The following is a 72,089-nucleotide window of genomic DNA, read 5'->3' as shown; positions in this document are numbered from 1 at the left end:
CCGGGAGGACCCCACATGCCACAGAGCAGCTGGGCCCGTGAGCCATGGCCGCTGAGCCTGCGCATCCGGAGCCTGTGCTCCGCAACGGGAGAGGCCACAACAGTGAGAGGCCCGCGTACCGCAAAAAAAAAAAAAAAAAAAGAAAAAAAGAGAGATTATGTTCTGCTGTAGAAAAATAATGCTGTTTCTTATATGCTTGCAATTACAGGCTAAGAGTTAGACCTGCTACATTTAAGAAAAATATTGAACACTTATCATGTACTGTATACAGCATCATTTTAAGTGCTTTATGCCTATTCATTCAGAAAAGAGCTTCTATGTTCTTGAACTTTGATTGGACTTTTACAGTGTCCTTATATAATAAGAATGTGTAGAAGTACTATAGTGTACTTCTAACAAGAATAATTTTTGTTTTATTATTCAGATCCTGTTCATTAAAAAAAAAGTTTTATTATGGATAATTTCAAACATAAACAAAAGGAGAGAGGATAATATAAAGAATCTCCATGTACCCATCTCCCAACCTTAATAATTATTAACTATGGACAATCAATAACATTGCATATTTTGAACGAAATCCTAGACATATCATTATATATATATATATATATATATATATATTCGGTATATATCTCTACAAATAAGGCTTTATTTCATCAAATGTCCAGTGTTCAAATATCCCCAATTATCTCATAACTTCTTTTAAACATTTATTTATTTAAGGCAAGATCCAAACAAGTTCCACACATTGCATTTGGTCGATATGTCTCATGTCTCTTTTATTCTACAGATTTCCCTTTCCTCTTTTTATTTTTTTCTTCTATTTTATTTATTGGAAAATCCATGTCATATGTCCTATAGGTTTTTCCACGTTCTGGGCTTTGCTGACCTTCATCTAATCATTTAGCTTGTTCCCCTGACCACTGTTGATTCCTGCAGTTCTTGCTAATCTTTAGTCTCATTTTATGTCTGTTTATCATTTCAGCTATACATATACCTACACTATAATAGAGCCCTGGCTAAAACCAAAACCAATAGATAACAAAAGTTTAATGGTGAGAGGAAGTCATCTTTATTTTTAGTGATTCTAAAATTCTCACCTGTGAAATCTAAATCTCTCCTATTCTATTAAATGAACATCCCCGCCTCCACCCCATCGTCTAACTAGACATTTATTTACAGATGACTCACCACATGTCTCAAAACTCTTTATTTAAGCAAAGGTAAACATTAACACACATAAAGCATTAATTTGTCTTGGCTTTTGTGTCCTACTCCTTTGTTTCTAATTTCTTTTTGTTTATCAGACTATGCCTGGTGCTCTGGGATTCGTGATATGCTAATCTGTTCCCCATTCATTGTGGGATTGAGGTCAGCCCTCAGGGAAGAGGCCTTCATCTGAGTAGGCATATTGAATGGCTGATTTATTTCTATTCAGGCCTCTGTAGAGAAGACAGACAGTGGACTCTCCCCTGGGAGAAGGTGAGCCTGATTCTAGACAGCATTTGATATACTCACAGCTGAGAACTCTTGAAAACAAAGAGGGAGGGAGGGAGAGTGTTGTGTTGTATTCAGAGCAGGTAGCTGGAGCTTACTAATCAGATAAGCCATCCACAAGCTGACATATTGTAGCTCCTGTGTGTGAACGTTGACTGCTACGATGATTATTTTAGCTTTGGCCTTTTGGGTGATAGTAGCGTTGTCTTATACCATTCATTTGGCCTCAAAACTCTTTAATGAACTTTAAAGCCTCTCCAAACTCTGTTACATAAGGCATATATGTGCTACTCAGCTAAATACAGCCTTGACTATCTTTGTTATAAATAATTCCATAAACAGACTTTGTTATAAATAATTCCCAGTTGCATATAGCTTCAGATCTATTTTATCTTTTTGGAGAGTACAGCTATTTTTATTGCATCTGAGTTCCAGTTTCTAACAAATAAACTTGCAAGCAGAAAAAAGCTTGGAGAAATAAAAACCCAGAGCCATATTACTGGAGCACATTTTGTGTTTGAATGTCAGCTTTTGAAAGAAAATATTGATGTACTCAGAAGTAGAAATTGGTGAATATTGCTCGACCCACTATCTACACAGGGACATCAGAAGGCTGTCACTCAGTCTAAAACCCTTGTGAAAAGATGAGATTTGCTCTACAAGTGAAAATCAGCACGTTCCATGCCTTTAAAGATTGGAGAAGAATGGAAAGTAGGCTGCTTGGGACAAGGGGCATAATACCTAACTTTATAGACTTGGCAATTTACAAGAAAACTTACATTTTCTCATTTTAGCTTCATGACACCCTTGTGGAATGGGATATTATGCCCCTTTTTAACAGAAATAAACAGGGTAAAAGGAGATTAAATGACTTGTCCAAAATCATATATTGAGTAAGTAATAGGATTTGAAAACAGGTCTTTGGATCCCCGCTGCAAGTCCCCTCACCAGACCTCACCACAGAGCCTACCTGCTTGCCAGCATGAGCTTTTCCCTCCCCTGCCTTCCCATTGGGCTCTGAGCTGCCTGATCTGGTTACTGTAAGGATACCCATCGGAAATGACTCTTTCTCCTCACTTCCTTTGGTGTACCGCTTGATATCTATCTGCTAACTAAATAACAGGGTGTCCTGGGGATAGTTGCTTCTCCTCATTGGGCTTTATTTTCTTAATCCTTAACATTTCTTCTACTTCTTAAATGCTCTTTTTTTAAAAAATTAAAACTTGAACTTGGACTTCCCTGGTGGCGCAGGGGTTAAGAATCCACCTGCCAATGCAGGGGACACGGGTTGGAGCCCTGGTCCGGGAAGATCTCACATGCCGCGGAGCAACTAAGCCCGTGAGCCACAACTACTGAGCCTGCACTCTAGAGCCCATGTGCCACAACGACTGAAGCTCAAGCGCCTAGAGCCCGTGCTCTGCAACAAGAGAAGCCACTGCAACGAGAAGCCCGTGCACCTCAACAAGAGTAGCCCCCGCTCACCGCAACTAGAGAAAGCCTGCGCCCAGCAACAAAGACCCAACACAGCCAAAAATAAATGTATTAAAAAAAAACTTGAACTTTAAAGCACAATGAAAATGATAGCTACTCTTTCTTTAGCACTATTTGGAATTAGGAACTGTACTGAATCTTCTACATGTGTGGTTGCTAACTCAGTACAGCCCTGCAATATTAACTTTATTTTATGGTGAGCCTCTGAGCCACAGAGAAGCTAAGCTACTCTCCCAAAGCCCAGGCACCCCCATCATCCGTCTCCTGAACCACTGCAGTAACATCTTAGTTGGTCTTCTTGCCTCTGCTTTGGCATTACCACTTGCACTTTCCACACAACACGCAGAGTAATCTTGTTAAAACATATCAGAATAGGTCGCTGCCTGGTGGCTTCCCATCCCACCTAGATGACCAAAGCTCACACACCTCACCACTTTCCTCCTTCATACTCTGTTATAGTTAGAATAATGGCCCCCCGAAAGACATCCATGTTCTAATCCCTGGAACCTGTGAAACTGTTGTCTTACAGGGCAAAAGGGCCTCTACAGACGTGGTGAAGTTAAGGAACTTGAGGTGGGGAGTGGCCTTTTGGTTGACTATCCTGGATGATCTGAGTGGGCCTGATACAGTCACAAGGGTCCTTATAAGGAAAGGAAGGAGGCAAAGGAGGCAGTGGGGCAAGGGGCAGGTGGTGGTGACAGAGAGATTTGAAGATGCTAGACTGCTTGCTGGCTTTGGAGATGGAGGAAGGAGCCATGTGCCAAGGAATGCAGGCAGCCTCTAGAAGCTGGAAATGGCAAGGGAAGAAATTCTCACTGAAGTCTATGGAGGGGGTGTGGTGCTGTTGACACCTCGATTTCAGCCCACGGAAACCTATGTTGGATTTCTGACCTCCAGAACTGCAAAATAATCAATGTGTGTTGTTTTACATCCCTAGGTTTCTGGTAATTTGTTACAGCAGCAATAGGAAACTAGTACATTCTCTATCACCCGTCTCCCGTGTCTCAAACGCAGCAGGCTTGTTCTGGCTTCAGGACCTTTGTACTTTTTCCCTCTGCCTGGAGTGCTGTGCCCTGAGATTTTAGAATAATACCCCATCTGAGGCAGCCCACCTGCCCATAACTCTCTGTCACATATTTTCTTTATTTTATTAACACCATCGGAAGTCACCTAGTTAATTAATTTGTTTTCTTTTTGTCTCACCCAACAGCAAGTATAAGCTCCATGGGAGAAGGGTCTCATCTGTCTTTTTTAGTGCCTTATCCCTGATGTCTAGAACATGGTCTCTCTGAAACAATGTCCCTCTGTCTCCCTGTAGGCAGACAGTAAGTGATTTTGGAGGAAGGTTGGGAATGAAGGTAGCAGAACACATGTACAAACTCAGGTCAGTCTACTCCTAAACCTTTTCTAGGACAGTCCTATTGCTAAGCCGCATCCCCTCACTCTGTGGATGGTTTCTTCTGGAACCTTGCCAGATTTGGAAATGAGAGAGAAGTGAAATATCTTCAGAGGAATAATCTTACCATGTCTTTCCCCTCATTGTTGGCACTCTGCTAGTCACCATGGAAGACTTCCAGGAGCAGAAGAGAATGGAGCCATTTCAGAGGTCATTGATGACTGTAGCTCGCTAAGACCTTTACAATATCTAGGGCATCTTTACTGTATATATAGTAAACTCAATATTTATATTCTATGTTTTAAATGAGAAAACTTGAATGTTCATCCAGCTCCTTTACAAGAGGCCAGATCCAGAGAAGAAAATTCAAGTGATTCCTTACAAATGGAGATCTGTCCCTTTTTCCCCCTCCCATGAGGATTAGCAGTAATATTAATACCATGCTTTTACATAGGTTAACACGTCTTCTGGGATTTATCTGGGAAACATGGAAATAAGTTCTTTCTAGGTGTCAATGAATCACCCTGGGGTATCTCAAAGAGCTAGAAAATGTCAACGGGGAGCAGTGTTGGTCGGCTGTGAGGGCCTGGCCAGGAGCCTGCAAAGGCATTGCCCAATCCCAGCACCATGTTGGGTGGTTAGTGAGAGGGCGGGGGAGGTGAGGAAGAGAAGGGGGAATGGCCCTCAGCACACAGGCATATAACACTCTCACTGCCAGCATCCCAGGGGAAGGAGCACTGTCTCTTTCTCAGTCTCTCCACCCAAAATCCCACGAATGAATCTCATTGAGTTATATGTCTGTCCCTTACCAATTACTGTGGCCAAAGGGATGCAGTACTCTGCTTGGTCAAGGCGAGGTCTCATGCCCACCTTCAAATTTGGGGTCAGAATCAATGCTGCTTCAATGCCTCAAGGAGAGCTGGGAAGAGGTGCTTTTCTAAGGAAATCAGGATGTTGTTACCAGAAGGAGGACTCGGTGATGTCAGGCAAAAGCATCATAGGTCCTCTACCTTCTCCAATTGCTAAAGGTGGAGTTTCAGGCACCAAATCTCTTAGATAAGGGAGATATTTTTGAAGTGCTTTTTTTGGGTCCTCAGATAACACCATGTTGCCACCAGCCTACTTCTAAAGCATTAAAGAGCCATCTGGTCTGGGTTTGACTATTCTATCCATATTGCTTGCAGTTCTAGCTTTAAATCTCTTGGCTTGTAAAATCAGGTAGCAGCATTTAAATATGTCGAATTCTGAAAATGTTGGGATTATAAATAGTTCATATTTCATAAATGCGAACAGCAGTTCTGAGAACTTTAGTGTCTCAAAACCTCCAGCAGGGTTTTCTTCCTGTTTTATTCTGTTTGTTTGTTTGGCTTTGTTTTGTATAGTTGAGAAAAGTGGAAATTTTATCGACAATTATCCTTACACTAAACAAATGAGATAGCAAAACTTTCTGTACAAATAAAACTTCCAATGCTTATTTTTGTTTCTTAAGGCTATTTTTGTTTGAATATCTTAAAATGTGTTCATGTTTTTTATTTCCTATTCTAGATTTGCAAAAAGTGTGTTAAATTTAAAGTGCTCTAAATTTAAAACTTTATTTCTTATGAAAATGATAAGTAAAGGATATTAATTGTCTTGCTCTGATTTGGGTGTGTCCCATGTGTTGCCAATTTGCAACATATAAGTTAGATTCTGTTTGTCTTTTCCTAAGTTTTACTTTATAGGGCCTTTGCTTAATATTAGTTTATAAAAATATTATTTTATTTTTTATTATTTATATTTTATAGATCTGACAAGGCATTGAAATTTATTTCACCGACTCCATTTTGATTATGGAATGAACTGTAATCTAAATTATACTGCAATCATGCTTTCTAAGATTTGTCTGCCACCCACTTTTCCAGGTTCCTGTTGCACCTGAGGAACTTTATTAGGGTATCTGTTGTTTACATTTATCCTGCATCCCTTTTTCTTTGGTAAGAGCACCAGCTCCTTAACTGCTCCTCCTTTACCCTGTGTGGTTCCAGTGGGACTGCCAATCATGGTCACGCTGCCTTTGGCAGAGGATGTTAGTAGGTGATCCAGGCTAAGCTATTTGACCACATTTCTCAGGACACAGTGATTGGTTCAAGGAGCGGGCACATCACCCATGCTGAAACAAAGTCTCCTCCCAGAATTTTCTGGAATAGATACCATTTTCATCTCTCTCTGGTAAAAAGCAATAGTAGGTGAACACCCAACGCAGCCAAAAATAAATTAATTAATTAATTAAAAAAAATTAAAAAACATGGGCATCCCTGGTGGCGCAGTGGTTAAGAAACTGCCTACCAATGTAGGGTACACAGGTTCGAGCCCTGGTCCGGGAAGATCCCACATGCCACGGAGCAACTAAGCCCGAGGGCCACAACTACTGAGCCTGCGCTCTAGAGCTTGTGAGCCACAACTACTGAGCCCACGTGAAACAACTGCTGAAGCCCATGCACCCTAGAGCCCCTGCTCCGCAACAAGAGAAGCCACCGCAATGAGAAGCCCACACACCTCAATGAAGAGTAGCCCCCGCTCGCCGCAACTAGAGAAAGCCCGCGCACAGCAACGAAGACCCAACTCAACCAAAAATAAATAAATAAGTAAAATTTTAAAAATTATTAAAAAATAACAGCAATAGTAGGTAACCCAAGAGCTGCCTGCATTCATGTTCCCTACCTCATGGAGAAATCTTGTCCTCAGTAGGATAGAATGAGGTCAAATATACTGAAGGAGGCAAAAGTAAGTGCAGAGAGTAAAGAAAGAGATTTTTTATAAAACCCCTGTCTATATAAACAATTTGACCCAAAAATGTATTACAAAATTCTTGGGCCCATTCAAGGTATAGTATTTATTGCTGAAGATTTAGAATACTGGATAGATGGATAAACAACAAGTTCCTACTGTATAGCACAGGGAACTATATTCAATATCCTGTGACAAAACATAATGGAAAAGAATATGAAAAAGAATATATATATATACGTATGTATAACCGAGTCACCTTGCTGTACAGAAGAAATTAACACAACATTGTAAATCAACGATACTTCAATAAAATTTAAACAACAGCAACAACAAAAAACCCTATGTTCATAGCAGCACTATTTACAATAGTCAAGACATGGAAACAACTTAAATGTCCATTGACAAATGAACGGATAAAGAAAATGTGGTACATATATACAATGGAATATTACTCACCATCAAAAAGAATGGAATAATGCCATTTGCAGCAACATGGATGGACCTAGAGATTATCGTACTAAGCAAAGTAAGAAAAAGATAAATACCATATGATATCACTTATATGTGGAATCTAGAATACGACACAAATCAACATATCTATGAAACAAAAAGAGACTCACAGATATAGAGAACTGATTTGTGGTTGCCAAGGGGTGGGGGGGTAGGGGAGGGAAGGATTGGGAGTTTGGGATTAGCAGAGGCAAACTATTATATATAGGATGGATAAACAACAATGTCCTATAGTATAGCACAGGGAACTATATTCAGTATCTTGCGACAAACCATAATGGAAAAGAATATGAAAAAGAATATAGACATATACACATATATGTATAACTGAGTCACTTTGATGTACAGAAGAAATTAACACAACGTTGTAAATCAACTATACTTCAATAAAACTTAAAAAAAATAAAATAGAATACTGGATAGGAAGAGGCACTTTCGTATTTGTTTTTTTGTCCAGCCAGTTTATATGAAGAGTCTTTGTAGTATCCAGACACCATCTCTTCTGTTCAAGAATCTCCTCTTCAACTTTATTGTCAAATGCACTGTTCCTCACTAATATCATAAACATTTGTAAAAATGTAGCCAATATTCTTATTGCTCATACTGCCATGGCTCTTTAGAATCTCATTTATATCGAAAGAATACAGATATTCTTGAAAATTCTGTAATATCATTTATTTAATGCTGGTTTCACCATTACTCATGAGGATGCACCATCCATGGTGCCATTCATGAATACTGGCTTCCAATGATTCTCTTAGAGGTGGTTACTGTGTTTCACTGGTGATGACCACAATGCAAGCCTTATCCAGAGTGTGCAGTGATGGATCATTTGTTTTCTGTTCCAATTAAAGTTACCATTTATAATGTTATAGCATTAACATAGAACAGTACATCTTCCAACCACATCAGTTATTTAATTCTTTAGGCCACAATCCCTCACAATCAATCCATTCAAAGCATGTGATCTCTTTCCATATTGACCATATCCCTACATCCACATACCTCCATCCACTGAGGGATAGGCAGTGGGCCCATGGGAGAGAAGGTAATAGTGATCCCATCTTCACAAAGAGTGTATGTCCCTTGTGTAGCATGGCTTAAGATTGACTTAGAAGAGCACAACATCACCATATCAATTGAAATAAGAGAGGACATGAGCAAAAGGCTCCAGTGGCTTTGCAGAGCAACGATCTCAAAGCCCTCAGATGAGAGACATGGCCACCCCCAGAGCCCTGCATGACATATGGTATGGAACCTGAAAAGGAGATGGGGTGACTGCCCTGGGTGCCAGTGGTGCAGGCACACAGGGTAAAGAATGCCTGCCACCACTACCCCACAGCTAAGTGCTGTAGCCTGAGCATCACTGGTTGAAACTTGGATGGGCAACAGATGACACAGGGATCCCCGCATGCAGCTGGGTTGCTAGTCACCCAAAGACCTGAACTTATCACAATTAAGAAAGTGGAGAATCAGGAAGCTTCCATTGAAACTACTGAAGTCACTAGAGTGTAAGCTCTATCGAGGAAGTGATTTGGTCCGTTTGTTTACTGATGTGTTCTCAGCATCTAGATTAGTACCTGGCACATTAGTAGGAACTCAATAGTATTTGTTGAATGGATGAAAAATACACAGTCATAGCTGCAGGTTAAGGACCAGGAAACTGGGATCAGGAGTTGCTGCCATCACTGTACAATTGGCTAGACAGTGGGATGTGGATTCTGGTCTCTGCAGTCACCATAACTTCCTCTTAAAAACAACTGGAAACTGGTGCTTAGATATTGGAAAGCTGAGTCCAGTCAGTGCTACCACTGCAACTACCTCACAATATCCACAAACTAGAGACTCAACACTGTCATCCTCAAACCATGTTTGCAAATAGTCAAAGCAGTAGCAAGAATTACCTGTGCCTCATTTCTCCTTTCAAATCTCACACTAGTATATCTAATTAGTGAATTTTAATTTGCATCCAAGATTTACCTGCAAGAGAGGTTTGGGTAATGTGTTTTCTTTAGGTCTCTGCAGTCAGGACCCTCACTAGAATGAGGTAGGTAGAGAAGATGGAAACCATTTGTCAATATCAAGTTCAAAAGAAGAGTGCCTGGGGACTCAGTCCTGAAACACACTGTATTAATTTTATACTGCTGCAATAACAAATTACCTCAAACTTAGAAACTTACAAAGACACACGTTTACTAACTCATACTTCCTATGGGTCAGGAGTCCAGGCGTGGCTAAATGGGGCCACAGGCTGCAATCTGGGTGTCAGCCCGGCCGTGTTCTCATTAGAGGCTCACCTGGGGAAAGGTCTTTCGTGTTTCCTAAACTTGTTGGCAGAATTTATTTCTGTGAGCTCATGGTGACTTGCTTTCTCAAGGTCAGAAGGAAAGAGAATCTCTGACCTTCTAAGGGTCTCCATCTGATTAAACCAGGCCCCAGTCAGGATAATCTCCCTTTTAGACAACTCAAAATCAACTGATTTGGGACCTTAATTATGTCTACAAAGTGTTACCACTGTTGCATATTTTACTGGCTAAAAACTAGACACAGGTTCCACCCACACCCAAGGGGAGTGTGTTATATAAGGCGTGACTTACTGGAGTGGTCATCTTAGAGTGTGTCTACTATATACTCCATGATTTAAAGGTCAGAAAAAGAAGGATAAGCAAGGCAAACCAAGAAGAATGGCAAGTGAGAAGAGGAAAGGGGGAAAAAGGAGATTGTTGGAGTATGGAAATCAAGTGAAGAAATTGTTTCAACTGTGTTATATGCTGTCCAGAGGCTGAGAAAGATGAGGAGATGAGGATGAACAAATGACTATCTGATTTGGTAATGTGACCTTGGCAAAGGTTTCAGTGATTGAATGTAAGCCTGATTAGAAGCCGATTCAAAAAGGAAAGGGAGGTAAAGATGTGGAGACACTGAGCACAGACAATTCTTTTAAGGAATTTTTCTGTAAAGGGAAGCAGAAGAATGAGGTGGTAGTTGGAGGAGATATGAAGTCAAGGAGGGGATTTTTTTGGAAAGTGTTTTTTGTTCATTAATGAGAATGACTCAATAGAGAGAAAAAAATTTGAACATATAGGAAAGCAGGGAGGCAACCATGGGAGTAGGAGGGGTTGGAATCCAGTGCACCAGTGAAGGGGATGGTAGGCAGGAGGCTGAGCTGCTCATCCATTGCAACAGAAGGAAAAGAGGGTATAAAGGGACAGATGCAGGAAGCAGGAGGATTTGATGGTGAGAGTTTCTGCTGCTGCTTACATTTGTCTGCAAGGAATGGTCGATGAAATAGGAGGAAGGTGATGGAGTTTTGAGGAATGAAATAGCCCTGGGAAAGTCAAATAAATTGACCAGGAATATGCAGAAGAATCGTCAGTCAGCAGTAAGGGGCAACTTAAGGTCTGATGTCAGCATGATCATTTTTTTTCTTGAGGGATATTTAGATTCTTAAGGGCAGGAACAGAGCAGGTAGGGACAGGACTATTCCCAGAGTTGGGATTTTTTTTTAGGATAATATAATGGAAGCAATAAAGGGTCAAAAGAGGTAAGAGCAGATTTAAAGGAGTAATTATAATGCAAGACCATGGAATCTAAGTTAGGTAAGGAGGGAATGAGGGCCTGGGGGATGGAAATAATCAGTGAAAGGCAGTAGGGTCAGATGAACAAAGTGCCTGGTGGAGTAGAAGAGTTTTTTGAGCTTCGGGCATGAGCTGGATGTAGAAGTAAAATGCTTGACACTGAGATAATTGAGGGGATGCAGTTATTATAAATGACGAGAACTAAGGATAACAGTGGGGGTTGGTGGCTGAAGTGGCAGAAGAAAAGATCACTGGAAGCAAAGGGATTGAGGAATAGAGAGGCCATGAGATTGGATGGACCAGCCATGTAGATATTGAAATCACCAAGAATAATGACAGGAGACTGGAGGAGAGAAACACAGTAAACCTGGTGTTGAAATCTCCAAGGAATGTGTGGGAGTGACAGGGAAGACAGGAGGAGACACAGCAAGAAGGTCTGGAGGTGCGGTCTGATAGCATGAGCTTCAAAGCAGCTGATGGGGGAGGGCAAGAAAGAGACAGTGGCTTGGAAGTGGCCACGAGGAGTGAGACAAGCACCTGGATTACCTTCTGATCCAGTGGTGCATGATAGGTGAGAGAGAACTGGCCACCACTCATGAGGGCTGCAGGGAATTCAGTGTCCTCAGCGGGAAGCCAGGTTTCTCTCAGAACTAGAACTGTTCAGAGAAGAGTGTGGTTACAGGGGATTTTTCTGATGACAAACCAGTATGGGGATAAGGATTTGAGTGATGAAATTTGACCTGGGAAGCACGGATATCTTGAGGTCACTGAGATAAACATCTAAGGCAAGATGGGGTTCCCTGGTGGCTGCTTCAGTAGAGGGAATAATTAATTCTAATTATTCTTAGAACTTGACTCAGGCAATTCTTAGGCGAGAACAGGAATTAAATCCATTGGAATTCAACTGATCCAATAATGCTGTTCATCCTTTTTCCTTAGTAACTTGTGTTGGTCTCCTTTCCAATCCTTACTGATTCTGTCCTGCCTTAGTTTCTCATCAGTTCTGATCAAGTCCAAACTCCTTAGCATGGGAAGGGCCCTCAAAGAGCTGCCCTGTCCTGCCCATCAGCCTCAAGGGCTCCAACTCCACCACAAGCTCTTGCTGTGCCCTTTGTCTCAGGGTTCCATCTCTTTTTCTCTTGATTATCTTGCACTCATTCTTTTAAGCTATAATTCAAATCTTTGGAAGAATATACAAGAAATTGGTAGTCCTGATTGTTCCGAGAAGAAAACCAGGCCTGGAGAGGGGAGCGTAAAGGGAAACTTTTCAGAGCATGCCCTTTTATACATTTTGAATTTTATATTATTTGGAGGTATTGCCACATCTTTAAAAGTAATGAAAAGTTAAAAATTTTTAAAGCATCAAATGGACCAAAAAAAGAGATACATTTCAGTGTTTCATCCTCCATGAAGTCTTCACTAACTTGATGCTTCCATCCACTGAGGCATCATCATGCCTTCCACATTACTCTATTACAGCATTTATCAGTCTACATTGTATTTATCTGTAAACAAGTTAACAGTCTTAATGTTCTCATAGCCTGGAAGCACCGTGAGGGAAGGGACTTACTTTGTCTCATTCACCTTTGAATCTAGTACATGGTAGGTGCTCAGTAAAGGCTTGTTGAATTAATGAATGAAAAAAAATCTCTGCACAGAAGGGAAAGAAAAGATAGGTAAGCAATTCCGCTTCTTTTACAGATGAAGAAAATGAGGCCCAGAGAGGTGATTTATTAAGGATTGGTAGCAGAATAAAATGAGAATCCAAGCTTTTTGGAGTCCAAGTTTGGCATTAGAATAAGTTATAAAACTTTCACGTTGGGACAGCAGATGTGATGTGGATTATACTTACTTATTTTGACCTGAGTCTCTGGATTTTCAAGAAATTTCTGATTTCCAGAAAGCTGCCCAGTTAACCTCCAAAGGATAATTTCACATATCAGATCATGGGTCCTAAATTTGGGTTTGGAAAACATGTATTCTAAGGACCTCATAGACTAGGCTTATATTGCAGAGAAATCACAGGAAAATCTTGTGGCACATTTGTTTATCTTAAAAGCTGTGTTTTGTTTTATTGTTTTCCTGAAACACACGCAGTGCGGTGGACATAGCTACACACAGTAGCTCTCTGTAGAGATGCTAGAATAGCACAGGGAAAAGTGCCTGGGTCAACTCAAAGTGATGTATTCAGTTCTCATTTGTTAGCATTTGCTGAATATCCAGGGCAGTGACCAAGGGCATTTTATTTTACACAGCAGCCATGTTTTTAATGTGTAAGGTGGTAGCGTTAACGATTACTTGAGCCAGATTTTAAGTACCCTGGGGAGGTCTGCTGTGGGCTTCAAGATCAGTGGTCTTCAAACTTTTTGCTCACATAACTCCCTGAAAGAATTCTGAAAAACTTGCATCCTTCCCATATTTTTATGTTGCCATCTATAATTTTTCAACATAAGTTTGCAAAGAGTATCATTTCCAGGGTATTACATGCAATTCATGATATTTTAAAAGAAAGCTGTTAGCTCACTTTTTAAAAGTTACCCCAAGGAATCTAAATCCCACGGTACTTTTTTACCCAACATTATTAATTTTTTTTTTTTTTTTTTGCGGTACGCGGGACTCTCACTGTTGTGGCCTCTCCCGTTGCGGAGCATAGGCTCCGGATGCTCAGGCTCAGCGGCCATGGCTCATGGACCCAGCCGCTCTGCGGAATGTGGGATCCTCCCAGACCAGGGCACGAGCCCGCGTCCCCTGCATCGGCAGGCGGACTCTCAACCACTGCACCAGCAGGGAAGCCCAACATTATTAATTTTAAATATATGTAACCTACCTCTTCTTTAACAGCCAGAAAAGTTACATTGTTCCTTCTTCTTCTTGAACTCATATTTTCATTTCCATTTCATTTCCATATTTCCATTTCTCCCACAGAATGCTATCTTATTGTGTATTTTCATGCTTGAAAACTTTGTATTGATCATTACATCATTCTTTTCAACTCCATACTTACCTAATTTTACTTTCCGGTAACTCTAAGGTCCTAGGAGTTATGTCTCTGGATGGAGTTATTACTAAAATTATTAGTAGTACACTATTGATCAGTGGCTATATTACAAATTGACAACCATTTTTAAACATAAAAATATGATTTTATTGAAAATGCATCTGTTAACAAAATGGAGGGGACTTTTTCTTTTCCAGTGGATTTGCGGATGAATATCATAGAGTGAGATTGAGTTCCACCCCAATTCTATTCATGCATTTGACAAGGTTCTTATAAATGCTGAAGCATTTTGTTCACAAAATAAGTAGATGGGAATGTAAGGTTTTTGCTGTAGCCGTGTTACTCAACTCCTTTAACTCCTTTCAATTATATGCCAAAAACCATGTGATGACCTCTCATTTAAACTCTTTTTTCTTCCCATTGGTTGTCAAATGACCCTTTATTGAATTATGTTCCTTTGCAGTTCTTAACTAGCTGGGCATTCCACCGCACCACTTTTGTTGTCATTCATCTATGATGTCATGAGGATGACGGCAATCCACATCAGAGACCACAGACCTGGCAGTCCCCAGGATCTATTTAATGGTTCCAGAGTATTCTCTAGCTAAAGATTGGTGTCTCATCTGCTGGGCAATGTTGACGATCTCATCAAAAGTGATGTTCCACTGTGCTTAATGTTTCTCTGCTTCTTTCTGTCTTTTGGTTGTTCCTTGAAGGCTTCGATGATCAGGACTGAGTCACAAGGTACCACCTCAGTCTGGGCCAGTGTGTTCTGAATGGTCAGTTTCACTGTAGTCCTCAGACCCTTCCAATCCCCAGTTGCCTTTGAAATGTTATCACCAACCGTTTTTGGAGACAGACCCAGGCGGCCAATCTTGGGGGCCAGGGGAGACGTGGCACAGACTTCCCCACTGGTGCACTTCAGGTATACAAATTTGATCTCCTTGGGCTCAAACTTAGGCAACATGGTGAGGTGGCTGGTGTCAGATAAACCCGAATTTCAGAGGACCAAAGAAAATTGCACCTTGGCCTCCTTCAAGCCGAATCTGAATGAAAGCCATTTAAAATTTTTTTAGGGCACTAGCAGGTCACACTTTTGTTCCCCAGTCATCATAGTCATTCCCTTTCTCAACACTAACACCGGCTTCTAATTTTCCATGTTTTGTGCACCTGGGTTGAATGCACCATGCTACGATATGGAATTTGTGAGAGGAATGACACTCTTTTTTTAAGTGGAAAAATGGCGATTGTAAAAAAGGGATGGAAAAGAGGCTGCAAGCATGGTCTCAGGCAGATAAGTTTTAGGAAAGTGTAGAAATGAAAGTTGAGAATGTGGAATTGATCCCCTTAAAGCTATCCATGCTGTGTAGCACTACAGAGTCTTCATGTACATGGGCAGAACGTGGTTATCCCAGTTTGAAGATTTCTGTTCACTAATCGGCAGGCATTTGAACAAAAATGATTGGAGAGCAAGAAAGATTAAGGCAGTCCTAAATAGACTGGGAATGACATGGTGGTTAAGAGAAGAGCTCTGTAAACCCTAACTCTGAAATTTACTAGCTGGGTATTTTTGGGCAAAATATCCTCTGCCATCTTAATTCCTAGTCTAGAAAGAAAAGCAATAATGATACCTACCTCATAGCGTTGTTGTGAGGATTAAATGAATTAATATGTAAAGCACTTAGAACACTGGCGGACAAATAATAATCACTCAATAAATCATTAACATGAATACTAGGAAATGATTACATATGACTAAAAATGTTATATATGACTAACTCCTAAATAAGTTAACATTCCATATATACTTTGCTGTTAGCAAAGCTAACCCATTTAATTTGTAAATTAAATGAAAAATATAAGTACCCACAGCAAGAATGGGGCAGAGCCAAGATCCTTTCCCAGTTTGCATGCTTAATGATCAAGCTATGCTGCCTCTTGAAAAAAAAAAGCAAAAAGCAAAAAGCAACAAAAATAAATGGAACAGAAGGTGTAGGAGTTGTAGTTATTCTTTCTAGGTCAAAGGGTAGCCTATGTTAGGCAAAATTTATAATATGCTTACTTTGGAGAGGCAAGAAAAATGTTTGATGTGTTCTTTCCTCATCTTCTATAATCACAGAAAGTGCCATGATTTCCATTTAAGACATTCCCTCCCCCTACATGTAAACTAATTACTAAATATATCAACCACTTTTGGTGCTTAGAGGTTCAGGGGTTTTGCCTTGCTACTGTCTGGGGCTTCAGGCAGATCATGTTCAACAGTCCTATCTTTGTTAAATGAAAATTAGAGGTTATTTTCAATATTATTTTATTTCTCCAGTATTTCTAATTGTCCCTACCCCTACCCCATTCTAAATTTGAGTTTTACGTTTGATAGCATATACCATAAGTTGTGAAAAACACAACAAAGAGCTCGAAAACCCTCATTTGAATAACATCGACTTTAGGAACAGCTGCTAAGATAAAATAAATCCAAGAAAGCTCAGCGACCAGGACGCGATTGCTTTTCTTTTTAAAGGGACAGGCAGATTCACACACGATTGTTAAGTCTTAAGCAGTTACTTTAAATCAATGCCGTACTTTAATTGATATCTAAGTTTTTCAACTCTGAACTTTTATGTGGGTGTTTTACCCAGTATATAGAGGATTGTATTCCACTGTATTTCAAGTGGAACAATTATTTGATGACATCACTGATAGAGGTTTACAAAGCAGGAAATAAAATCCACCAGAAATCAAGCCTTCAGATTGCTTCTTCCCTGAGAATGCAGAAAGAGAAACTTTGCCTAGTGAAATAGAAATAATGAAATCACGTGGAAATTTATTACTAACATAAAATTGAATTGCCAGTTGCAGAATAAAAAGATAAAGACTGTTTTGTTGATTGCAACACCTCAGCCATCTCTACTGAGATTCATATTACAGAAAACTCTTCATTAAAATAGTTACCCAAAAGTCTGGGTTTTAAAGAAGGAAAGGTGAAACTCTTTTAAGAAAATCCAACATATTAAAATATAATCTTATAGAATGAACAAATAATGAGATTATTTGTTCTACGAAGGCGTCATTCATCATGCAAATAGATTTATCATAATTTTAAACATCTAGTTTCACTAGTACATTCAGATTATGACTTGATTTCTTTTTTTTTTTTTTTTTTTTTTGCGGTACGCAGGCCTCTCACTGCTGTGGCCTCTCCCGCCGCGGAGCACAGTCCCCGGACACGCAGGCTCAGCGGCCACGGCTCACGAGCCCAGCCGCTCCGCGGCATGTGGGATCCTCCCGGACCGGGGCACGAACCCGTGTCCCCCGCATCGGCAGGCGGACTCTCAACCACTGTGCCACCAGGGAAACCCTATGACTTGATTTCTAAATGCATTATTTACACATGACTTTTGCTGGAATATACCTGTAACATAACCTATATATAGGTTACCTATATACCTATAATACATAGAGCAGGGAAACATATACCTATAATATACCTGTAACATAAAGCAAGTACTAGCCAGAAAACATAGTGCTGTGGTCTGAAATTTTCAACAAAGCAAATCATTTTGTGCAAAGTTATATTTATCAATGTGTCTTAATTTTTCTGGCCTAGTTAAATTAGTAAAGAAAGAAAGAAAATATAATTTAGAAAAATGTTAATATCTAAGATACATATTTATAATTCAAAGCATAGACACAGTCCCGCATTTTCCCTGCTTCTCATTTAATTATTCCATTCAGTCCTCTGTAAATAACTCCCATACTTCATTTTTCACTGACTTTTTTGCTCACTTGACTGTTTCCACATGTGGCACTTGAGTATATTTGTGCCAATAAAATGAAATATCACACCATCAGGTCACTTCATGAAAGTTCTTTTTTCAGTGTATTATCAGGATGCTTTTGGCTGCAATTATCAAACAACCTAACTAGAAGTCACTTAGACCATGAAGCATCTATTGTTTACTAAACAGAATGCCCAGAGGAGGAAAGGTAGGTTTGGGAGTTCAGTGATGTCAGCATGGACCCAGGTGGCCCAGCCAGTATTTCAGCCCAGGCAGTCAGACTCAAGTGTCAATGGATTCTTCTGTGTTTCTGGGAAACTCTGAGTTCCTGTTATGAGCAGCGGTCTAAAACCTCAATCTCTCACACAGTAATCGTTCAATAAATATTCATTAAACTGTTAAGGAAATTTTCAAATAAGAGCAGGGAAACTAAGACTATGTGAAATAAAAGGGTGCTTTGGTGCAGAATTATATCACAGCTCTTCAAGTTAATGCTGGATCTTTGTGCTCTGTAGTTTTTACATAGATTTCAGTATAATTAAAAAAACATTTTGAGTCATTTATAGTCCCCCTACTTCCTTGGAGGGTCTTTTGCTGTCCACTCAATGCTTGGGGTTTAAATCTGCCAGCTTAGAAGAGTAGATTGAACCAAATTGTTCCGCATGAGAAAGGTTTAGAGGCCACTGTAGTCAGCAAGGTAAGCTTTGTGCAGCGTTTCTGTGTGTGTGCATGTGTGCATGTGTGTATGTTTGCATGAATGTTCATTGCATTTCCTAAAGGAGGTATGCTTCTCTTTTGGAAATACAGGGTTTGAGAACTACTCTGGTTGGTACCTCATCACTTTTCTGTGATAGCACCTTATTAACTGTTGGAGTGACTTATGCATAATCAAGTTTTATATGAAATATTTTTAAATCAATAAATCAATTTTGGGACAAATGGAGAGTTGGAAACCAAAGAGTTAGCTTGGTAAAAGTCATCAGGTTCAGAAAAAACAAAAACAAAACCCCCAAAACAACCAACCAAACAAACAAAAAACACTTTCTAAAGAAATCGTAGAGCAAAACATTCAGCAGACCAGACAAAATCTAAAGCACTAAGAGCGAACCACCCAGAAGATGATCAAGCATTTTGGCCGCTGTTCTGTGTGTTTGTATATGGTGGTGGGGCATGGGAGGTGGGGTAGGGCAGGGAGGCAGGACGGGTAATGAGGAGGGATAGTTTTCTGAGAATCTTCACCTCGGTGGAGGTGGCAGGAAGGGGGAACCACAGTGGTCTGCTTTTTCTGCAGACTCAGCCAACACTTTATAAATGGCACAGGACTGTCATTTCAAGCTGAACCACTACTGGCCCAAATCCAAAGGGACTGGCCAGAAATGAAATCATCTTTGGAAATGCAGCATGATGCAGAGGTTCACTCACATAGCTAGAGGAGCCAAGCCCAGCTAAGTGTAAGGCCACCTTTTAGACCCGGAAGCAGACCTAGTGGTCTGGTCTCTGCTTACTGCTAGGCGTGCAGAGTCAGGATTGCCCCAAGGCCCTACTCCAGTTCCCTCTCCTCCACTGAGTACTCCCTGACCACTCCAGCCCTCAGCGAGGATTCTGAAGTCTCATGGCCCTTGGAATTTGTCCTATACCATTTTGTAGTTAATTATAAACAGGCTTAAGTTGATCTTGTGAATAAAATGAGGCTACGGATATGAAAGTTCCTCGTACAGAATCCAGCAAGACTTTGTTTCTCCACCCTGCCACCCCTGGAAAGACAATCCTGGCCAGAACACAGAATTAATGAAAATGAGGCCATTAAGAGAGGTGAGCCAGCCCCTCTTCTCCTCTGTTAGAGCATACAGGCCCTGAAAAGCAATGGTCTTCACTAGATCCAGAAATTGTTGCTGCTACTGAAATAATCCAGATGGTATGAATTACAGCAGAAAGCCTTTCTAAGTTGGCCCATTATTATCCAGATTTGAATATACATGGTATTAGAAGCAGTGTGACCTGAATGTTTGCTGGGGTATTTGAAACACTGGTTTCTGAGGAACACATATGAGTAAATAGGGGGTGGATTATTAACTTACTACATGTATTAAAATCAGAGCCTATTTATTTCAGCAAAATTAAAATATTTTAAAATTATAATAATACATACTTATAAAAATTCATAAGTCACCGAAGTTAATCAAATGTAAAGCAATCTTACTATTAACAGTATGGTTAGCAACCCTCCAGGGAAGGCATGAAGGGGCTGGGACTACAGAGGCAAACGTGACCAACAAGGTCCCTGCCTTCAGGGGGCTTACATTCTAGTGGGAGGAGACAGGCCATAAGTAAGCAAACAAGTAGACAAATAAACCAGACATGGGGAGGTTGCTTTACATATGGAAGTGGGATCTGAATGACGAAAAAGAATCCGAGTCTTGAAACCTTCTTGGAAGAGCCTTGCAGCAGAGTGAATGGCAGGTTCAAAGGACCAGAGGAGAAAAAAGGGGGCCACTACGGCTGGCACTTTGCATAACCAAAGTAAGAGTTCTAAGAGGGGTATAGGGGCCAGATCATGCATGCATGACTGGGTAGGAAGTTCAATTTCATGCTAAATACAATGAGAGGCCATGAAAGATTCTTAATTGAAGATGGGGGCCGGAGGGCAGCAGAGAGGATCTGATCTTCATTTTTGAAAAAAACGTAGGGGCAAGAATGGAAGACCGCAGACAGGTTGGAAGAGATTCATTCACACATACACACAAACATAGAGAGTTTAAAATACATGTATACTTTTCCTTCAACTTGTTATTAGTGTGTATTTTTAGAATTCCTCTTTGAAATTATGTTCACAGTCACTTTACTGTCTTAGAAAATCAAACACATCTTGTTTTTTGACCTTTCCCTATCCACCCAAATGCAGTAACTTAGTTGGAAAACACAGGTTTTGGCATTTGAACATGACTCCAGAATGTGTTCATCAGATTTGGCTCTGAATAACTTTTGGATCGTTCCAAAAATCAGATTTTTTTCTCAAAAAGAGAATTCCTTTCAAAAATTCAGTGTCTCCTAATGTGATACTTGTGAGCAGCATCATTGGAACATGTATAGAGCCTGCCAAAGTGATTTATTTGGAATGAAAAACATCCATTTGAAGTTATATTCATTTATTCACAAATAATTATTGAGCACCAATCACTGAGTACCAGGCACTGTTTTAGGCACTGGGCATACATCAGTGAACAATCAGACAAAATCTCTGTCCCCGTTGGGCTTACATTCTAGTAAAGGGAAATGGACTAAACAAATAACAAATGAAAAAAAAAGTAAGCTCTGTACTATGGTTGAAGATTACATAAGAGCAAGGTAAGAGATATTTAGGAAGCTGGAGGGGGTTCCAGTTTTAAATAATGTTGTTAGGTTGGGCCTCACAAGAGGGTGACTTTGATTAGATTTGAAAGGGGAGAGATAAGTAATATAGATTTTAAGAGGAAGAACATTCAAACAGAGGGAATAGTGCAAAGGTCCTGAGGCAGGAAAGTGCCTGGCAAGAACGAAGAACAGTGGCTAATGGAGAGAGTTGTAGGATATGAGGTCAGATAGGTAAGGAGACGGAGGGCAGGTCATAAGAAACTTGTAGCCACGGAAAGAAATTTGGCTTTAACACTGGCTGGGGGGAACCAAAACAGAAAGTCGTCATGATATGAATTATATTTTTAAAGAATTACTCTGACCACTGTGATATAGACTACAGAGGAGCAAGGTGGAAGTTTTGATGTGTTTTGGAAAACAGCAACACTTGATAGTCACATCCCCTTAATTTTGCTAGAAGGGGGGGAAAGTAGGCACAGTTAAGCATTAAAAAACATTCTAGATTGTGTCTTTCCCCTTTATTTCCTTTACCATAGCAAAGTTCTATTAAGTCCAATTCCTTTACCTCTGGGCCAAAAAGCGTCCTTAGACTATTTTCAGGCTGTAGCCAAACTCTTTATCTTGTCCTGTACATTAGTCAGGATCTTCTTGGCTGCAAGTAACCAAATACCTGACCCCAAATGGCTTAGGTGATAGGCCACTTGCTATCTCATATGTGAGCAGTCTGGAGGTTTGCAGAGCCAGGGTAGGTTAACTTAGCCACTTAGTGACTTCTAGGTTCTGGGTTACCTTTCCTGTATTTTTCTTGCTCATTGTTGCGGGATGTGCCACCACAGCTCCAAACATGTCTTGCTTACTGGAGGATGGCCAAGGCAAGAAGTAAAGAAAAGACTTCTTAGGGGCTCTCAGGGACAAAACCCTTCCCCTGAAGTCCCCTTCCCCCCACTTCCCATTATGTACTCACCAGAATTAGGTCACGTGCTTAGCTCCTAAACCAGCCATTGATAAAGGGGGATGAAGTATCAAGACCCATCTAGACCAGTGGCTCTCAAAGTATTAATTGGAGAAAGGGGGGGTGGGCACGGGGATTTTAGGAGGTGATCCCCAAGACACTTTCAGGGAGTTTGCAAGGTCAAAACTATTGTTATAATACTAAAATGTTATTTGCCTTTTTTTTTCTCCCATTCTGAGTGTACAGTGGAGTTTTCCAAAGGCTACCTGAAATAGTGCAATAGATTAAATGCAGCAGATTTGAAGATCCAATTGCCTTCCATTAAGCCAGACACTAAAAGATATTTGCAAATTTTTAAAGTACTATGATTCTTTTTACTATGTTAGGGGGAAATATAGTTATTTTCCATAAAAATTTGCTATTTATGATAAGATGTAATTATTATTATTTTAAAATAAATATTTTTAAATTTCTCAGTTTTAATTTCTAGCATAGTAAATATCAATAGATATAACCCACATAAACAAAAGCTCTTTGGGGCCCTCAAATATTTTTAGGAGTAGAGCAAAAGATTCTAAAGCACTAGTTTAATCAGACAGCTCTGATTCATCCTTGCGGCTGGGGGCGGAGCCGAACTTCCCGGAGCTCACCTCTGCCTGAGCCAAGCCTTCTTAAAATCCTGCAATGTAAGTGGTTAGGTCACAACAGGGAGTGCCAGACGCTGCGTATCGAATCAACCGATCTCAAAGCTTCTAGCTAATCGGAGAGTGAGCTCTCGCTTTTTGACTGTGAGGAGGTTAAAATGGTCAAAATGAACCTGGAAGTGTTACTTCAAACTGTCACACTAAGTTGCTTCTTAAGATGGGAAGGGGTGTGGGATTTTGGGGGATGGACAGTTGAAATTTCAAAACCCCTCTCGGGAGCAGGTGTAACCCCCTTTACTCCCATCAGTTGTCTGGGTTAACGATTAAGGTAATTATTGGTAATAACTGGCTTTCCTCCCTACCAGGCTGCGCTAATAGCGTCCTTACAATGAGGGCCCTAACTGGCGATTCGGCTGTCATTCACTTATGCTTAACAGCATCAATCCAGGCCTCCTGATCGCTTAGGCCAAAGGCAAACAGAATTACCTTGGTTTCTGAAGTTGTCGCCATGGCATGTTCATTTTCTCGCCTTGATCTTTCATTCAGGAATGGGGATATGTGTGTGTAAATTGGAAGGGGGCACTCCTCTCTCCCTTGTTCTTCAGTGTTAATATTTCTTGTCCTTCTCTCATACTATTTTGGTTTCAAAGTGCTCTCAGGAACCTCCTTAAAATACCAAACCTGTTTTTCCTTTCTTGAGTAAATTTCTTGGCTTCACTTAAAAAAAAATCTATCCAAGTACATCTTGTGTTTATAACTCAACTCATATGCCTGCGATTTCTCCATCTGATCTCTTTCCTTTCTCTGGCCTCTCATCTTCCCTGGAGAATTTTAGGCTGCCGTGGAACAGGGGAGGAGCCTGCATGACCCCGGCTACGGGTGTAGCAGGCATACATTTTCTTTGCGCATATTTTGATCAGTGAGTGTGGGACTTTTTTGCATAAACGTCTAGTTCACAAGTGCCTTTTCTTAGTCTTTCCGCTGTCTTCCGCCTAGGTCCATTTCTTGCCCTAATTTTACATGAACTTTCTCCTTGGCATTCTCGTCTCCCGGCGCTTGAACCTCCCTTCCCCTAGGCCTGACCTAATTCTGGGTGCCGGCTGTTGTTTGGTTTATTTCCCCACTTTTGCAAGCGCACGTGGCTTTTCTGGGCGCTTCACCTTTGATCCTAGGGTGGGTGCTGGGGTTCACTGGGGCTCGGAACACGTGCTTTAAAACAGACACGACTTCCCCACCCCGCCCCCAGCCCCACGAAGCTTTGGGCCCCGAGCTCCGCGGGAGTGAGGAGGGGGTGGGGAGCAGGGCCCGGCAGGGTGAATCACAGGGCGTAACAGGTGCCGCAGCTGCAGCTGCGCCAGCACCCCGCTTGGGCTCTAGGGATAAGGTTTTCTTTTTCTCCGGGTTTTTTTGGAGGTGGGGAGGAGACTCAGGGGCCCCCACCGGACCAATGCAGGCCGCGGTTGTTCATCGCCTAGCAACTGGCGGAGCCAATGGGAGGAGGCTGGCCTGCGGCGCCGAAGACGCGGGGGCGGGGTGGGAACCTTGCAAACCTGCAGAGCCCGGGAGGCTGCAGCGAGGGGAGAGGCGGAGCCCGGCCAGAGGCGGGGAAGGCGGGAGCTGGAGGTGGAGGCGGGGCCGCCGGCCCGGGCGCTGCGTGGCGCGGCGCCTGTGCGGGCCCTCGGGGCTGCGCGAGCAGGTCTAGGACGCTGATCGGTGCGTCTCCGCCGCACCCGGGGGCCGTGACGGTGAGAGCCTCGCCCCGCGCTGGGGATTGTGACGCGCTCGCCCGGGGAGGGGCGACGGCGCCGGCGGGGACTGGGGCCTGGGTCCTGGGGCAGGCGGGCGGGGGGGTGGGCGCCGGCGGGGGGCGGGCGGGAGGGCGCGGAGGTGAGCACCGGCACCTGGCGCGGCGCCCCGCTTCTCTGCGGGAGGCTCGGCGCGGCCGTTGGGGCCGTTGGAGGAGGAAGGCGAGCGGTGACCCCCGGCCGCGCCTGGAGGAGGAGGTGGGAGGTAGGTGCCAGCTCGGGGACAGCTCCCGCTGGCGGTCGCAGCGCTAAGCCCCAAATCCTATCGGGGATGGAGAGAGGGTGGCGCTTGGCGTGGGATGACGAGCGACGCGGGGACGTGGGGGAGGAGGGGATGGCCAGTTTGGGGCTGAGGTGTCCGCTTAGCAGAGGCTGCGGGACTCGCGGGCTTGGGGGATTGTTAGCTCGAGCCGCAGGGGACAACCGTTAGAATGAGTTGCTGGTGGCCCGTGGCCACTGCAGAGGAAGAGAACCCCGCCAGCGGTCTAGTTAAAAGACCTGGGGAAGAATTTACATCATCTACAGGCAGGCATGTGTGAGAATATTTTGGTGTAGAATTTTGTGGTAAAGTACAGTAAACTGAATTGTGAGCTCCCCGCTCTCTTTCGAGCCTATGCTGATCGCCCAGTTATGCAAGTCACTTGGGCCCAGGAAATGGAATCTGCTAAATAATTTGTTCTCAGCACGTTTATATAATGTGGGGATCTTTAAGTTATTACCCCATTTCAAGGTCCGTAGTTGTGATTGCCAAGTTACCATTACTTGCAACGGGGATAATAGTTTTTGTTCAATCTGAGACTATTGACATATCCCTTTTCTGGACCCCATAATGGGGTGACGATTAGAAGAGGCACTCCTCCCAAGGGTGGTTCGGTGTAAGAGGGGCTGCCTGGAATTCGAAATTGCTGGGCTCCCCTAACAGTTCAGATTAGAGTCTAGATCTAGAGTTGGCTGTGATTGATGGGAGCCTTGGAATCCTTCATGACTCAGGAGGGATTGGTTTACTGTTTAAGTAGGAGAAAATTCTGGTAGCCTTGATCCTGAACTGAAAAGGTAGGTATGACTTGACACATTTAGGGGACTGAGCAAAATTTGAAAAAATTAGAGATCTGGACAGAGAAAAAAAAAATGCCTTTAAAGTTTAGGTCAAGCTATCTCGAAATTTAGGAGTTTGAGGTAGGTTTATGAATTTGGATTCAGTCAGCAAAACTTAATCCATCAAATCTCCTGTCCTAGAGCTATCATAACCTACAGGTCTAGGGAGCTTTGGTTATTCATTCAAATTAAACAAATAAAAGCTAGTAACTAGTTTGATGCTCTCTTCTGCCTGCTGTCAGTGAAAGTTTCTCAAACAAAATGGTTCTGTGAAGAGAGGATGAGGAACTGATAGTTAAAATGAAGGCTCTTTTGGTGGCTTGCTGGACCCCTTCAGCCAAGTCATTTTATATCCTTCCTTCCCCCATCTGTACAATGAAGATAATAAAGGCCCAGGATTAAGTAACATGGGTGAAGCAGCTTGAAGATAACTGTGAAGAGTTAGTTATTCTAGGATGAAATGTGAAGATCTCCTCCTAACACATTGCGCCTTGTGACAGGACTTGTTAAAGCACATTGCGTTCCAGACGTGCTGAGGCAGTGTATGAGAAAAAGAAAATGTTAACAGTTCAGATGATTTGCCTAAGGCCTCAAGGCTGACACATTATATTCTTGGGCTGTCTGGAAACCTGACATAGCTTCTCTTTGACCAAGCTAGCTGTGACTCAGGTTTTATAAAGGTAAATATTTGAGTGCCTTCAATGTGGTATGCACCTAGAGATAAAAAGATGAAAAAGATGCTGCCCCAGAATTGTGTCATTTTAATTCATTTCACACACTTAAATTGGAGCACTTCCAAAGCCTTTTAAGTGATGTTTTTTCATATCTTTTACCAATAGTTGTAAACATGCCTTATTGGTTTGACTGGGTCATAAAGAGGTTTTGGTAGTCCTTGGGTCTCTTTTGTATGTTTGGTGATGGTGCTCATGATTAGCTGGTGATGAAGGTACAAGTTATCTTGAATTCACGAGTTTTGGGGATGAGACAGAATAGAAAAGTGCACCATTCATTATCAGTAGTGGAAAGCTACCTAAAATCTTTACTTTTGATAATTGATCAGTATTATGATCAGTATTATATAGTTCCTGCAGATTTACTGAATTATGCTTCAATGATTTACTCTTTTAATAAACATTTATTAAACACTTACTTGCCAGATCTGAGGATGAAAAATATCAGTGTTGCCTTGTGGAGTTTGTTTTTAGGAAATGTACAGTATAGTAAGGGAGAGAGCGAAAATGAAAATTGCGAATATGAGAAGGCTTTAAAAAAGAATTTCAGGACTTCCCTGGTGACGCAGTGGTTAAGAATCCGCATGCCAATGCAGGGGACACGGGTTTGAGCCCTGGTCCGGGAGGATCCCACATGCCGTGGAGCAACTAAGCCCGTGCGCCACAACTACTGAGCCCTTGTGCCACAGCTAGTGAAACCCGTGCGCCTAGAGTCCGTGCTCCACAACAAGAGAAGCCACCGCAATGAGAAGCCCGCACACCGCAACAAAGAGTAGCCCCTGCTAACTGCACCTAGAGAAAACCCGCGTGCAGCAATGAAGACCCGACACAGCCAAAATAAATTTATTTTTTTTTAAAGTAATGATGATTAAAAAAAAGAATTTCAGTTGTCTTGTTGGAGGAGGAGACGTTCACCCGATGAACATGTATGTTGCAATGGACCATTGAAGAAGTATAGGTGGTTTGGTAGTTGGGACCAGGTAGAGTGGGTTAAGGTTAAGGTTGGAGAGCAGGGCTATGACCTTTGACTAGTAGGTGATAGGGAATCTTTAAAAGGTTTTATCCAGGGGAATTATATTTGATTTTTACTTCAGAAGGGTATTTCTACCAAAATCAGTAAATTGCGTGGTCCATAGACGATCCAAGTAATATCTGAGGCAGAACAGTCCTACACAGCGATTAAAAACTTTAATAATATGTTATTGAAGCCCCCAGAAACTTCAGAAAAGTAAAAATGATTATTCATACAACCAACCTTTACTGAGAATCTTTCTTTTTATAATTGTGGTATAATTGACATGTAACGGTGTATTAGTTTCAGGTGTACAACATAATTTGATATTTGTGTATACTGCGAAATGGTTACTGCAGTAAGTCTAGTATCTTCTACTTTTAAGATTGAGGGAATAGAGATACAAAGACAAATAAGACACACTCCCATTTTCAAGTAACTTGCAGTTCAGTAGGAGAAATGACACAGTTGTAATGCAGTGCTGAATCTGAGTGTCATAAGAGACATAAAAATGTCAAGTCTTAGCAATGTATGATTCTGAGATGAGAGAAGACACAAATTCTTTCAAATTGAAAATAAGTTCTTGAATAGATATTAAACTTTGGCCGGTTAAACAGTCAGTACAGTCTTAACTATAACATTTACAGTTCTCATCTATTAACCCTCACTTCACACATTGCCCACCCTCCCTCTTACTCTTTTGTGTGAAATTTTGGGCTTGACTACCATACTGCTAGCTATGAGACCTCAGCAAGTACCGTATCTTCTCTGTGCCTTAGTTGTCTCATTTGTAAATTAGGAATAGTAATACCTACTTCATAGGTTTGCAAGGATTGAATAAGAAAACATGTTAATATCCAGAATGGTGCATGGAAAAACACTTTACATCTTTTGAGCACTTAATATTTCTATTTGACATAAAAATGCTGTAATTGAATAAGAACTAACTTAAAGACAGGATTTTTTTTTTTAAGAGTCACACATGGATCTATCCCTGAGTATCAGGCAAAGCCTCTACATTCAGAAAAGCTAAATATATTCTGTTAAACTCTGCTTCTCGAACAAGTGACCTTTGTTTATTATCTCCTTTTCTTATTTGCTGATCACTTTTCTGAAATCCGATTTCCATTTTTACCCCTCAGCTTTGTCATACAGTCACTAATTACCAAATCCAATGTAATGTTCTATTTAGCTCTTGCCCTTTTTATGGCATTTGTTGCTGTTCATCACTTCCTCCTCTTTAAAACTATTTTCCTTGGCTTTCCTAAAACTCCCCCCACCCCTGGATTTTTATCTCCTACATGTAGGTCACCTGCACTCACCTGTTACATGTTGATGTTCTTTAGGGTTCTTTCTGCTGCCCCTCTTTTTCTGTATAGATTCAGCTATCACATGTATGCTGATGACTCCTAAATCTGCCCTGATGTCTTGATCTCCAGGCCCTAGAGTTTACCTCCATTTGAGTGTCTCATAAGGGCATATATAAGCCCAGTGAGTTCTACATGGAGCTCTATATCTCCACTCACTTAACCAAACCCACTGGTAACCTCAGTCCTCTGTTCTCTTTACCTGTGTGACACTGTTATCTGTCTAGTACCAAAGACAGATTTTTACATGAGAGAATAAATGCCTCCCTTTTGTATACTTGTCACCATGTTTGTCGGCCCAACTTCTGAAGTATTTCATATCCATCCTTCATTGTCCTCATTGTCACTGGCTAAGTTAGCCAGCCAACCCCTGACCATTAATTGCTCTGTGCCATAATATTTTGGGGCCAGACCTGCTGAAAATGGGACCTATTTTGGAAACATAATGTGGGAGGAGATTTCTAGAATAATATTGTTCTAAAAGAATTGAGTTTAATGAGTGGCTAGTAGATATTTGTAACCCGCCATTGCATATACACTCGGCCCTCCACATCCACAGATTCAACCAACCGTGGATTGAATTCAGTCATTTGAATTGAACCCAGATTGGTTGAACCCTTGGCTGTGAAACCTGTGGATAAGGAGGGCTGACTGTATTCATTGTACTGTACTGTCATTTTATATAAGAGACTTGAGCCGCCTCAGATGTTGGTATTCACGGGGGCTCCTGAAACCAATCCTTTTTGGAAACTGAGGGATGACTGTACTTTTTACCTGAGAGTTCATATTGTTTAGGTTATAAAGTAGTTTAGGTTATAGAGGACACAGTCTTGAGTTTGTCAGTCTTTTGCCAGTTGATTTTAGTCTGGTTGTTTGTGCTTCCTATCTAAAAGATGGTACCTTCAGCATGATTCTTTCTACAGGTGCCCTCAGAGAAATAGTGGGCTTGGTTCCAGACCACTACAGTTTTGTGAATATTGCAATAAAGTGAGTCACATGAATTTTTTGGTTTCCCAGTACATATAAAAGTTATGTTTACACTATATTATAGTCTGTTAAGTATGCAGTAGCATTATGGCTAAAAAACAATGTACATACCTTAATTAAAAAATAGTTTATGGCTAAAAAATGCTAACTATTATCTGAGTCTTCAGCGAATCCTAATCTTTTGCAGTAGTAACATCGAGGATCACTGACTGCAGTTCACCATACAAGTACAATAATAATGAAAAAGTTTGACATATTGTAGGAATTACCAAAATGTGGACAGAGACATGAAGTGAGCAAATACTGTTGTGAAAAATGGTGCAGATAGACTTTTTTGTTGCAGAGTTGCCACAAACCTTCAGTTTGTAAACACAATATCTGCAAAGCACAGTAAAGCAAAGTACAGTAAAATGTGGTATGCTTGTATTCTGTATCCAAGTTTTAGAAATCTCCTCCTATGTAGGATCTAGCATGTAAAAGCAAGAAGGCTTTTTAGAAATCATCAATAAATACAGTCTATCATCATCTGTGTTATTTTATAATGAGGAGATGGGCTCAGAGAATTTATATCATTTGCTCCAGGCACTTAAAAAATTATTTATTTATTTACTTATTTATTTCTGGCTGCATTGGGTCTTCATTGCTGCACATGGGCTTTCTCTAGTTTCTCTAGTTGCGGCGAGCGGGGGCTACTCTCTATTGTGGTGAGTGGGCTTCTAATTGTGGTGGCTTCTCTTGTTGCGGAGCTCAAGCTCTAGGCACACGGGCTTCAGTAGTTGTGGCATGTGGGCTCAGTAGTTGTGGCTCGCAGGCTCAGTAGTTGTGGTTTGGGGGCTCTAGAGCGTGGGCTCAGCAGTTGTGGCACACGGGCTTAGTTGCTCCATGGCACGTGGGATCTTCCTGGACCAGGGATCAACCCGTGTCCCCTGCATTGGCAGGCGGATTCTTAACCACTGTGCCACCAGGGAAGTCCCTCCAGGCACTTTTCGAGTATCAAGAGGAGGCCGGGGTTTGTTAGGCTTTGGAATTAAATACAGACATACCTCTTTTTATTATGCTTCACTTTATTCTGTTTTTTATAAATAGAAGGTTTTGGGCAACACTGTGTTGTCAGATGATGGTTAACATGTTTTAGCAGTGAAGTATTTTTTAAGTAAGGCATGTACATTGTTTTTTTCAGGCATAATGTTATTGTATATGTAATAAACTACAGTGTAATGTAAACATAACTTTTATATGCAGTGGGAAACCAAAAAATTTGTGTGACTTGCTCTATTGCGGTGATCTGGAACCAAACCACAGTATCTCCAAGGTATGGCTATACCTAATCTTTATTCTTACCTTGCAGGGAAAACAGCTGAGTTTTCCTTTCTGTCTTCCAGGTTTGCAACTGGGTAAGGTATCTAACCTCCCTGAGCTTCATGTTTTTCCATCAGTAAAGTAGTGTTATATCTACTCCTTCCTAGGGCTGTTGTAAGGGTGAGTGACGTGGCTGGTGAATACATCTGGCAGGTAGTAAAGGCTCAGAGCAGCAGTTCTTCTCTCCTACCAGCTTCACATAATTAGCTAGAACAGAAGTTCTTAATTCCCTGTCCTTGATCCTTGGCAAATCTGTGGATGGCTTCACGGATCCTCTGAAACTGTGGCCAAAACTGCCTGTTTTTGTACTTTTAAGTGGGAGGCTCAGAGGCTTTGAATTCTGTGACCCCAAACAACTTAACCTCTGGGTTGGCTGTAGTCAGGCCTAGAACCCCAGGGCTCTTGATGCCTGGCGACTGGGTAGAATTTAGAATTGCTTGAAATATTTAAGGAACTGTGTGTGTGTGTGTGTGTGTGTGTGTGTGTGTGTGTGTGTGTGTGATTTCATGGGACTTGAAAATTTGCATTTTTAACAAGTACTCAGGTGCTATTGTTGAGGCCTATAACCAGTGATTGAATTTGGGCTAAATCATTGAAAAAACTGTTACAGATACATGATTACATTATCACAGAACAGATTCATGAATTATGTTTAGTTTCTTTGTTATTTCCATTGCCTTTAGTAAATGTCATTACCTTCTACCTAATTTTGAGAATGAAATACCAATAAATGACAATTGTTTTTTAAATTTTATTTGGACTTCTTAGCTGACTTTCAACTTTACAAAGTTAGCTTAATGTGCTTTTTTTTTTTTTTTTTCTTAATCCTCTTTTAAGAATGATTGCTGCAATTCCTACCTCTGCCCTGGAAGAATTTGAAGCCGGTATACTGTCTCTAAATTATCATGCTCTTGATTGATACATCTAATTGCCTTCCTGCTTCTCTAAGCTGGCATCACTCAAGACTCATTTGAAAGCCTTTCTAAGTCACAGCATGGCTAAAGTGTTGATTCTTGTCTGTCATAATATTACAGTAGAATACCTCACACTAATACATCATTGAACTTAGTTGACATTCATTCAGCAAACGTTGTTGGATTCCATACTGACAGTGGGTCAGTTATGATACCTCACACCAAAGCAGGGTACAGACAGTATGCTGACAGGCTTGCTGACCAGGAATGCAGCTTAGGTGGTGGGAGAGAAGTTTCATTACAGTTAGATCTGTACTACAGAGTTAATGCAAAGTGTTCTGGAAGCACAAAGAGAAGGGATGGCAGTTTGGGGAAAGCCTGGCAATTTGGGCTCTATATATTGACTAGATTTTTCAAAAAATTTTTTGAATTTCTGTAACATTTAATATTTTGTCTGCTTTTATACAGTTCACATTCCAGTTACTCAGTTGGAATAATACTACTGAATTATACTTTAGTCTCAAGGCGAGGTGGTAGAGAGGCAAGAACCTGTGTGTGTGTTGGATTTGAAAAAGCAGCTCACGTATTGTGTATTCCTTCCTCTCCTACAATAAAGATAGTAGGATGTGTAGTTAAATGTGCTGGACTCTTGTGGTTTGATTCTTGACTTTGTCATATTCTAGCTATGTGACCTAGGGCAAGAAAGCTCTCTGGACCTCAGTTTCCTCATCTGTAGTGGGGCGAAATGATTGAGTTATTGTGATATTGAATCAGTTAATACGTGTAAAATGCTTTAAATTTACTTGTTTCAAGTAAATCGTTTATGCTTAATTATTCTTAAAATTAGGTAGAATCTCATTTGATAAACGTGGTTGTGAAGACAGTGTGTGTACATTCTGCTATAAAAATGTGAAGAAAATTTTAATATAAATAGCTGTATTCAATTCTCATATTAGGTCCCATGAGAAATGTAAAAATCGTAATTAAGAGAACTGAAGATTCTTTAAAGATCATGTAGCTCGACCTCCTGATTTTACAGATGTGGAAACTGAAAACCAAAGAAATCATGGCCTGCTCAAGGTTGCTCAGTGTATGATGGAAGTGGCTGTGGGAACCGTGGTCCCTGGCTCTTGTCTGGGGCTCTTTCAGAGCCTCGTGCAGCTTCCCTGAGGTGGCAGTGCCCTGAAAAAATGAGTTTAATCGGAGAGCCAAGACCAAAACATGAAAACATGAGCAGGAAGAAGTCATTGTGTAATGAAATGCCGGATGGTGTGGCGTAGGCTCTAAGAACATAATGTCTCACTTCACCAGCTGCGCTCCTGAAGCAGAGAAACACACTTTAGTAGCTGCTTGAGTCACAGAAGTTGCTAGATTGAGAGCATTCTTTTTTGAAAAGAATGTTAATAGTTATAAATCAAAGTCAGCCTCCCTCTTCTTTCTTCCCACTGTGTTTAGGTTGTAACTGAGCTGGAGGCAGAGTCCGCCTTTGCCAGGCCAGCCAGTACTCTTGTATCTTCACTCTTTGCATCAGTGGGGGGGAAGCCTCCCTGATGGGCTGACTCCCCACAGACATGCTCTGACATGGCCAGGGTCAGTGTGAAGGCTGCAGCACCCTTGCCCACTCGTATGTGTGAACACAGGGCGGGGGCGGGCTAGGTGCTGGAAGTGTGATTGATCGATGGGGGGCGCGTTTATTATTTGTCTACACTGATATTTCCACTTTTAGAGGGCAGGGGTGCTACTGTCTGGGATGGAGGTGGCAGTGCATCCAAACACATTGTCTTAGTAACTGTGCCTGAATCCACTGCCTCTAAAAGTTTTACAAAATAATAAGTGCCCTAGAACATTCCAGCGGTATAAAGGTGTGCTGTCGAAGAAGTGAAAACGCTGGCCCGCCTCTCACTACGCCCGAACATCCCATTCCCCAGTAATGTCCTTGGGAACAGTTTGTAACCTTTCCACACCTTTCTCCTAAATATATTTAGACAGTTTGATTTAGCAAAAGGTGGTGATCAAACTATTCTTGTTTTTCGTAACATTTTTTTTCACGCTATATGTGCAGGTCTGCTTCACTGAGATTGTATCCCTCAGCCCAAAGGGAAACACATGAAATATTTTGCCGCAATTTGCGTCTTCACACTATTTTGTGCAGTCTTTGCCCAACTGGGAGATACGATCTCATGAGTGGTGGTAGGAGATACTGTTCCTGGGCCTCTCATCCATGAAGCAGCAGCGCATGATAGTTAAGAGAATGGACTCTGGAGTGTGGGATGGGGAATATCCCCTGGCTCTGCCACTTGCCAGCTGTGTGACCTTGGGCAAATTATCTAACCTTTCTGTGCCTCAGTTACCTTATCTCTGAAAAGGAAATGATGTGATAACATGTAGGGTTGTTGTGAAGGTTGCCTTCACGAAATATGTAAAGCATTTAGAACAGCACCTGGCACGTGTTTGTTAGATCAGCCCCCTAGGTATTCTGTACTTTGTTTTTCACCCCTTACCCCATTAAATACCTATAACCACCCTACAGAGTAGATAGTATCACCCTGTTTTCCAGGTGAGGAAACCAGCTCGGAGAGGATATGACCAGCTCGGTCAGGATACAACCTGTCCGACCCAGGCCTGTGAGGCTCACGTGGTTTGCGCTGTGCTCCCCAAACTGTAAATCCTCCTCAGAGCCACAAACTCAGCAAGGGGGCAGATGATTAAAGGGATACCAGATTTTCAGTTTCAGCCATTCAGATATAGATTAAAATTTAATTTATGAAGAAGAATTTATTTCTGTGGAAAAAAATCTGTACTATTATGCCACTCAGATGAAATCATTTGGATCTTAAATTTGTAAAAAGTAGGTTCTAAGAGGTTGAATTTAGTATTTATCTGTCCTGATATGCATAGACGAATGGTTTTGTATTAGATGGCAGAGGTATTTGTAATGGAATTGAAAGCTATAGTCTCCTTCGGAACAAAATTATAGTAGAAGGTGGTAATTTTTTAAGTAATCATAATGTATTTGGTTTTTGAGAATAATAACATCTATTAAAGTATGCAGAGAACTAAATTCTTAAGTTTTATGACTGAATTTGTAAGGACTAATGTTTAAAGACCAAGTTTTAACGATTTTATTTTCTTAACCCAACAGTTGGGTAACTCTAACTTTGTGAGAGTTTAGCAAAGACTTTAGTTGGTTATTTGTGAAAAATCCTGTGTAATATTTAGAAGTCCAGATGGTATCATGTTACTACCTTCCTGTATAATGAAAAAACTATTATTTTCTGATACTTGATTGAAGTTTGTTTTAGAATTCTGATTAGATAGGCAGTTGTGCCTTCTCAAGTTTGAACCTCAAGTGAACTTGAAAAGAACACTTAAAATAGTGTACTGTATGAGGGAAATTTTGTAATCAAGACATCACTTATGTTTCTGCCAAGCTCTCTTTCCGTGGGTAGAAGTGTTAGGAGAGATTTGGGGGATGATGAAGAGTAGTACTTTTCTCTAAAGGACTCACATCTTGTGCATCTCTTCCATTGCTGTTTCATTTATCCACTTTTGCTTGCTGGAATGAATATGCTAATTTATCATCAGTTATTTACTTGGGTATTTGTTGATTATTCTATTAAGATGCGTGGCAGGTATAGAAATGGAGAATGTGACTAAAGAGTCTAACTAGGAAAGATGAGATGAACTAAGGAGGACCTAGAGAATAGAGTTTAATGGCCTGTGTGGAGGGGATGATGGTGGGTGAGTTGTGCTTTGAAGAAGCGTTAGTTTAGGGGCAGGTGAAAGAAGAAAGCACCTGTGGAGCACACAGGCTGGAGTGAGTGTGCCGTATGTGGGACTCAGTTCATTTTATAAACATCTGCTGAGCACTTGCTGTGTTTTAGGAACTGTTGAATACAAAGATGAATACATTCCCCACCCTGTAGAAGTTCATAAACTAGTTTGGGAGACATCCAGCTATAATAATATGGAGGGAGTTGTTGTAATGCTGCATGATATCATTGTCATTATACCTGATGGGTTGCTTTTGTAGTGCATGGTATCATTTAGTCATGTTTCAGCAAGAAACATGTAATTATGGAAGGGACTCAGAAATGTAATATATATATGTAAATATATATAAAAACTTATGTTATCTATTGCTGCATAACAAATTACTCCAGAGTTTAGCAGCTTAAAACAACTGGCCTTTATCTCCCAATTTTTGTCCATTGGGAATCTGGGTGCCACTTAGCTGGGTGCCTGTGGCTCAGGATCTCTCACTAGACTGCCTGTAGGTGTTGACCGAGACTGCAGGCATCTCAAGGCTTGACTGGGGAGGATCTACTTCCAGACTCACTCACCTCGCTCCTGGCCGGCCTCAGGTCCTCACTGGCTGCTGGCTGGAGACATTGATTCCTTGCCACATCAGCCTTTCATGGGGCTGCTCACAACATGACAGCTGTGACAGCTTGCTTTCCCTGGAAAGAGGGATCTAAGATACAGCGAGTAAGAAATGACCCCAAATGGAAGGCATGCCCTTTTTATAACCTAATTTGGAAGTGAAATCCAGTCCCTTCTGCTTTATTCTGTTTGTTAGAAGCTAGTCACGAAATGCAGCCCACACTCAAGGAGCAGAATAACCTAAAGGTGTGTGCAGGAATAACTGGCGGCCATCCTAAAGGCTGCCTGCCCCAAAATTCTATAAGCAGTTAATATATATTGAGCAACCCTGGATCTTTGGGGTAGAAGGAAGAAGAAGAACCAGGCAAGGAACTTTTCTGTTGGAAAAAAAACATGTATAATTAACCTGAATCACAAATGTTCTTGCTAAAGATCCGTAAGCTTAGTTTTGATGTTGTCTTAATATTTATTCTAGGAATAAATGGTAAAATGATTTAATTCCACCCTCATTAAACTTTCTGTGGAAGTGATCTCATTTCTGAGAGTTGTTTTTATGCCTTTTTAAAGCAAAGTAATCATAAATGAGAAAAAAGCTATTGTTTGTGGCATAGCAGAGAAGTTTACAAGTGTACCTCAATTTAAGTAGTAGGTAAGGTCCTTTAAGAATTGTGTGTTCTTAGTGGAATCATCTAGAATGAATTATAGGAACTCAGTCTTTTAAAGAACCTTGATGGAAATCTTTTATTATATTCTACTTTTAACATAGCTAGATTAATTGATTGTGTCTACGGTGTTGAAAGGTTGAATGGTAGAGAGAAAAGAAGCACAGTTTTGAAGACTGCGACTTGTGTCCAGGCTTCACAACCAATTAGAAGTGTGACCTCAGGCAATCCTGTTGACTTCCCTGAGCTCAAGTTTACTGTCTGTAATATAAATACATATGAAAGAAAATACTTTGACATGAAGAGTGATAGATTTTTTTTTTTGAAACTCACTAAAATCTTCATTTTCTTTCAGAAACAGTATAATTATGTTTAAATGTCACACTGCTTCCCAATTTTCTGTCAGGATCCTAACCTAGAAAATGCTACTCGGTAATTCGTAAGTTCAGCATAATCATTTTACTCAGAAAAGACGAGAGTACCCTTGCTTATTTTACACTCAAGTATGTGACGTTGTACTTGGGGCGTATAGCAACATAGAGGCATGCCAAAGTAGTTCTTCAGAAATAGTGAGATAACATTTTTACTGAAGTAATTGCAATTTTACTGAAATTGGTACGATTTTCTGTTATGAAGATTTACTGGAATGTACTTGAGAGAAATACTTGGAACAGAGAAGTTTATTATATGCTTATATACATGTTTTCCACCAGGAGGGAAAAAAACTGTGTCTTTCTGATATGTCGAATAGGAGATAAAATTCTTACTTATGGATTACTTTATAGATTTTTTTTCTTTAATTTATTTCAAGATTGTTCCCCTTCAATCTTGGATGAATGAAATGACTTTTACAAGTTGTTTAAATGCTTTAATCTTCAGGTTTCGCTCATAAAGTTCACTCATTGTTTTGGGAATTTGGGCAGCTACTCTAATTAATGGTATATAGAGAGAATTGGGGGTTACAGATTACTTGAACCAAAGCACAATTAACTGTTAACTGTTTTCCTTTCTTCTTCTGTGATGAACCTATAGTAACAGTGCTAGCATAACCAACCTTGTTTTTTACATGACTTGTCGTGGATAATCATGTCCACTATATAATGGTTTGCCATGACCTGATTAATATGTAATAATAATAATTTTTATATAAAATATGGAACTTAATTCCGTGTTCCAGCACCAAGCTTTAATGGAGTCCTCCATGGCTGCTTTTAAAGCGTTCAAGTTGAAAGGGACTTGGGATGGTATTAGATTTATGCAAAGCAGAGATACTTCTGTTATCTTTCTTATTTTGCTTTTGAAATTAATATTGACTCATTTTAATATAACATAATAGTTTGTAACCTTCCTCAATGAAATTTTAGCTATGATTGGGCTAGAATAGAATACTTTGCTTAAATGAGTCTCTTGGTTTGGGGATGCATATTGATGAGTCTTAAGTCTCTGTTCTTAGAAAGACTGGTTGGGTAACTTTTCTTTTATCACAAGCCTCATTGTGTGTCATTTGGTGCCTCATTGAACAGAAGAGGATACATAGAAACTTTTTAAACGGTGTGAAATTATATACTCTTCCTAAGTTTTGTTTCATAGCACTTCAGAATGGAGTTTTGGTTTTCACTTTGAGCATTTAACTAGACCTGAATATTTTGCAAGGTTTTTTTGTTTTTGTTTTTTACAGGACAGGGAACAACTTACTGGTGAAACCTGGAGACGCTGGAGAACTAAATTCACAGACCGAGAGTAACTGACTTAAATTACAGTTTTAAAGTATGGATATGTCGTAGACACATACTGTGTTTAATAATCTTTCTGTATGAGGAGAAAAGGCACTTAGGCACACTGTTGTATTTTCTAGTGATGTCTGTCTCAGGTCTTCTAAGGATTTATGTTCAATCCTTATTAAGAGCAACAATGCATTTTGTTACAGGTTTTAGAATCCTGTCATTTATACCAAACCGTCAGATCTGTGTCTAAGTGATGATGATAACAACTGATATTAATTACGTGTGTCCCATATGCCAGGCAGTGTGCTAAATACTTTATGTGCATTATCTCGCTTAATCTTTCGGGGATAATGGCAATTTACCAGTGAGGAAGCGAGGGCTTGGAGAGGTTAAGTAACTTACCCAAAGCAGAGCCGGGTTAGAATAGTTGGATTTATTGTCCCTTGGGTCCTGTTTTGCTTATAGCTAATATCTCTGAAAACCAAAAGTAAGATCATTTGTCTTTCTGGATGTAGATTCAACCTTCATCCTGCTCTTCCTGTTGCTGAAGGTACCCATTTAAGGTCACTGAGAAGTGCCACAGAGTTCAAGGTGCTCTTCTCAAGGCACATGAGTAGCAAAATAGCAAAAGATCAGTGCCAAACTAGATAACCTTCTGTGTGTATGTGTGTGTGACATCGTAATGTATTATATGACACATACAATCATTTGCACGAGTATATATTTTATGTTGCTATGTAATCTAGGAATTATTTGTCATCTCTCTTTTGTCCTTCTTTCAATCCATCTGCAAGTCCTGAAGGTTCTATCTCCAGGACACATCCCTAATTTATCTATGTGTCTCTGCTTCCACTGTCGGAGACGTAGTGCAACACTGGTCTTCTTGCCCGAACAAGAAGTTGCAGTCGCCTGATTTCGTCAGCGCCCACTATTGCCCACCTATAATCTCACAGGGTAGATAGAGTGGCCGTAATGATCTTTTTTAAAGCCTAAAAAGAGATCACGTTGCTTTCCCGCCTAAACTGCTTTAAGAGCTTTTCATTGCAATTTAGAGAAAATCCAGCTTTATACATCTATTCTTGCTTACTGTGCTTCAGGCATCCTGGCCACTTGTATATTTTTAATATGTACCAAGTTCTTTCCATCTTGGGTTTTTATACATGCTGTTTCCTCCACCTGGACTCCTCTGGTCATTGACCGTCTTGTAGTTGATTCCGTATCATTTAGTTCTCAGTTCAAATATCAGCATCTCTACGCAGCCTTCCTTGACGGATCTAGATACCCCCCCACCCTAATACTCTCGTTACTGTGTTGTATTTTCTTTTTTGTCATCACTCTGAGTGTGATGTTACTGTAACTTATTGCTTACTTCTTACCTGTTTCTTCCCTACCTGAATGTGTACTTCCTGAGAGCAGGGCTTCTCCTATGCCTAGAAAAGTATGCCTGGCACATAGCAGCACAATTAAAATTTTATTGAATGAATGAAAAATTTCATGTCACTTTAACATTATATTGTGAATATTTCCCCACAGTCTTAACTATTCAGAAGAGAGGTGGTAAACTCTTGATCTACAGTCCAGATCTGGCCTAAAGACACATTTTATTTGGCTTATTAAACAGTAGTGGTGTTTGAGGTATAACTGCCACTCAGTCAAGTGCGCAGGCCCTAAGTGTACAGCTTCATGAATCGTCCTGTTGTGTGTGCCTAAGCAGCCACCTCTCAGATCAAAGCGTACGTGGTGCTCTGATCTCCCCCTTCCAGCTGTTCCCCCTTCCACTGGATAACTTGCATAGTTACTCTTTTTAATTAGCGTCTAATATTTAAAAATTGGGAGATTTCACATAGAAATCCAGAATTTCAACATTTCTTAAAAAATGGAAAGATGTATCAGCACGGGAATTGCTTTCTTTTTTGGCCACAATTTATTGTGGCTGGGAAGCAGCTGTCCAAAGTGTTGACATGTGTTCTCCAGTTTGCCTGCAGTCTTCACCTCTCCTCTTCCTATCCCTGACCTTGAAATCAATTTCCAGTTGCGGTTTATAATTTCATTTGAATCTTTTTTTATGGTGGAGAAATAGTTACTACTTCCATTATCTCTGTAAAAAAGTAGAGGCATCGGGCTTCCCTGGCGGCGCAGTGGTTGAGAGTCCGCCTGCCGATGCAGGGGACACGGGTTCGTGCCCCGGTCCGGGAAGATCCTACATGCCGCAGAGCAGCTGGGCGCGTGAGCCATGGCCGCTGAGCCTGCGCGTCCAGAGCCTGTGCTCCGCAACGGGAGAGGCCACAACAGTGAGAGGCCCGCGTACTGGAAAAAAAAAAAAAAAAAGTAGAGGCATCAATGATAGACTAAAACGGTTATGTGTTTCTTAGTCTACTTTATTCTTATGCATTTCTTAACTTTTGTGTATGTGTTAGCCACCCTGATTCTACATGGCTATGTTTAAAGGTTACACGGTATTCGAGCGTATAAAGGTATTATTTATGTAATCAGTCTCCTACTGTGGAACATATATGTTATTTCTGGGTTTTTTTTTTTTTTTTTTTTGGTATTGTAAAGAACAATATGTAGGTGAATCTTTGTGAAGATTGTTATTTTATTAGAATAAAATTTTAAAAGAGGAATTCCTGGATCAAAATATATTTTCATTATTAAGATTTTTGATACATATTGCCAGATTGCTTGGTAGTAGTATAAATTGAACTAATTTTTCTCGAGAGTAGTGTACGGAAGTATTCATTTCACTACGTCTATGCCAACACTAGGATTGTAATTAAAAGTTTTGTTAGTATAGTTAGTAAAAACAACAAAAAATGGGAATGCTGGCCAAGAAATTTTTCATCTTTTCATCTACGTAAGTAGGAATTGTACTTTAAAGGGTATAGTTTGGAAATATTTATTAGTTTGTACAATTCTGTACCTTATATTGTGAGTCTGATCATGTACCATGTACTTTGTGTATGAAGTAATGCGAATACCTTAGTATAACTCGAGAAGCCATTTACCTTGATTCTTGCACACACACACACAATTATTATTATTAAGCTCTACCATGTTCTGTATGAGAGTACAGGAGAGTAAGTAATGCAGACTCCATCTGTTTTGAAGTACATACAACTAATTCTTACATATTGGCTTTATATTTGCTTTCATATTTTTAACTAGATGCTGTTATTCTGTGATTTGTTTCCTAAGGAGATGCCTACATAGAAGAGTGACAGCAGCTGGGCTGAATGTTTCACTGCTGAACTGGTTCCTCAGGTATCCTGGCTCTGGCGATTGCTATGGGAGATTGGATGACTGTTACAGATCCAGGTCTGTCTTCAGGTAACTGAGTTTAGAATAGTTGTAAGCAAAAGCAGTAATTATAAAGGTTAATTTTCAATGACACTGTAATTACCAAAAATATTGAAGATGTAACTAGAGAGAGACATAAATAGTTGTAAAATATATAATTTTCATCTTCAGTAAAATTATCACGGAGAGCTAAGTATTGTGCCTAATCAGTGGGGTTAAGTGCTTTGGCTGACTAGTTGATTACTTGAGGAGGAGACTTTTCTGCATTTGAAATAAATTCATTGGCTACTCTAGTACATTTCTCTGATTTATTCCTTTAATCACATAAACTTTGAGTGCATAGACAAGTGGGTTTTATCTATCAGTTTTATAAATCTAAAGTATTGTAAATTAAGATAGTATATTGTAGCTTAACATGCCTTTTCTAGGAGCACCACTTTATTAGTTGTATCTTTTTGGAAAAAATTATATAGTTTTCATACAAAAACCAGCTTTGTCCTAATTTGAAAAAACTTAAAAATATTTCTATAATTCAAAATCTTTGGTAATGGAGATTATGTTGTTAGCTTTGCATGCATTTTTACAAATTATTTACATAAATGCCTTTTACTGATTCTTTCAGAAAGCAAATATATCTCTCAATATACCTCAGAAACAAAGATGTCTCCATCAAGTTTATACTCACAGCAAGTGCTATGCTCTTCAATACCTTTATCAAAAAATGTGCACAGTTTTTTTAGTGCCTTCTGCACAGAAGAGAATATTGAACAAAGTATTTCATATCTTGATCAGGTAACATGTTTTGTTTTTGTAAGAAGCAATAAATAACATAAATCATGTTATATAATAGAACATATCAAAGGTATGAGAAAAACTTGTCAAGCACAAGTATGTTACATATTGGCCTGGGACTTATATTAGATTTGCAGAGAACCTTGGTGACCATCTAGTCTAGATACACGAGGTAAACTTTTTTGTCTGTCTGGATCAGGTTGGATCCCCCATCACCCCAGGGGCTCCTCCACGGGGCGTCTTACCCTTATTTTACTGATGCAGAAACCTAAGTGCCTTCTCCAGATCACAGGTGATCGTAGAGCAGAGGCTAAAAGAGCGCAGTTCTCTTAGTTCTTTGTCCTTTGGCATAGGCGCTACTTTCTTAACTATTCTCAGGATAGTTTTCTTTCTCAGAAAAGATTTCTGTCTTTTGTTTATTTATTAAGTTGTCCGGTAACCAACTTTTAGGAAAACATTTTCTCCTACTAGGAATTGACTACTTTCGGTTTTCCTTCATTATATGAAGAATCCAAAGGTAAAGAGACAAAGAGAGAATTAAATATAGTTGCTGTTTTAAATTGTATGAATGAGCTACTTGTACTTCAGCGGAAGAACCTTCTAGCTCAGGAAAATGTGGAAACACAGAATCTGAAACTGGGAAGCGATATGGACCATCTGCAGAACTGCTATGCAAAACTTAAGGTAGAAATTACATCTCAATCTGTATTTCAATGCCATTGTTATGTAGTTTGAAACTATAAATTTTCATTGGATTTATTTAGCAAACACATTTTAGGGTTTTTTTTTTTTAAGTTTTAGGATTTTTTTAAACTGGAAAGTAAAACTGAATGTAATTTGTACAAATCAGTTGTGCTGCTTCCTAATACTATCTATATCGAAGGCGATGATTTTATGAACTGTTTAGTGTCTTGCTGAAACTGTAGAAAGTTAGATTAGGAAGTACTTAATATCTGAGGAAAATAAAATAAGGATTCTCCCACCCTATCCAGTCTTGCTTAATAAAGTAGATGCTTAACTTAAAATAGTCTTATTGTGAGAGATTGCATCGATTTGATTGCATCAAATTTCAAGAATATTCTTGAGAGCATCTGTGCCCTCTAGGAAAATTCTTGAGTTTACCGCTTGCAAGGCAGAACTGGCGTCATGCCGTAGTCCCACCCTTTTTGACCTGAAGTGTTCTACTTTGCTTGGTCACCTGTCTTCTTCATACATAGCTCCAAATCATTTTTGGCTCTTTCTCAGAGTGTGCCGTAGAAGTGTTAAAAAGTATTAAAACAGAAATTATGAAAATGTTCAGTGGCAACATCACTGGAATAGGTAAAGAGTCTTTCAAGGGATCCGCTTTGAAGGTCTTTTGTATACACATTAAAAATCGGTATTTAAATTAAATAAAATTTGATATTCAAATTTAGGTAAATTTTGTAACACTATCAAGTATCAAGCTTTATGGTAATTGTTTTAAATAAACATTTTATGTGGTGCTAAACTTCAATTTTAGGTAACAAACCCTAGTTTATGTAACTTGTTTTTACTAATCTTTTAAGGATTCAGTTGCTCTGAATCCTATGTTAATTTTAGTCAAAATTGCATATGAATGTTTTAGGAGCAGCTGGAAACCTCCAGGAGAGAAATGATTGGTCTTCAGGAAAGAGACAGACAGTTACAATGCAAGAACAGGAATTTGCATCAGCTACTGAAAAATGAGAAAGATGAGGTGAGTTGTCAGTTATTGCAGATAGAGTTTAAGTGAATTTTTTTTTTTTCTTTTGGAATTTGAGGTGACCATAATGGTCACGACTTTAAAACAAGAAAGAACCATTTGTTCACCCTGTGTCACACTGGCCTGGAGGAACTGTGTGTATAGTGTCATATCACATTTAACTGAGAGGCCAGGAGCCCTCCCCACCACCCTCTCCCCCAGGCGCATCCATTTGCCCTAGTAGGTTAGTCCAGAGCTCGTGACATCCCAGTGTCCTATACCATCTGTCGTGGACTCACAAGCACTGTTAACTTTTTGTCAGACACAAGGGCGCTTTAAATGCAGATCTTTTATTCTCTGCTATACCTTTACTTATATCTGGAACGCCTCTTCTTGCAGTGTCTTAAATGTCAACATTGTTCATCCAGTCAGGCAATTACTTGACTAAATGGACACTCAAGTTACTGTTTAAAAAAAGCAATTCAGTTTAAAAATCTCATTTTTAGGCTGAAGACATCATAATTCTAATCTCATTTTTGCTTTATTGATTACTTAGTATTTGGACCTATAGAGTTAATGCATTTGAAATTATCTTTCAATTTATGTAAGAAGAAATCATTATGTTTTTATTGCTCTGCAGTTTGATTTCTGACCACGTGATAACTATAAAACCATAACATTTTCAGTGTTGTATATGTTGCTCACTATAATTAAAGACTTCTAAGGGAGAGTATTTCTTTAAGGACCTTGTAGTGATTTAGACAGATTTGTTTTACCATATTTGATTATTTAGTAGTATATTTAGTAAGTGGGTAAGAAGTATCTTAACTAAACCACAAGGTTACTTATACTTTTCCTTGAGTTATTTCACAGAAAATTTTGACTTAATCTGTTGATTATACTTGAAATGTTTTGACTATAGTTCTTCCTCAGTGAGGATTAAGTTGAACACGATCATCTCTAGCAGAGATAAAGAATGTCAGTATAGAACTTACTTCCTTTCCAGGGCTGCATGAGAAATCTTAGTAGATATAAACATTGACCAGTAGTGCTTGGCATATAATATGTACTCAGCAAATGTCTGAACTGGATTCTCTCTGCTGTTTGTCTCACTCTAATTTGAGAACTGTTTTTGATCAGAGAAAAATGAACCTGTTTATCTGCTGCCAAGTGTCATGACTAATTGGCCTTGTCACAGATTGATAAAGGATAAAGTGATTCAAGTCATTAGTAAAAGGAAGTCATTACAAATGATCAGATGAAATCTGCTTGCTTCAAATGAAGTTTTAATCACATTAATACTTCCATAAGAGTTTGTGGTTTCTAAATGATCAGAATCTGTATGTAGCGTGAAAGGTGTAGACGATAATTTAGAGAGCAGCTCTGGAAATTTCATAGTTAAAACATAAAAACTTTATGTGCTTCATTTAATGATATTTTAAAGAGTGATTTCCAGTGGTTACAGAGAAGGAGGAATAATCCTAGAATTCTTAAACTATTATATGAGGAGCTGAATTCTAGGCTTCTTTTCTCTACTGAATTTGTAAATTTTAACGGGGTTTACTAGTCCTAAAGGGACTCACTTAATAGAAAATGCTTTTTTTAGGTGCAGAAATTACAAAACATTATTGCAAGTCGAGCTACTCAATATAATCATGATATGAAGAGAAAAGAGCGTGAATATAATAAACTAAAGGAACGTCTACATCAACTTGTTATGAACAAGAAGGATAAAAAAATAGGTAAGGAGCAGCTGGCTAAGATAAAGCAAAGGGAACAAATAAGCTAGTATTACACTAAGAAACAAATGTAGAGGGATTGAGCTCAATAATTCATGAAGTGTCCTTTTCATGCTTTATACAATTGATTTTAGATGGTATATATCCATGTAAACTAGAAATTGAGACAACTGGTTAGTTGAAAAATAGTAATTTTGCTTTGCTCCATTAGTTGCATATAAGAATTGCATATATATTTGTTAACATGACAGATGTAGGATTAATCCACAGAGAAAAGCTAATCCAGAGGAAACTCTAACCTTTCATAGCAAAGAACTGATTATATTAAAAATCAGGATCAGTTTCTGAGTACCAAAAGTGTGATTTTTGAGTTAACTTCATAAAATGGTTCATCAGGCCAAATCATTCATGTCAGTTTGAGTTCTTTTAAATTAGTTTAGCTGTGCATTTTTTTTTTTTTTTTTTTTTTTTTTTTACGGTACGCGGGCCTCTCACTGTTGTGGGCCTCTCCCATTGCGGAGCACAGGCTCCGGACGTGCAGGCTCAGCGGCCATGGCTCACGGGCCCAGCTGCTCTGCGGCATGTGGGATCTTCCTGGACCAGGGCATGAACCCGTGTCCCCTGCATCGGCAGGCGGACTCTCAACCACTGCGCCACCAGGGAAGCCCTAGCTGTGCATTTTTGAAGTACAGCCGACTGGGAAAGTTTTGTTTGTTAAAGTATACTTTTTTTCTATTATTCTTTTGAAACTTAATTTACAACTTATTTCATTCAAGTTTGTGCATAATTCCAAGTAAATAGTATAGATTAAAAAGTAGAACTACACTATTCAGCCATAGAAAAGAACGAAATAATGCCATTTGCAGCAACATGAATGCAACTAGAGATTATCATACTAAGTGAAGTAAGTCAAAGGAGAAATACAAATACCATATGATATCACTTATATGTGGAATCTAAAATATGGCACAAATGAACCTATCTACAAAACAGAAACAGACTCACAGACATAGAGAACAGACTTATGGTTGCCATGGGGGAGGGGAGGAAGGAGGAGGGGTGGACTGGGAGTTTGGGGTTAATAGATGCAAACTATTACATTTAGAATGGATAAACAACAAGGTCCTACTGTATGGCAAAGGGAACTATATCCAATCTCCTGGGATAAACCATAGTGGGAAAGAATATAAATAAAGAATGTATATATGTGTAATAACTGAGTCATTTAGCTGTACAGTAGAAACTAGCACAACACTGTAAATTAACTGTAATTCAATAAAAAAAAATAGAACTACACACACACAAAAGTAGAGCTGCACAGATAAAGTGTTGCTGGCCTGCCAAGATTCAGGGAACAGGAAATATGTGCATTGATTTATTGAAGAGTGGTTTCCAAGTGGGCTACAGGCTGTCATCTAACCTACATTATACATTATTCTGAACTTGGACTTGCATACAACAGCTGATGAGCAGATGTTTCAAGCTGTCACATGGTGGGCTAAGCCTGTTACCAGCAAGCAGTTCAGTGTTCACTGTGTCACTGTCATTCTGTACAGCAGCGCTGTTGCAGTTTTTTGAACATTTTATTTTAAAATTATTGAAAAATTTAAGTGTGATAAGTAGCAGTTAAGACAAGATTAGAAATCTAAGTATTCTGAGATTATAAATCTTAAACTTGGACACATTGGTTTTTAAGATTGGTTAACCTTGTGTTCATTCATAAAGGGAATAGCAAAATTAAAGAGCAGGATGAAATGCTAGAAGTATAAAATGTAACAGTTAGAGAAGTTTATTAAATACTTAATCCTATAGCAGAGCCCTTATATTATGGTCGTCTGGCTCTTTTCCTGGTCCAGACCCAACTGGAAGTGACAGTTCTGTAATGATTTTTATCAGCTCTAAAATTTTAATAACTTATTCTCATCTTTTTTCCTTCTTATGCCAACTGCTTTCATCTCTACCTGGGGCAGAAGAGACATTAATACTGTCAGGAGCCTTGTCTCCTTTGATGATGAGGATGATCCTCAGGTGGTCATGATACAGGGCATGGCAAACTTTTTCTGTAGTGATCCAAATAGTAAATATTTTGAGGTTTGTGGGTTCTGTGGTCTTTTGTCACTCTGCCACTGTAGTGCAAAAGTAGCTATAGAAAAGAGATGAACAAATGGTGTGGCTATATTCTAATAAAACTTTATTTACAAAATCAGGCAGCTGCCCACAGGCCATAGTTTACTAACCCCGATGATAAAATTAATAATGATAATTAAATGAACACTTATTAAGTGCTTACTGTGTTAAGTACTTTAACATTTCTTTCACTCTTCACAACTCTTTGATAGATACTTTCATTATTCCCACCCAATTGATGAAGAAACAGGCTTAGCAGTTAAGTAACTTGCCAAGATCTCAGGCTTATGAGTGATGGAACTGGAACTTAAAAATCTGGGCTGTTTGAGCCTAAATCCTAATTTGTATACCAGTTGACTTACGTCCCTAACGCATGTAGATCATTGGGGTTTTAAACACTTAAACTTGTATGGTAAGAATTGGTTTTGTTCTGTGTGTTCATGTTTGTAGCTATGGAAGTTTTAAATTACGTGGGGAGAGCAGATGGAAAAAGAGGCTCCTGGAGGACGGGTAAAACTGAAGCCAGGTAAGGCACGAATGAAACTGACACATTTAATCAGACTTCCCTTTCTATACTGCATTTTCATACTGACAGTTTCTTTCTCAGGAACGAAGATGAAATGTATAAAATTCTCTTGAATGATTATGAATATCGTCAGAAACAAATCCTAATGGAAAATGCTGAACTTAAGAAGGTTCTTCAGCAAATGAAAAAGGAAATGATTTCTCTTCTTTCTCCCCAAAAGCAGAAACCTAGAGAAAGAGCAGATGATAGTACAGGAACTGTAAGTGGCTCTTTCCTCTCTAATACAGTCTTCAGATCGCTGATTAGAACAATTAAAACAGTAGATAGAGATTCTCAATGGGGACGCTGTTGATATTTTGCGCAGGACACTCACTGCTCTGCTACCCCCAGTCACTCTGACAACCAAACAAATGTCCCTGTAAGTTTCCAGACATGCCCTAGGAAATGATGGAGGTGATTTTTCTGGGGACTTAATCTGTGCCAAGCACCATGAAAAGCACTTTATAAGCATTGTCTCATTTTAGTCTTATAATAATTGATGCTTTGGGTACTATGATTATCCCTATTTTATAGGTGAGGAAATTGAGGCACAAAAGCTATCTCAGTATCACGCATGACAGAACTAGGATTTGAATCCAAGTCTGTCTCACTCCAGAGCTCATGCTTTTAACCACTGTGCCAAATATCCTTTAAGTAGCTTAAATGTTGAGTAACTTTAGCAGGCTCTACTTTTCAGAGAGTGAAACTTTTATTAACTTTGGGAACCAAAGAATCACTTAGTCCATAAATTTATTGAATGTTCGTTATGTGTTCTAGTCCCTGGAGAGAAAAAGCTGAGAAGATTTTGACTGTTTCCTTTGCCTTAGTTCAGGCTGCTAAAGCAAAGTACCATAGACTGGTTGGCTTATAAACAAACAAAAATTTATTTCTCGCAATTCTGGAGGCAATCAGGATGCCAGCAGGGTTGGTGTCTGTGAGGGTCCTTTTCATGGTCGGATTGCTGACTTCTTTCATCCTCACATGGTGGGAAAAGGTGAGAGAGCTCACTGGGGCCCCATTTATGAGGGCTTCACCCTCATGACCTAATCACTTCCCTAAGATCACCCACCTCCGAATGCCATCACATTGGAGGTTAGGATTTCAACATAAGAATTCTGAGAGAACACAAACATTCAGACCATTGCATCCCACAGGAACCTTTTTTGACAGAGACAGGCATATAGAGAAGTAATTATTATACACATTAACAGCTATAATAGGGTGGTACAGTGTGTAAAATAAAACAATTATGGCAATCAAGAAAGGTATCACAGGGGAAGTCACATTTGAATTGGCCCTTAGTAGGTGTTTTTTGAGGTAGAAAGCCTGGGGAAGTCATTTGATGAGGGCATAACATGTAGAGGTCAGAAAAAAAAGTCATGTAATGGTGAAAATGTTTTTAAACTTAGTTCTTTACATATAAATTTAAATTCTGGACTCAAGCAAGTTCCCATTAGTAACTAAAACCTGAAAATAACAATGTTGATGAAGAGTAGTAATTACCAGTAAGTCACCAAACATGTTTTATTAACCTATATTTGAGGATTATTTTGTGGTTTCACAAATCAGTCCAACTGATAAGCTCATCTCCTTTTTTTTTCTTCTTTAAAAAAAGAACCTGAATGTTCTTTTTAGACTCTCCAATTTGGGGTCTGCTTGACATATCTTATATTCAGTTAACTAACCTTTTCTCTCAAAGTCTATCACTTTGGGTCAGTTCTTAACACTCACTAATACCTTGCCAGGGTTAGCATTGTTTCTGTAACTCCTGTGGTTTCTTCAGTTTTGGACCCAACCTTTACTAATGTCTCATTACCAGCTTTTAGTCAGCAAAAGTAGGTAGTAAATCAAGGCGATCTTTTTCAGATGATAGTATCCTGTATAATTTCTCATAATTCAAGTGTTGAAGTTTGGAGAAACAATAATATCTTAAGTGTATTTTCTGTTTTTTAAAAGATCCTTTTTTTCTAGATACATTATCTCTTAAAATTTAAGTAATTCACCCATTCCTTACTTGTAAGGAAAGATTTGGGCCCATTATAGCAAGAAGGGTAAGACATAACCTTGGAATGCCTAGGTAGCATCCAAATTTTCATTTATTATTTTGCTTAATAGTAGCCAAGGGCTTCCCTGGTGGCACAGTGGTTGAGAGTCCGCCTGCCGTTGCAGGGGACGCGGGTTCGTGCCCCGGTCTGGGAAGATCCCACATGCCGCAGGGCGGCTGGGCCCGTGAGCCATGGCCGCTGAGCCTACGCTCCGCAACAGGAGAGGCCACAACAGTGAGAGGCCCGCATACTGTAAAAAACAAAACAAAACAAAACAAAATAGTAGCCAAAATATATACCCAAAATTCACGTTAAATGCATTTTTAATTTTTTTGTGGTTTTAGAGTTTCACTCAATCTGGCAATTATTAATGTGCAGCAGTTAATTTTAATAATGAATTTGTAGTATTCTGGTATGCCTTGAAATGTATAGCAGAGAAGGTGTAGCTCCTTGGAAGAATTACTGGCAGGTAGCGCCAGAGTGTTGATTGGCAAGAACCAGAGTCACAAGGAGCCACACCCTGGGTTTTTCCCCACTTACGCCCCCGGGAGACCTAGACCTCTACCAACCCATTGCTGACCTCAGACTATTGGTACAGTTCTTCAGACTCAGTCACTCCCTCACTCCTGCTGCATCTATCAGTACATGTGGGAACAGTCTAATCAGCCCTTCTTTCTTTTCATCGTCTCTTCTTTTTTTTTTTTCCCCAGCAAGATATATTGTTCAAATTAGTTAAGTATATGTATCTACTATCCTGGATATTAATAACAAATTAGGACCATTTTATGTAGATGCAGGTTATTATGACTAAATGTATTATGAATACATTTTGTATTGCTTCCCTATGTTCTTTATCCTGCTTTTGACTTTATTTGATCATATCAGTAAAGGTTGCTACATTTTCCTGTGATTTAATCTGAAAATGCATGTAAATAGAGTACAGAGAAAAATATCTCCAGTTTTATAAAAAAAAATTATATGAGAAAAATAGGATTAACAGTTGCTTTTACTTTGGAGATTATTTCACAGGTTTATTTGTCAAAGCAACCAAAAATTGGAGGCAAGTTGGACTGGAGCTGTGTGACACCAGGAAAGTTAGTCTGCTTCTCTAAGCTTCAGTTTCCCCACGTGGTAACATGATTTGAGGACTAATTAACATGTGAAAGCACCTAATAGCATGAGGCAGGTTCCTCTTCCTTACACAGTTCCATGACTTTTGACACTAACTATGTTGGGCTTCAAATTCAGCTTTGAAGAGACCTGAGTTGGGGAATTTCTATCTTCAGTATTAATTGCTTTTTCTCAAGACATTTATGTTAAGGACTGGGTCATTTATGCTTCAGATACAGCACAGAAATGATCTTGATATGTGTCTCTGACCCAGTCTGATGACTACTGCCTGAGTGTCTAAAGCCATTTTAAGATTCTGGTCTTTCCCTCTCATCTCTGGCCACTTGCAGGTTATCTCTGATATTGAAGAAGATGCTGGGGAACTGAGTAGAGAGAGTACGTGGGACCTTTCCTGTGAAACTGTGAGAGAGCAGCTTACCAACAGCATCAGAAAACAGTGGAGAATTTTGAAAAGTCATGTAGAAAAACTTGATAACCAAGGTAAGTACTGCCTGACTACAGGTAGATTGAGCTGTGACACTCAGTAAGCTGACTTCAGTCAGTCACCTAGAAAGGCAATACGGGCTCAGACTGAAGTCCTTAGCTCAGTCTGGTGGTTTGAAAAGCAAGACTCTGCCTACTTCCAGACATGCGGTTTGAACCTCACTGAGAAAAAATGCTTTGCTCTCAGAGTGAATGTCTCTGAAAAAAGGACATCATATGTCCATCTGCTCTGAGTGCAGAAGACAGTTGAATAAAGTGAACTGAGTCTCTTACTGTATCATGGAAATCGGGAAAATATTAATCATAATATAGTATAAATATGAACCTTTTGCTTATTATTCCTAGATACTTGCCTATTCCTAGGTTGCTAATAATTCATTTCTAAATTATTTTCAAAATAATAGACACTTGTTGCAAAGTATCAATTAGGAAGTGTTGGTTTGGCCAAAAAGTTCGTTCGGTTCACGAATACCTTGTTCAGTAAAGTTCTTGGGTCACTTGTAGACATGTGGATGGACCTAGAGACTGTCATACAGAGTGAAGTAAGTCAGAAAGAGAAAAATATTGTATATTAACTCATATATGTGGAATCTAGAAAAATGGTACAGATGAACTGGTTTGCAAGGCAGAAACATAGAGACACAGATGTAGAAAACAAACATATGGACACCAAGCGGGGAAAGCAGGGTGCGGACAATGGTGGTGGAATGAATTGGGAGATTGGGATTGACTGTATACACTGATATGTATAAAATAGGTAACTAATTTAAAAAAAAAGAAAATTCTTTAAAAAAAAACAAAACAATAGACATTTGATGCAAAATATCAATTAGGTATTGGGTTGGCCAGAAAGTTCATTCGGTTAGTAAATATATTGTTCTTGGTGGAAATGAAAAAATGTCTTTTATTTTTACTTAAAAACCGAACGAACTTTTTGGCCAATCCAATATATAAAGTAGAATATTCAGGTCTCTATTCCCTATGTGTAACACCTAATCGTTTGGTGCATACCTTTCTAGACCTTTCTCTCTGTGCTCGCAAAATATTTATTTTAAGTGTATACAAACCAAAAATTGAATATTACATGATTTTTTCCTACACTGTGTTTTTTTCACTTAACAGTCTATTATTTTAGATACCACTTCTTGTCATTATAGATAGTATAAATAGATATATGTAGATGAATATATCCTTATTTTATATTTGTTAAGATTTGCATGCTTTTAAATCAAGAAAATTAAGATTTCTGCTAAGTAAATGAAAGCTATTTAAAGAAAATTTATTCTAAATGGTCAAAAATGACAAACTCAGTGCTAATTGTCTCCAAAAATAAAGAGCAATCAGCAAAATTATAGTATCAAAATTACTTTACATGAGATTTTATTGATTTCAGTCATCATTGTCTATTAGTAAATAGCAAGTATTTTCGGACTTCATATTTGTCGAATTTAATAACAGCAAGATTTGTAGCACTGCACTGATCTTTGAGGAAGTGTCAGAAGAACATAGTTTATGAATGTTAATTTTTCTGTGAATATAGGTTGTACATTTTTAATTAGGACATAATCGTGAATAAATATGAATTACAGATTAAATGTTGACAATAGAGCTCTGTAAGTAAGGATATCATTTAGTCCAGAAACAGCACGAATTTATAGTTGCCATGAACTCCTTAGAGCTGCTTTGTGCTTTTTAAAATTTTTTAGTGTTAAAATAATATACATTTTGTTTTATTTTATTACAGCTTATAGAATTTTTAAAGGGCAAAGGAAATACCTACCTTTTAGGAAACCTACAAGATTCCAGAAAGGGAAAAGTTCTGCGAGCCTTGATTTTTAAACATATGTGTCCAAACACCATAAACTAAAATGATGACTGTAAGGTTTATGTCAAATTACTGGTTTTGTGTTAGTTTCAAAGGTACACCTAGAAGGTTTTAATGATGAAGATGTAATCTCACGTCAAGACCATGAACAAGAAACTGAAAAACTTGAGTTAGAAATTCAACAGTGTAAAGAAATGATTAAAACTCAGCAGCAACTTTTACAGGTAAATGCGAGGCACCTTTTAAAGCTGGTCTCCCCTGTGAAGGGTCAGAATTTTACTTAATCTTACTATATTTTTACCCCTTTATTTCATAAGATCTGTAGTATTTGACATTTTTCAGTCTAAACTAAGTTCTGTACTTGCCCGGAGATAGACCACGTAGCACCCCTTAGTAGGGGCTTTGCCAGTTAGAAGCATTTGGGAAATGAGGCTCCTCATTTCGGTTGACTTTCTGATTCTTTATCATTTCTCTCCTTCCCCTAAAGTTTGACCTGCTTTTCCCTTGTGTTCATTTCAACTTGTTGGAGTGTTGCAGGGACCCTCTGGAACTTACTATGGTTTAAAATTTAATAGCAGCAGCTCGCTACTGCGTGTGATGATGACACCACTTCACTGCTCCGAGACTGTTACTTGTTGGAAGAAAAGGAACGCCTCAAAGAAGAATGGTCCCTATTTAAGGAGCAAAAGAAGAATTTCGAGAAAGAAAGACGAAGCTTTACAGAAGCAGCTATTCGCCTAGGATTGGAGGTATTTTAAGCAATTGACTTTCCTTGTAGAGCGTTTGAAGGTCCTGGAGAGGTCAGTAGAATGCATCTAAGTTCTGCTTTTTCTTGTTTCTTTGCTATCCATTTTTTTTCTCAAGTATTTTACTAGTGATTTCACAAATAGCTTGAAATGGAAGCTATAACAGAAGGATATCATTTTGCCTTTACCAGATTTGGGAATTGAAAAAAAAATTTTTTATTGAAAAAACTATAAGCATTTATCATCCTTTTTGGGTGGCTTTATTTTATTTTGTTTTGTTTTGTTTTATGTTATTTTTTTGGCTGCATTGGGTCCACGTTGCTGCACGGAGGCTTTCTCTAATTGCGGCAAGCAGGAGCTACTCTTCATTGCAGTGCATGGGCTTCTCATTGCAGTGGCTTCTCTTGTTGCAGAGCATGGACTCTGGGGGCACAGGCTTCAGTAGTTGAGGTGTGCGGGCTCAGTAGTTGTGGCTCATGGGCTCTTGAGCACAGGCTCAGTAGTTGTAGTGTACGGGCTGAGTTGCTCTGCGGCGTGTGGGATCCTTCTGGACCAGGGATCGAACCCGTGTCCCCTGCATTGGCAGGCAGATTCTTAACCGCTGCGCTGCCAGGAAAGTCCGTTGGGTGGCTTTCTACTGTTAAGGGTTTAGCTTCACACAAGAGGTTTCTTTTGGGCATCTGTCATGTCTCCACTGTCAGTAGGTGTAGAGTCAGAAGAGAGTGCAACCAAGAACATGTCTTTTGTTTTTAAAAAAGGGGGTTGGGGTAGAATACAGTAAAAATAAAGTTCTCTCTCTCTCCATCCCCTTACCCAGGGATGAATGCATTAACAGTTAACAGTTTGAACTGTGTGTGTATACACTTCGACAGGTCGCTTTTTTATTTAGCAGTGTATTACCTACATATTTCCTTTTCAAAAATTAGAGAAGTAATGTCTGAAAATGGTTTAAAAAAAGAAATTCAATCCATACAAAAAGCTACAAGGTAAGACGTATCCTCCATTCTTATTGCCAGTTTCATTCCTCAGAAGTAACCACTGTTAAAAGTTTGTGATTCTTCTGGGAAGTACTATTTTAACTTGAAATAAAGTTCAACCTTCCCAGAAGTACTATTTTGATCGATATAAGCCTATCGATCCCCCACTATGAAAGATAAGGAGTTTAGTGTCTTTATCATACCTCCCATCTACACTTTCTCATTTACATATGATTTCTTCATAATATTTTTACTTTTTGAAGCTACTTTTTAAAGAATTATTTCTCCTGGTTGACTTTCTTGCTTTAAGTAAATTTGTTTAATGCTTCCATTTCAGGTTTGCTCAACTTCAGACAGTACAGGTTTATCCCTTGTTGCACTGCTCTTACCCTTCGGCTCCCCATGTTTTGTCTGTGATATTAGTTTTCATTGTCAAGGATTATCACGTTTATGTTCTGTCTTTTAATACAATTCAGGTGTAAGTACTTTGTCTAAGATGGAGACTTAAGAATTAAAAACCAGACAGAACGTTGGTAACATAGTGATTATGTAAATGTTATTCATTCTATAGCCAAGTAATTTTTTTGGACACATAAAAAATATTCTGTTATTAAGATTTTGCCACATGGAGGAAAATCTTCCATGTATCACTATGTAGTAAATACTTTGACTTTCTTTGTAGCTTCCTTTATGATTTCCTGAATCAGATTCAACTTATATCTCATGTTATAGTCTCTTTCTTCGGTTCCTTTTCCAATTTGCTGTATTACTTTCTTGAGTCATTTTCTCATAAGTAGTGTGTGAGTGAAAAATATTCTGAATTCTGGAATATCCGAAAAACACATTCTTACTTGATTGGTTTGGCTGGATATAGAATTTAGTTTTCCAACTTTTCCGCTCACAACTTTTGAGTTATTCCATTTCTTCCAGTGTTTTGTTTTGCTCACGAGAAGCCTGGCTGTTATATAACCTGTATTACTTTGTAGATACCTGTGTTTTGTTTTTCCCCCTCTCTGGAAGCTTTTGGAATTTTGTGTTCTTAAGAGTTCTGCAATTTTACCGGGAAAAGTCTGGGTAGCTCCTTTCAGCCTGAAGACACTATATTTCTTCAGCTTAGGGATATTTTCTTCAATTCTGTATTTTTTCCTTCTTCTCTTGCATTCTGGAACTTCTGTTAGACAAATGTTTTGCCTTCTGACTACATCTATAGATTGACTTTATGTCCTGAATTCAGGAATATTTTCTCACTCTTATCTTGGGCATCACCAACCTGGTATTCAGCAAAGGTCAGTTTTATTATTCACTTCATCCACTGAGTTTTTATTTCAGAATTTATCTTTTAAGTTTTCTAGTGTCCTTATTTTCTGGGGGTTTTTTTGGTATACCATTATATTTTACAGATATTCGTAAATCTGTCTGATAATTTTTGTTATTTGAAAAAAAAGTTTATCTTGAACTGTTTCCCTTGGCCAGTTCTCTTTATTTATCCTGGCCGTGTTTCTTTTATGCTGTTAGTTTTCTTCAGATGTCTGGTGATCCATGATTTTGTATTAATATTTATGAATGAAAGACTATACGTTATCTTAAGTAGCTGACATGACCTTCCTCTGTAATTACAAAAGCCTGTGTCCAATAGCTATCTCCCTCAGGAGGCAAAAACAGTTTGCACCAGCATTTCCTCCTGTCTTACGGGCTCACCTGTGTTTCTGAGCCCATATCCTCCCACCACCCCTGATGCTACTCCAAGAGATACTCTTGCTGCTTTGCATACCACTCCCCATTCTCTGCCTGAGACTCTGTCTGCCTCTGGTCACTGAGGACAGTGGGGCCAGTGAAGGATGGGAAGGAAGTATGAGAGACCCGAGGGGAGAGGGAGAATTCAGGATTGCTAATTAGCTATTCAGGAGGAGGAGGTTTGACATAGGCCCGAAAGCTGCTAGTACTGGGAGATGGTTGGAGGGTGAGATCAGTGCTTGATGAAGTCATATCTCTTTTTGTTTTTCAAGTGATTAGTTTACAGTGGGGTAAATGTCAATTTTTCTGTCGTTTGTAATCTTATATTTACCATGTTTTGTGTGTTCAAAAGTTATGCTCATATTCCATATGTTTAAAGTTATGCTAACATGCTTATCATTTTGTGTTATACACTTGAATTTCTTCAGAATTGATGTGAAAATAGTAGTTGGCTTGTCAGGAGACACAGGTGAATTTTTATTTTTTAAACATAATTTTCTTAACTGAAATTTTTCTTAGTTTTCTAGGGTTAATTCCTTTGACTAAATATATAGAGATAATCAGAGAGCAGACACAAATAGCTAGAGAAATCGTGTGAAATGGCAATTGTGTGAACGTTGAAGTATTGATCGGTATCTCTTTGGTTTGCTTGTGATGGTAGAGAAAGGCATTTGAAGAAGAAAGAGCCAGTTGGTTAAAGCAACAGTTTCTAAATATGACTACCTTTGACCACCAGAACTCAGAAAATGTGAAACTTTTCAGTGCCTTCTCAGGAAGTGAGTACTTCATAAACTCTTTAATCTGAAAATGCATGTAAAGTACTGTAGATTATTATTAATATATAACTTTAGCAGTCACCAGTAAGAACTCTCTAATTGGAACTAAAAATTAACTTTGATATTTTATTTACTGGAGTCAAAATAGAAATGACAGGAGGACTTTGCATACCCAGAGCAACTTTTGTTGTGAATGTAATAATGTCAAGTTTTGAAAATTCACAGTCTAGAAATAGTTTTTAAACTCGATCCTTCTAAATGTTTGGGGACTGTGCATAACAAAGATCACCGGATTACCTAGACTAGACTCAAAGGGCTACAGTGGATATTTAGATTAATTTGTTCTCTCACACCTCACTTAGAACTGCAAATGAATCTAGTCTAGGACCCTAGTTAATTACCTTCACTATATTTAATGCTTTTCCATATGTAGTGCCTTTTTTCCTTCCTCCTTTTTTTCTTTTTTAAACAGGTTCTGATCGGGACAACCCTACAGTACACTCGAGGCCACGGCAAAAGAAGCCTCACGGTGCGCCTAGTGGGTCTCCAGTTTGCACGTCTAAACTTACTAAATCTCTTCCTGCTTCTCCTTCGACTTCAGACTTTTGCCAGACGCGTTCCTGTGTATCTGAATATAGGTACTGGTCTATAGGTGAACTTCTTACATACTTGTTACAGTGCTAGAGTTGTGTTGCAAAGGAAAAGTTGGCGTGTCTAGGAGGAGCAACAGTAGAGACTCTGGAGAGGAATTGAGTAGACTGACTCATTCATTGTACAAATATTTATTGGCTATCCATTATGTGTAGACACCTGTTAGGTGCTGGGAATACAGCAGTGAACGAGGTAGCTCTGGTCCCTGTCTTCTGGGAGTTAAGTCATATAATGTGATTCTTTTTATTTCACATGTAAAACACAATTTAAAATACAATCTTATTTCAGGAGTTACTCAATAATTTAATTGTATTGAATAGAAGGATATTGTTTTGATAGTTTCTGTAGAGTACCTATTTTAGAGTTTCTTGTGGTGTGCCCATTTTATTGGTGTGGAAGGACAAAGACCTGAGAAAAGCCCCCTCCCCTTGACTGGTGAAGAGGGTCTGTGCCCAAGGATGACAGGGTAGACAGAGTTGCTCCCCACCCCCAGGAGAGCCAGATACTGCTTTTAACTGATGCGTTGTGGTATTTTCCTCTGTCTGAAGTTGTTACATCATTTTCTAAGGTATAATATCAGTACTCTACCTCAGAGCCTATTCCAGGATTGATTTTGAACTAAGGAGATAGCACCTTCCTCGGGAAATAGAGAGTGTGGTGGTGATTGCTCTCCTCTTCACTAACGTAGGAGACAGTGGCACGAGGGCCTTCCCAGGCGCCTTAGAAAGCAGGAGCCAGGGCTGCAGCACAGTTGGCCTGTTGTAGTGAGAGAGAGACTGGTGTGGAGCTAAGTGCTGAAGACACCAGCTAGTCTTTGGACCAAGAATTGTGAAATAGATAATTTTTTTTTTTTTTTTTTTTTTTTTTTTGCGGTATGCGGGCCTCTCAGTGTTGTGGCCTCTCCTGTTGCGGAGCAGAAACTCCGGACGCGCAGGCTTAGCGGCCATGGCTCACTGGCCCAGCCGCTCTGCGGCATGTGGGATCTTTCCAGACCGGGGCATGAACCCGTGTCCCCTGCATCGGCTGGCGGACCCTCAACCACTGTGCTACCAGGGAAGCCCGAAATAGATAAATTTTTAAACAAAAATATGAAATTTTAAAAAAGGATAAGGCACTCTCATTTGTAGTTGGCCTTTAAAAGGATTAGGACTCTAAGTAAACACTGGGGGGCAAAAAAGGAGCTGGGGGAAGAGTCCTCCAGGCAAGTGTAGGAACCCTGAGGCTGGACACGGGTGTGTTTGTGGATGGCGAGTGTAGTTAGTGAGCACGACCAGGAGGTGTGAGGGTGGGAGGTAACATTATGTAAAAGTTCAGATGTATACACAGGTAGAGGGAATGAGGTCAGGGACCCTGTGTACCCATCACCCAGGTTCAGCAGTTACCAACTCACAACTAATATTGTTTATATACAGCCCCACTCTGCTTGTGCTCCCACCACGCACTTGAGATTTCTTTTGTCAACTATGTTAGTCTGTACTTGTAAGTCAGATATTGTTCTAAGGGCAATGGAAAAGCATTGGAGACCTTTTAAGTGAGATAATGATTTTTTTAAAAATCCAAGATTTAAAAAGATTACTTCATCTTGGGCTTCCCTGGTGGCGTAGTGGTTGAGAGTCCGCCTACCGATGCAGGGGACGTGGGTTTGTGCCCCGGTCCGGGAGGATCCCACATGCCGCGGAGCGGCTGGGCCCGTGAGCCGTGGCCGCTGAGCCTGCGCGTCCGGAGCCTGTGCTCCGCAGCGGGAGAGGCCACGGCAGTGAGAGGCCCGCGTACCGCAAAAAAAAACAAAAACAAACAAAAAGATTACTTCATTTTATTATATGAGAAACAGATTGTAGGAGCACAAGCCAGGAGAGCCAGTTAAGAAACATTAGTGGAATTGAGGTGAGAGATGTGGTAATTTGCACCCTACGGTCATTACATGAAGACAGAACTGTGCTTGGATTTAGGCTGTGTTTTGCAGTTAGAGCCAATAGGTTGATGTGTGAAATATGGGAAGTTAAAGTTTGTTTAATTTACAATCAAAAGATAATATAAGCTCAGGGTATGTTCTTACATAGAATGTTATTGAAGCCCCCAAATTTGACCAATCAGAACTCTGTGTATAGATTTAGACAGACATTCTGCTCACCATTTACAAATACAGGCAGCCCTCGGAGATGTTGCAGATTCAGTTCCAGACCACTGCAATAAAGCGAGTATCGCAACAAAGCGAGATACTCAAACTTGTTGGTTTCCCAGTGCATATAAAAGTTATGTGTGCACTGTACTGTAATCTATGAAGTGTGCAATAGCATTATGTCTGAAAAAACAATGTACGTACCTTAATTTAAAAATACTTTATCACTAAAAAATGCTAGTTAGTCTGACAACCCAGGGTTGCCATAATCCTCTGTTTGTAAAAAAAATTCAGTATCTGCAAAGTACAATAAGTTGAAATGCCATAAAATGAAGTACGCTTGTAATGCATTCTGTACCTAAAAGAGAACATAGCTTGGTTGCCTCAATTATTTTTATGTATTTAAAATTTTTACTTTTTTACATAATTATTTTTAGTTATAAAGTATTTAACGTAAATATTCCTTGAAGACTTTGTTTTGTGTTTAATAAAAAGTCCAACATTTAGTACCTACATCATAGGGTACTGTGAGATTCAGTACCAATATATGTAAAGCACTTAAAACAGTACTTGGTCCATTGTAAACCTTCAGTAACAGGCTATAAAAATAAAAATATATGTAAACATAAGTGGATTATAAAAATGCTTTTCTGTTTCTTGTGTTCAAGAGCTACACTGAGCAATGTCAGTGGCATAGAAACAGAATTTTGGAGCTTAATGAAATTTCATTAAGCTATTCACAGATACTGGCCACTGAGGGTAAAACAAGAGTCATGTAACTGGTTATCAGGAGAGAAGCTGTGCAGCTTGACATCATCCTTGAACTTTTTAATTATTTGGTATATTTGGATTCCTGCTCCTAAAGCACCTTGGATCTGGGTTCGTAATAAGATTATGACAAAATAATTAGGAATATTTGTAGCTAATTTCTACAGCAACAACCTCATTGCTCCTTCACTGTAGAGTGGAATGTTACATACGGGCTGTGCCTGGATTCCGTGCAAAGTACCTCTTGTACTAAGTTACATAGAGAACTTAGTTCATCATTGATCTCATCTCATCTGAGACGGCAGGGATTCTGAATCTGAATTATAAGCAAGTTCCTTTTTTTTTTTTAAGCAAGTAAGTGTAAGTAAAATTGTTAATTATGTTTTTGGTTTAGCGTTTTAGAATTAAAGCAACTTAATTTTTTTTAGGATTGCCACATTATAAAGTTGAGTTAGTTAACTGAAGTCACACCAAAAAATGAACATTTAGGCAAAAGAAGTTTTGTGAAAAAAATTACGTAAGATATTCAGTTGATAAAAATGTATTGTTCATTGGTTCAATCCCATGATTTGCAAGTAATCATTTAACTAAATTTCCTTGTTTTGAGGCTGGTTGCAGAGTATACCTCAGACTGTATCTCTGAAGCTAGAGACTGTGTCTGTGTTCAGACACTTAGATTGTTATTGTCCGACACTTAAAGCTAATTGAGCATCATCATTAAGTGCTTAGTGTGTGTTAACTCATTTGGTTCCCACTCCAACCCTGTGAGGTGTAGGTTCTATTATTATTTCCATTTTACAGCTGAGGAAGCTGAAGAACAGGGAGGGTTAACTTGCCAGAAGTGACGTAGTAAGTGGTCCAGCTGGCATATGAACATAAACCATCTGTTCAGGGTCTGGACTCCTAACCACTTTGTGGCACTCATTAAATATCTGCATGAGTGAACGGATGGAGGATGAAAGCATGCATGAACAAATGGATGAGTGAAGAAGGAAACTATAAAGAGATTAGAAACTAGTGACAGAAAGACAGGGGTATGGGGAACATTAGCTTTCAAAACTCACATGTTCTCTATCTACCTCAGGCTCTAGTTGGGTAGCATCCTTCACAGTAGACTGAACAGATAAATAAATAGATGGATAGATAAAAGTGACCATGTTGAAACACTTCTGTGTTTTTGACCAGTGTGTCCTCAAAATTTACTTAGCATGAGACAAGAGAGTCATCAGATTTTAGACATTCAGGCATATCTAAGGTGTGAAAGGAGGAGGAGATGATGATTAAGATCTCCCTTTTCTTTCCCCAGCAGTTCTATCAGTGTACTAAATACAACCCCTGAAGAATCTAAGCCAAATCAGGTTGGAAGAGAATGTACAAATCAGAAGTGGAGCGTGGCATCAAGGACTGATTCACAGGAAGCTTGCTGTAGTGGATGCTCCTCGACCCACGCAGACGCTCACATAGAGAAGGATGACTTACCTTAGACATGTGAACTGGGATTTTGTTTTTTTTCATTAACATGTTCATCAAATTTCACATCTGAGTTGAAACAGGGTGTGTTATAAAGTCAATCATCTCTAATAATTTAAAATGGTCTGTGTTGTTTGTTTGGGCTTCCCTGTTCCTCCCCCAAAGAGCTAAAGTGTTAAATCTATTTAAAAGGATATAAAAGCTTTGGATATGTATTTTTAGTAACAGAAGCACCTGGTTCTGTGAATAAAGGAATGTATGAACGTTTGGATGCAAACAAAGCACTAGAATGAGTTTCCTCTTATAGGTATTAAAAATAGCACTTTTAGGAAACTGATTATTGTAAATGTTTAATTTTGTCTCATATATAGTTGGCATTGGAAGTTTAGCCTTTCCTTGAATGTATACTGTAGCTTTTTAACAAAGCAAGTTATATATTTATTATGTTTAGTGTGATTTGAAATACCCTCCTTCATATGTTTTAAATAAAGTGAAATTTATGTATGTTTTGTACATAGATATACACGATTATGTTAAGAGGCTTTAAGATTTAAAGATTTTACACATCCATAATTATAGTATTTCATGCCAATAAAAGTTTTATTAGTGATATTCTGTTTACAGATGTATTAGAGCCATTGCCACCTTATGTTTAAGAATTTTTTGAACCCATCTGAGCAATAAATACTGAAAAGGTATTCCATGAAGCCAAGTTCTTTAGATCATTAACATTACTAATGTTACATTTTGGAGATTTCTATAGCATTAGGTTCTTTTAATATGCAGGATACTACAATTTTTCAAAGGATTATTGATTTTAGCATAATAGAGGTAAGACAAGAGTACCTTTGGATGAAACAATTTAAGAATATTGGCTTAGGATATTTGGATTATAGAAGATATTAAGATATTTAAGATGTTTGGATGGTGATATTTTCTCTACCAGATGGGTACCCATACCGTAACACCTGTACCAGCAAAGGCTTTGTATAGTTGCCAGTAATTCTTTAATAATTTTTCAATGAGATATTTACTGATAAGGAAATCTGATAACATAAAGCATCAGATTTTATAGTCCAGATATGATACTCTGGACAAACTTGTCATTTCACTTTCAGGACTGATTGCATGATTCTTCATGGTTGTTATTGTTATTATTATTGATAGTAAGAATAATGTAAGTGTGGGCCCAAGCACTTTCCTAGAATTTTCATCAGAAAGCTTTAAGTACCTAACTCTATTTGTCTCTGCATGTAGAAGCCTACACATGTCCAGTCCTTGCTATAGGTCTTGTAGTTTAGGCCCATCTGCCTTCCCATTTTCTAGCAGTTTAACCATTTGTATTCACTCACCTGGTTGTGGCTGTTCAGTTTAAATTTGTCATGTTAAAAAAGTACTTTTGTCGGGCTTCCCTGGTGGCGCAGTGGTTGAGAGTCCGCCTGCCGATGCAGGGGACACGGGTTCGTGCCCCGGTCCGGGAAGATCCCACATGCCGCGGCACGGCTGGGCCCGTGAGCCATGGCCGCTGAGCCTGCGCGTCCGGAGCCTGTGCTCCGCAGCGGGAGAGGCCACAACAGTGAGAGGCCCATGTACTGGGGGAAAAAAAAAAAAAAGTACTTTTGTCATCCACTCACTCACTATATATATAACTCTTTGGAGTTGCGTAGCAGCAGCCATTTTTTCAGGGTTAATAGCATATTATTGAGTATCCTGTAAGACATTAGTGAAAGTGCTCATGAGAAAGTACCACATTTATAGTCTCAAAAAGCTGGCTCTTGAGCAAAAGCAAATTAGTCACCATATTCAGCTTGGTGCATGCCCCTTTTCTACCATTTAAAAATATTAGAAATGATGCAGAATTTCAGAAGTAGTACCGTACTCCAAAGGAAGAAACAGCTGTGATATCGTTCTTTTGCTATTGAGCAATAACGTGATCAAAGAAAAGCAATCAAATTTTCTAAGTAGGCAGTGATACATTTGTCAAGAATTGGGGTTTTCTTTTCAGGGCTTTCCATGATATACTTGGCTAGAAACAGTGTTCTAATTTTTAGAGTAATCTCTTTTAGGAATATTGCGTTCCACAATGATGAATTTCTACAAAGCAGCATCAGTTTTTTGTTTTTTTCATTTTAAAGTTGGTTGAATTCTCATATTGGAGAGACAAATTCCCTTGAGACTTACTTTGAAATCTAAGGTGTGAAAGAAACAGTAAAATGAAAGCCAGGATCATTGTGCTTTTGATAAAAGATCTGCCAGTAGTTGTATGTTTTACTTAACAGCGTAGAGTTTGCTTTACATTCCGGCTCCAATGATGATTCCTAGTCACGCTAAACTTCCTAGAATGTTGAAACGGTTTCCATGCTGGATAACTCCTGACTCCACACATAAAACTTCTAGATTTTATTTGCCTTCCCTCTCTAGGTGTTTGCAGTTTACTAGTAATACAGCCGTGCTGCAGTCTTGCATTTAGCCAAGATGAGGTGAGAGAGAACCATGTTCACTTTTGCTTGAAAGTCTTCCTGACCATTTTCAGTGTCTTCTTCTTTATCAGGATGCAGATCTGAAACATTCCGTGCCTTATTTGTTTTTATCCATTTTGAATTTTCAAAGCATAAAAGTGGCAAAGAAAATTTAAGAGATTTTATTTCCTACTCTTAAATTTTTATATCTTCAATTTATGATGAGAAACTTCATAGAAGGACAATCCTACCAGAAAATTAAGATTAAACTTAATAAATAGGTACTTTCTTGTAGAAGCAATGTATTAAATGTGTAGGTTCACGGAGCAGTCCGTGGCAAATTGTTTTCCTCATGGTATAATTAAAATACTGTCGTTACTTAGAATTGCATTTTTCGTACCTTTGCTGACCAGACTTGTTCATAGGCCTGTGGTAACACTTTTTTGGGGGAAACATATTCCATAGTACATGGTGAGAAGGAGAGCGCCCTAGAATCCAGTTTTGACCTGCCCTGGTGGAGCATTTGAAAACGCCCGGAATGCCAGGAGAGGTTTTGCAGTGTGTACGCGCGGAACGCTGTGAGCTAGCAAACCCCTTATGTGATTGCCCTGTTGTAAAAGTCTTGAACACCTGTTGCCTGATGTAAATCATGTTCTTATTTCTAGATTGGATTTAAACTAAGTATGGGTCTTGGAAGTCTAGTAAATATACTTCTCCCTATGTTTGTCCTTAATTTTTTTCATTCTTTTCATAAGCATATAAAAGTAGCTGCTGTGTGTCAGGGCTTATTACTACCTTCTAGTTACTGCGGAGGGAAAGACAACTAAGCATGCTCCCTGCCACTGAGAATCTCTGGGTTGAGTGGAAGACCAGCTATATAAACCTAAATTGTCATAAACAATGGGAGATGCTGTTCAGACATTCGGTCTGGTGATAGAACTTGGACTCGTTGTTCTGCTCCGGGATCACGTATCCGTCTCCTAACAGTGACGTGGCAAGCTTCTAGTTAAAGAGTCTTTGCATTATTTCCTATGGGAAGAACTATGTAATTAATCTATTACTGTTTTGTTTTTGTTGGGTGTTGGGTTTTGTTTTTGTTTTCTACAATCAAAATAACCTGCAAAGCAGCATTAAGAATTTCTGCCCACAAGAACATGTATTATTATCTAATAGAAAAAGAATTTACAGAGATTTGGGCCATGTAGATAAGGATAATAAGATAGGTTATTCTAGTCATTTCTCTAAATATGTTTTTTTCAGGTTGGATGTAGATTAAAGTGGAATGGACTGATTAAATTATTTGATTTATATAAAAATACTTCACTTGACTGGTTGGTTTTTTTGGTTTTGTTTTTGTTTTTTTAACATTTACAAATACCTGATTTCAGAGGTCTTAGGAGGTACTGTAATGCCAGTGTTACATAAAGATCCTGGTAGAGACCCTCTTATATTTTAGATTCAGAAATACTTATACCTCATATGACGCTTAACCCATAGTAAGCACACAATATTTATTAATGAGAGAGATGAAATACTAATGAAACAAGTAGCACATTACTTCATTGGCATGAATGGACTAAATTTCAGGTCAAAATCCTGAAACTCTTCTTTCTCAGGAGGGCTAGGAGCCTTTTGTTTTGGTTGATTTCCAGCCCTATCTAACTTGGTTCCTCGCACAGAGAATTGGAATAGAGTAGGCCATTCTACAGTGAAAAACACCAAACTTGTGTGGTTCAATACAAAAATTGAATTCTTGCTCATGAAATGACCAGCGTGGATTGGGCGGTCTGCTCGATGGCCCGCAATGTTGTCAAATCGGGGAAAGAGCAGACCGGCAGGTGATGGTGGATATTAAGAGCCAGATCTGAAAGAGACACGCACATTGCTTTGTCCACAACCTAGACATACAGCCTCAACCTAACAACAAACGACTGGGAGATGCAGAAAATGAGGCTATTTGGTGAGCACTGACAGCTCTGCTACATAATGTGCTTGATGTGTTACTTACTTTAAAAAAAAAATAACCAGCAAAACATATTGCTCTGTGCAAGGGACTTTTTACTGATTATTTATTAAAGCTTCAAATCGTCTTAATTTTTGGAAGGAATGTATTTTAAGGCTTCTCTTGCCTTCTCTAACCTTTTCATAATACAAAGTTTTTTAATGTTTAAGTGGTAATTTTACACGTTTACTAAGATATAGTATACTGAACACATTTTCTTTTGATTCAACAACCCTGCAAAATAGAATATTAACCTTCCTATTTTTAGAGAGTTGGTAACAGACTCAGATATCAAGGGACAAATGCAAGCTCACATAATTATAAGTGACAAAATCAGAACTGAAAAACCCAGATCTTATCATCCCTAAATTTCAACTTATTCCAGACTGCTGTAGTGCCTTTTGGTATGGCTTTCTGAGTGAAATCGTTCAGTTCTTAACCCATAATCTGTCACCCTGTCATCTCCAAAGGTATTGATTGTTTGATCCACATACGAAGCTCACCCTTGTTTTTGTTAATGGTGACCATGGCAGTCCTATTCAGAACTGAATCTCTACCTTTTCAAGTTTAGGGCATTAAGGATCTAATTGAGATAGCCAATTTAATAGCAAATAATACTCTAACAAAAGGTCACTGAGTAATGCCAAGATATACCTAGACAGCCTGCTTTTTCTGCCGTGTCTTTTGTTCTCTCGTAGTGTGTGCACCACGTCCCTCTGTGACTACAGTCACAGTGACCAAAAACATTGTTTTGTCCAATGGTCCAGTAATCTTTTGCAGATATCACCATGAAAAATGAATGTTAAAGTAGTAGAATTAAGTAACGTGTATGAATATTTTTACTCAATTTAGAAAGAACAGCTGCTTGCAGGGCAGCTGGAGATTTTCTAGTTTCCCTGCTGTGTCTGCATTTAGATATTCCGTTTTCTTGTTTCTGGTTTGTCAAGACAGTTTCCTGGTTACAGTGCTCCATTAAAGCAAACCACGCCCCAGCCCAGTGTACTCATTAGAAAAAAACAGACTTTTGCACGTTCCCTAAAGCCCTCAGACTGAGACCCCAGAACCTGCCCTCCATTCCAGTTCTCTGGACCCAATTCTCTAATATACCTGGGGTCTAAGCTGAGGTGGAAGCTGTCCAGCTAGGGATGGGGTCAGACACTGCTGGTTCTCGACCCTAACACGTGTCGGCACCTAGTCCTCTCCAGCCCTTACGTGTGGTCATTACTTGATTACAACATCATAATTAACTTACCCCGAATACCTGTGGCTCTAACTCTTTCAGGATAACCTTTTTTCCTGATTTTATATCAGTGAAAAGTTTCAATGAAACAGTTCTGAAAGAGTTGCCCAGGAGTGCAATGCTTTTATGGAGGATCAACTAAACTCTTTTAGCCTTTTTCTTTATCAGTCGCTTTTACCTTGAAAAGTAACTAATTGATAGATTATTTTGGGTAGTTTCATCCCTTTTTAAGCAAAAGGAATTAAATAGTGAAAATCTCTATAGATTATTTGAATTTAGTGAAATCAAACTTTCCCAAACAGTTATTTCTTCTAGGCTTAATGCCCTAAAGAAAAAGAGAAATCCGTCAACAACTAGCCATACAAAACAATGTCATATGTTAGTTCTAAGAAGCTATTTTGATCTTAAAGAAACCATGGGAAATTTTAACTGGAATTAGAAAATTCAGCTTTGATCCTTTATTTCTGACACAGGATTGCTCATTTTTATCAAAGGCAAAGATTTGAGGAAATGACAAATTCAGTTCATGCTTTTAATTTAAAATCTATAAATTATTGTCCAAACTGAGTCGTTTTCAGTAGTGAAAGGGGAGCTGTTCATAATGAGGCCCATACCAGAGGTGTAAAGTGGGATGAACGGTCACCTTACTTGTGGCTGAAGGCTCCTCCAAGTAACCAGAACTCTGACTTGAGTTTCGACTGTTGAACCCTAATCCCTTCAAAACTACTCCCTTTAATTCATGCCTCAGGTACGGTTTCTATCAATAAAAGATGGAGTCAAGTTGTTGTCTATCTTAATGTACAGTCAGTTCTCCTAAAACACTTGGTTTAGAAGTGCAACGCAAAAAATCAAATTTGTCCCAGGGTGATTGATACATTAGGGGACGGTTTAAGCATAGTGCAAAATTTGCATTTGCTAATGCGTGATTCTGTCTGTGAGAAACACCAGATGGATACGGAAAACTACCCCCAGCTGAACTGAGCTGGGTAGAGACACATAAACCACATAGACACCTCAAATATCCACCAGCAACTTCAGTTTACCACGTGTGTTACAAGCAACACCCACCCCTATCTGGCATTACAACTTCCCCTTCCATTTCAGGCAACTTCCTGCCCCCACTTTACAATAACTCACAAGCTACGACCTACCAACACCCCTTCCATAAGCAAACTTCCAGTCTTTTCCAAGGTCAGGTGCCGTATTTGTTGTGGTATTTATGTGTTTCTTAACCATTTAACATGTATAAAACTCTGCTGCTGGTTTTATTAGGATTTTTTTTTTGAGTCACTGATGAAGTTTTTGAGTGTTGTTCCCATAATCCTATTTTCTCCAAACCCCCTGTGCTATTTACTGTGCGATTTTGCACATGGTGGTCTTAGGAGTGCATTTGTTGTGTGAGAGCAGAGCTGATAGAAAAGAGCAGCCTTCTGTCGACTCATTTATAACTCAGACTGCTGGAGAGCCTCTCAAAATTCCATGCCAACTTCCCTCAATCTACACATCTGTGACACAATCAAACTGCTTTTTGTGGGTAGACACTTACTACATTTTAAACAGCCCTTGCTGTGTTCCAGACACCACACTAAAGCCATAATAAGCAATTTCTTTTATTTCTCCCAGCAACTTTATAGGTAGGAGCTATAGTTATACCCACTCGACAGATGAGGAAACTGAAGCAAGGAGAGAGCAATTTGCCCATTGCCACACAGCTAATACATGGTGGAGCTACAGTTGAGCATAGGAATCATATTAAAATTATTTTACAGCATTTTCTCTCAATCTGATAACATCTATTTTCCTTTAATAGTAACTTAAATGTTATGCCTATAAAGCTTTCCCTGTAAGCTTCTATAAGCAGGCAGTCACCTCTCTGCTTTCAGAATTGAACTTTCTTTTATTCTCTCAGCAAATGTTTATTGAGTTCCTAGTAGGATTGCAGTGCTAGGTGCTGGGGCTGTAACATTGAAGGTGACTTGGTCATTGTCAGAAACTAACAATCTACCAGGGGAAGCAAGCGAGTGAACTATTGAAGGCAGTGGGACAAGCCCTACAATAGAGGTGTCAGAGCGCTCAGAAAGTCAGAGAACGGGGGCAGCAGCTTTGACTGGGAGGTAGGAGATCAGAGAGGATGTTTGAGCTAAATATTGAAGAGTAGACATTCCAGGTAAAGGAAATAGAACAGTTAAGGTCAAGGGTGTGAAACCACAGAACCTTTATTGAAACTACAAGTGGTTCTGTTTGCACAGAGTAAAGGAGACCAGTGGGAGAGTAGGCAGGGACCAGGTTAAGAGGGTCTTGGATATAAGGGATTCTGAATTTATCCTAAAGGCTTGGTGATGCTATTGAATAAATCAAGCAGGAACGTGACACAAGCAGATTGTTCCTCCTCTCTCCTTGTCACAGCGCCATGAGCATTCCTCTATTATAGCATTTGTTA

General features: G+C 39.3%; 1 protein-coding gene and 1 pseudogene across 17 annotated transcripts; one reads left to right on the top strand and one right to left on the bottom strand.

The window, feature by feature from the left end:
* Positions 1–14,705: 14,705 nt before the first annotated feature.
* LOC132421089 (large ribosomal subunit protein uL11-like) lies at positions 14,706–15,206 on the bottom strand (annotated as a pseudogene).
* A 9,356-nt stretch (positions 15,207–24,562) lies between these two features.
* SSX2IP (SSX family member 2 interacting protein) lies at positions 24,563–67,735 on the top strand. Of its 17 annotated transcripts, none has more exons than XM_060024572.1 (15): positions 24,584–24,707; positions 38,956–39,044; positions 42,197–42,328; positions 42,921–43,090; positions 43,562–43,774; positions 44,697–44,807; positions 46,399–46,534; positions 49,109–49,184; positions 49,254–49,443; positions 52,729–52,879; positions 54,795–54,931; positions 55,283–55,456; positions 58,826–58,940; positions 59,413–59,592; positions 63,788–63,951. In XM_060024572.1, exons 3-15 carry the CDS (start codon positions 42,286–42,288, stop codon positions 63,802–63,804), a joined length of 1,713 nt encoding a protein of 570 aa, XP_059880555.1. In that variant the 5' UTR covers positions 24,584–24,707; positions 38,956–39,044; positions 42,197–42,285; the 3' UTR covers positions 63,805–63,951. The 17 variants fall into 17 exon arrangements, with proteins under 17 accessions (XP_059880455.1, XP_059880555.1, XP_059880548.1 ...); XM_060024565.1 differs by having other exon boundaries at positions 63,785–63,951; XM_060024527.1 differs by having other exon boundaries at positions 24,585–24,707; positions 38,956–39,017; positions 42,197–42,316; positions 59,413–59,578; positions 63,785–67,735.
* Positions 67,736–72,089: the final 4,354 nt, after the last annotated feature.

The sequence above is a fragment of the Delphinus delphis genome, chromosome 1, assembly GCF_949987515.2.
Source record: "Delphinus delphis chromosome 1, mDelDel1.2, whole genome shotgun sequence".
NCBI lineage: Eukaryota > Metazoa > Chordata > Mammalia > Artiodactyla > Delphinidae > Delphinus > Delphinus delphis.
The sequence above is the reverse complement of the archived record's forward strand: the minus strand, read 5'-3'. Positions and strand labels throughout refer to the sequence as shown.

Excerpts from the sequence above, each read along its gene's own strand:
- SSX2IP (XM_060024472.1), top strand. The coding sequence starts at position 42,286 with ATGGGAGATTGGATGACTGTTACAGATCCAGGTCTGTCTTCAG. Across the intron at positions 49,444-52,728 it reads CAGATGATAGTACAGGAACT|GTTATCTCTGATATTGAAGA; the intron begins GTAAGTGGCTCT and ends GGCCACTTGCAG. Across the intron at positions 52,880-54,794 it reads AGAAAAACTTGATAACCAAG|TTTCAAAGGTACACCTAGAA; the intron begins GTAAGTACTGCC and ends GTTTTGTGTTAG.